The sequence below is a fragment of the Aptenodytes forsteri genome, unplaced genomic scaffold (assembly GCF_000699145.1).
Source record: "Aptenodytes forsteri isolate BGI_AS27 unplaced genomic scaffold, ASM69914v1 Scaffold563, whole genome shotgun sequence".
NCBI classification, from domain to species: Eukaryota; Metazoa; Chordata; class Aves; order Sphenisciformes; family Spheniscidae; genus Aptenodytes; species Aptenodytes forsteri.
The window spans coordinates 5,638-66,336 of NW_008795318.1; the positions used below are offsets into that span (position 1 = coordinate 5,638).

A 60,699-nucleotide genomic window follows, 5' to 3' on the forward strand; every position below is an offset into this window, starting at 1 on the left:
TATTTCTAATCTCCCTCCCCATTAGTCACCATAAGAACGGAAACAAAAATTAACAGCTACTGCTGCTTCCAAAATCTTGTACAAAAATAGATCAGTATGTCCTTCTGGCAGTCTCAAAAATCTTGAAGTCTCTTCTGCAAATTCCTCTTTCATCTCTTGATTTCAACAGAAACAGTCAGTCCCCATTGCCAAGACTTGTGTCTTGGTCCAATTCACAGACGAATGAAGTTCGTATTCTCTTTCCTTGGAATTGCTATTCGGAATCCATTCCATTTCCATCCTCTTTGTTTGGATTTGCTTACATTTTTTTCTTTTTTGTCCGAAGGAAATGCTTTGGCAGTGCAAACGGTGGAGGGGTGTGTGGGGGGTGGGGAGCGGGCAGAAACACGGTGCAGGGGAGGGAGGACAGAAACACGAGGGCGGGGGGCGTCTGTAGAACCCGTTTGTGTACAAGGGCATTCTTTGACAAAAGTTTCCAGCTGATTGCGATTCAGATGAGGACAAGAATGAGGTCCAGGCAGCCCTTGGGCTTCTTCTTGCCAAGACCAAGATCCAAGAGAGATTTTTGTCAGTCTCTGCTAACTTCTTTATGCATGATCTGATCTTTTTCCCTTTTCTTCTCTGCAGCAGGCTGAGCCACTCCTGTTAACTATCACCTTGAAGAGTTTAGTTTACAATACAGATCCTTTGCCAACTAGGAACATCACCCCATTAAGGGATGGGCCCTTAATTGGCCTCCCTCCTTGAGTCATTAACGGTACTTGTCCATTCCTTGCCTGAAGGAAAGATGATAGCAATCATTCGTCAAGGATTCCTCACGTGACCACAGTTGCTGTAAAGAGTTTGCCCACCTGGGAAAGCTGACCCACACAGCTTTAATAGGAAAGATATCTTGCTATTGCTGTGAACTCCTTGAGTATGGAAAACATTCTTAAACAAAAGAAACCGTGCTCCAAGGTGATGGCTTGCCATAAGTCTGGCAAACAATTTTCCAATGTAAATAGATTGTAATCAGCAGTACATTTCAGTGGTTTAAAATTTCCACCCGTTGACTCAGTCAATGAAGCACGTGTTTTGCCGAAGGTAGAAGGAAATATCCCCTGCTCTTTTCAGTCCCACAATAAATTGCAAATGCAAGGAAAGGCAACGAGAAAAGGATTTCTTCACCACAGGGTGGAGCCATGGGCCTACACGATGACTCCTTTTTTAAAAGGCTTTCTTTGGGAGCAGAAGGGGCCTGAAAGGTGAGAAACAGATCACATAAGAGGACAAAGGTATTCCTTCTTAGGTCAGGTGTGAGAAGGAGCAGAGCAGACTTTAGCATAGTCCTGTGAGGGACACATCAGGAGGGAAGCAAAGTTATTAGGTGCCTCACTAATCAAACAGAAAGGATGTCTTGGCCCTTTCACTCTATCAGCTGCTGCAGAGCATCCTTGCCTCACTCACCTGATTCAGGTAAAAGTAAGACTCTGCCTCTTGCAAGTACACCTCCTCTTTCTGCTCCACAGGCAGCCCAGCCAGTAGCTCATAAAACGCATGGTAGTTCCTCTCACCATCGGCGTGATGGGGGACACAGTTCATAGAGTTGACTCATACCCAGTTCCAAAACCCTACAAAATACACTCAAAGAGCAGGACACTGAAACTCTGAGGTCAGGAAAATGAGGCCAGAAGCCACCCAAGAACTGTTTCATTTGAAAAGTGTCCAGGGTTTCTCGCTGACACCTTAAGAGCATTCCATCTAAGAGCAGTCCCTTTCACACAGCTCCAATATCTGACCTTTTCCACACCCCAGACATTAAGAAAAATTAGTTGAGGAAAGATTTAACTTCCAGTAATCCCTAATAAGTGGCTTAATTCAACCTGTTTGAGACAGAGCGACCTCCTATTTTATTCAAATAAAATAAGTGATCACCTTGTGCTACAAAGAGGGAACATATTTCTTGCTAACAGATGAAATGGGAGGCAATTCTCATACTTATTTCCATCCCCGTTATTTAACAGTAAATTTAAGATTAACTATGAATAAAGGAGAGAGGGACATCTCTAGGAGGGAGGGGCTCATTGGTCCCCACCTGAAATACCACACGAGACTTCTCCAGCAGGTACTGGGAGATGGATGTTCCCACCATGACGCTACTGAGCATAAGACAACAGATCCTGTCAGAAGCTAGCGACAGTTTTTCTGTAGATCCATTTCTCTGAGGGTTTAGCAGAGGGAGTTGTTGCTGAGAAACGAGGGTATGACCTGACCAACTTGGTCTGAATTTTGAAGCTTTCCAGCACTGGTGTTTTGTATCAGACTATTACAGAGAAAGCAGCTCTGAAACATACAGATTCAAGTTTGGGTTCTGAACAGCCTCCAGAGTACAAAGGAGCTTGGACTTGAATGATCCTCACAGGATATGTCCTGAAAATAGTCCAGGGAACATGCCACACCCCTTCCCTCCAGCCACATGTGCTTGCTGTTGCATTACCGCCCCCCCATCTGACCTTACCCATGCATTTCATATGTCAGGCTCATAGCCTGTGGGGACAGGGACCACCTTTTTGTTTTGTAATTTAATTGCATCTTGCACAAAGTGATCGTGGACCAAAACCAGGATGTCCAAGTACTAGAACAAAAGTGGGCCATGCAGCCAGTAGCCTGGAGTTAAACTGTATGCAAAGATCTATAGGCCTTTAAGCCTGTCATGTGTCCTGTGCAGATTAGGCAGATGTGTAACAAAGGGCTGAATTAGTGGGCACCTGAATATATAAAATTGATTTAAGAAGAGTCAATATGGCTTCTGTAAAAGGATATCCTGCCTCACAAATCTCCTGAAGTTGTTTGAAGGGGATGACAAATTTGCAGATAAAAATGATCTAAGGGATATAGTCTACATGAATTTCCAAAAGGTTTTGACAGAGTTGTGGGGCTTTCATGGAAACCAAGCAACCACGGTGTAAGAGGGAAGGTCCTGACATGGGGTAGGAGTAGATGGCTAATCCTCTTAACAGTGGGAAGCAACCACTAGAGTTTTACAAAGTGTCTTTGCTCTGACCTGTGAGTGTAACTCAAGGTTTGGTAAGTGACCTAAAAGAGGAGCTGAACACCAATGTGACAAAGCTTCCTTATTATATGAAATTATTCAAGGCAGAGAGGATGAAGGCGAACTGTGAATAAATGCAGACAGACCTTGCAGTACTGAGTGGGTGAGCAAGAAAATGGCACATGAAATTCACTGTAGATAAATGTGAAGTGATGCATACAGGCCAAAGTAATCCCAGCTTCACATATAAACTGACAGGCTCCGAGTTAACTGTTGCTGCTTAGGACTAAGACCTTGGGGTTATGATAGACAGTTTCATGAAAATATCAGCTCGGTGCTTGGCAACAGTCAAAAAAAAAAAAAAAAAAGAAACCAGAGGTTAGAAAGGACGCAGGTTCAAAGTCAAAAAGGTGCTTTTCACGGAACTGGTTAGACCTGTAGAACACTTACCAAAGACTGTTGCAGAGGCATGAAGTTTATATGAGTCCAAGAGGAAACTGCAAAACCACAAGAGTCTCAGAAAAACTCCTGAGCTGCTGCAAATGGCTAAGAGCTAACAGAGTGTTAGAGAAAAGCATTATATGTATTTGGCCTGTTCTTACTGTTGCCTCAGTGAATGCTTGTGGCCAGTGTTGGAGACACAACATTGTATTAGATGGCTCCTTGGTATAAACCAGTTCAGCCATTCTTATGTTCTTAATTTATCACCCATCTTGAGAGGTGAAGATCGATTCTTTTGTGGAGGAAACCTAGAAGCAAAATAGGGGTGTGAACTCACCCTCTTCCTATCCTTATGATAACAAGAGTGTAGGGGAGGGAGGACTATTCCATGAGCTCTAAGCGCTGCTAAACCTTTTCTCATCCAAGCACCCCTTGACAGCTGGGAAGGACAGCATCCCAAGATGCTCCTTTAACTCACTGTCACAGGTGGACATTCACAAGCTTTCCAAAATGGCTTGAGTTGTCATTGTGGATGGTTCTGGCATTCCCAAAACTCTCCCAGATGGGTAGGACATTGCAGGGCTTGAAGAAAAGAGGGAGAGAACACTTCAGTAGCAATCACATGTTTTTAAACCCAAAAGGGACTCAAGTAACTGTTAATTTGAAAATCCCAGAAAAATGGGACTTCACTGAAACAATTCTCACCTGGCTAAAGAGTCTCTTTTTACATTTATCTTGGTATCATTACCTCTAGCCATCGGTGAGTTGCTCTATGAGCTCTTTACCTTCACTGCTATGATCTTTCACTTTACTTCTGCTCTGTGTTTGTTCAGATTCACCTCCCAGACACTGCTATAAGGTCTGTAAGGCAGGTAACATCTCTCTGTTCAAACAGATACAGCACTCTATACAGCATCAGGGCTCCCAGATACTAAAATACGGAACAACAAATACATCAGCTGTCCTCATGTCTTTACGGGAGCTTCACCTTGGACCACAAGCCATCCGAAGTCCAGCTCAGTTAAACAGGAACAAAGAAATAACAAACGATATGGCCTCTTTACCCTGTCTTTGGCTTCTACTCCTTGCTTAACCATCACAACATAAAGCCAATCTCAGTTGCCTCTTACCTGTCTGATCCTGTGGCTGTCTGATCTCTGGTACAGCATGGTCAGGTATTGCACAATTGCTTTGGCAGCTTCTGTTTTATCTGATCCACTGTGTCCACTGGAGGAACAAGAGGTAAGGAAGCTGGCATCAAAACAGAATTACCTAATTTAGATATATCAGAGGATCTGTTACAGTAAATCAGTGGAGTTGTACTGATTTACAACAAATGAAGATCTATCACGTATTGTTTGAAACACTGAGACAACTTGACAAAATAGGCCCAAATAGGATTCTGCTGTGGAATGCCAAACACCACCTCTTCCACTCCTCCAAACTGATGTGAAGCTAAATTCAAACTGTATTTGAATAGAGTGAAGTAAAAATCCACCTTATTCATGTTCTCTACTGACAGCCTTCACACAAGAGCCAGAATGATAAACTTACGGACAGTGAAATACAAAGATGAAAGTCTTACATAAAGAAATTAACAAGCCTTCAAAAAAGTGCCCTTATTTCCTACCCAATGATGACACACTGCTCTTGCTCTGATGACTGGGATAGCGTGTAGGCCATTTCTGCTACAGCAAAGATGTGTCTAGATGTACAGAAAGAAAATGCCAGTTAACTGACCTCACATTTCTACCTTACAAATACAGCACCAAAAGGTTACTCATCAGTGGTCTACAGTAGAGATGGGCCAGTATCTTGATCTGAGAAATGTGAGGAACCAGGGAAATCAGAGCTTTGTTCTTTGCTGACATCAGGTTAATACCACTGTTAGAAGCTATTGCAAAGTTCAGGTTCCTCCCAGACCTCTTCAACCTAACCTGAGTAATGCTCTGTGCCATGGTGTTTAATGTAAGGGACACCAGCAGTATTATCTGCACTAGAGGAACCTGCCTACATTGCTAGCTCTGGTAGGGCAGTACCAGTGATAGCAGTGGGGAGCACACACTGCCAGAACTCCTCAGATACAATCCCAGCAGGCATTGAATTCAGGACCTTCAAGCAATACTGAAGAAACTTGACCTAAGGAGTTTAGCTTTGTAGCATTACAGGTCTGAGCAACTACAACTTTGCCAAATGGATTGTTCACTTCCTGTGGCATTCATGCTGCTCTGTCAGACAACTGGAGGAAAATAAAATACTTTCTGGAGCACAAACGGAACAGAGTTTAAGGAGTTACTTGAGAAAGAGAAACATACGGGGAATTTTTTGAGAGAGTCCCTTGGTGGTACTAGGTAGCCACATTTTCAGGGTAGATACTGAGGTCTTTGAAAGGATTCACAGAAACCAAAATTTTCCCAATATAAGTCTAGGACAAAAATAAGAAAGGAAAAAAAAATCTGGTGGCTTCTTAGAATTTTCTGAATGAGGAATGCAACTGAACACATGTATTAATACAAAGATTAAAATGACCTTTCAAGGAATACTGTCTATTCTGACTATACTGCCAGCTTATTCAGGGCATAGCACACTTTTTCAATGGTCATTTTCAAAGCTCTGTCATTAATATTTTGGGATAAGTGGGCACTCAGTGGTCCGTGGTCATCTTCACTGGTCACTGTCTATTCTCCAAGCTTCACATGAAATTACAGGCACAGGTTTGAACACCGGAGCCAGTCAATGAAAAAGAGAACAATTAGCCATCCAGAACTAGCTCTGGACTGCAACACTGTGAAATGTTTGCAGAAACTCTGAGGTTTCTTCTTAAGATCCACAATTTTTACTCAGAACTGCTTTGCTAAGACAGGAGAGTTCCACTAGGAGCAGCTGAGGCTAAAACTGAACCCAAGTATACTCTGGGTTGGCAACAAATACCAAAATTAAAGAGAAACTCTGGGACTTTCAGATTTTACCACAAATATTTCATGCTACCCGTTTTCTGAGCAAAAGCAGTGTGAGTATCCTTCTTACCACTCTTCCCAGTAATGAGTGAGCTCTTGAGCTACTTGGTGCATTATTAAAGCTTGATGGAATGATAGAAATTGTTTTCTCTTAAAACTCATTGCTCAGAATGAATAAGCACCGAAGGGAAAAAAAAAACACACCACAAAACACACCACCACTACCCATACATAAATAAGATTGTGATGGAACCTCTTCTTCAGACACAGCAGAACTGAGCTCTCACAGGCTTCCGTACAAACGGAGGAAAGGACTTGTCAGCCATAAGCTTCACTTGCGTGTGTTAATATTAACCTTTCTGCCCTCCCAAGGATTTTGTAGAAGGCTGGGATCTGAAACTATTCACTGCCTTCACGTGGTTCCAACATGTCCAGGATTAAACACATCAGAGAATAGAGCAGCCAAAGCTCAGAACGTCCAGCCTGCCCATCTCCATGTGATCACAACTCCTTGCACACAGCCTTTACAGTTGTTTATCTCAACAGGATGGCAAGGGTAGAGGGTGCAGGACATGTGTGAGAAGCAGTGTTAGGTGCTTCTCTTTCAACAATAGCAGTGAACCCATGATTTAAAAGCTGTTGAAGATGTAGGGCCTGAGTTTGCCATAGCTGAAGGCAACAGGAGTCGCTGAAGCCACAGATGCCAGTGTCAGCAGGCAAACAATAGAGAAATGTGCCTCTCATCCTGCAAGTCTTCCTGACTTACCACCCACTTCATGCAACAAGAATGGTATGTCAAATTCCCAGTTCTGTCCTTCTGCAACAGCACAAAAGTCACATCAGCCTCTAAACCTTGTTTCCCCTACCCATAAAGTATATTTGGTTTTTTTAGAACCCATTTCAGGACTGGGAACCATTTAACAGGAGAGGTAGAGTTCCCTGGATGCATCTGTAAGAAAGTCTGCTAACTAGGATGAGCTGCTCTCTCTGGTGTCTGACTGCAGAGATTCAATGTGCACCCTCTGTGCAGCAGAGCTTGGGAACACGCTATACACAACAGTCAGGAGTTCCCTCTGCAGCTGTGCTCCTCCCCACAGGATTCAGTGTAGGTCCATAACTTAAACAGTGCAATTCAGTCTTTTACTTAGCTTTACTGCGGCGCATCAGTTACTCAGCTATGATATGCATCAAATTAATTCTATTTGCTCACATGGTAGCCAAGGATCTATAATGTGCTTTCTGTTGTTGAGCCAACAGTAGCTTTGAAGGATAACAAGCAAGCCCCTGTGACCTTGAATTAGCTGCAGAATACCACTGGCAGCCCATACTCCAGTCTGGTTTGATCTTCAGTCTTCTCTACTTCGACACAATGGTCTTCACACATGTACACCTGAAATGCATAGATACATTACTGAAAATCAGGAGAAGTTCAGCTTCATTCCAATACTGGAGACAATACCTGTACCTGTTTCTGCATGAATTCCATCTCTGGCATATTGTCAGTGATGTCTTCTACCTCCCACTGATCCTTGCAGACCTTCTTCATGTGGCTGTTGGCCAGATGTGGGTGCTTGTAGATGGCCCATTTGCTTAGGTTCTCAATGGTTAGTTGTGGCAGCAGCAATTCGGAGTTCAGCCATGCTGCAGGATCACATCCCTGATCCTACTGCTGAGACCGGTGAACACAAAGTGTGACTATGGACCCTGCAGTCTGGAGGACACCTGAACCCTCTTTGACATCTACCTCACTGGAATAATCTGATGTACATACTGGATCCTCTTCTTGATGAAGAAAGCCCTGTTCACTGTTTCTCTGAGGGCTTTGATCCATCAAAGATCTGGGAAGGTCACATTTGAATCTGCAACCCTGTTGTACAGGCATCACAGATTTTCTGTCTGTTAGACATCTCAGTTTCTCTAGGGAATAACCATTCCCAGAGCCCCTGGATAAGGAGCTCTTTGTCTTAACCATGCTGTGGACTCTGGGGAATATTATAGCAAACTTGGCATCAGTAGCATTGTTGTTCTCCTCATCCAAGCTACGTTAAGTATGGAAGGGAACTGGTTCCATGAAGAGGGGAATCACCAGAAGGCAAATCAATGTGTCCCACTTCCTCTGCCATTTTAGGACCACTTTTCCTCTCCACTAATGGAGGAGAAGATTCTTTGTCACTCCACTCAGCCCTCCCCAGCTGCCCGGCTGCACCAGGGAAGGCTTTGCCAGACCAACCAACCTACCCAGCAGTGCTTACAATCTGGATTGCCACTCTACTTCTGAATCCAAAAGGTTTGCTGCTCCTCTTCCTCTTCCCAAATTTCTTTAAAAGCCATCCTGAAATACCAATTGCACATGTCACGCTCAGAAGATGAGCTTTCAGGCTTGCTTTCTTGGCAGGTTTTTGACCAAGCCAGCTGGTGACTTTTTCTAAAAGCAGAACGGGTGTGCAAGTACTTGGATCCTTTCCCACCATGCACATTTTCTTTTTCAGAAGGTGCCTCTGCAACCACTTCTTCTGCTTTCTCTTTTTTTCCTCTAAAGTCTGGCCTGAACTGGCCTTAACTTTTCCAATAACTTCTCCAATTTTCTTCTTCTTGCCAAGGAGCTGCTTATCAGATAATTTTTTTTGTAATAGTGCAGCAGCTTGAAATATTTGAAAGACTTAATCTTTCCTCTCCAAAACTCTGAGCTATGTTGGGTTCTTTCTGTGTACTGAGGGTTTCTAGAGTCGTGGGTTTTGAACAGATGCTTTCAACATTTTTCAGGTCAGAATTGGTTTCCAAAGCCATCTGGACAGGATTTGGTTTACAGCCTGTTAATAGTTTGGTCTCAGCATTTTTATGTTTGTTTTTCAGATTAAGAAGGCTTTGGGATTGAGAAGGGCATTTCTTTGTAAGCATCATTGCTGCTAACTCCTGCTTACTGCAGTCTGATGAACTGTCCCTCTGTATGTGTCCTACCATTTTACCTTGTTCTGCAATCTTACACCTCCCAGATTTCTCTTTCAATGTCATCTGCTGCTTGGAGAGCAAAGGGCTATCTTCCACTGCGCTGCCTTCATCATTCACCTTCTCTTCCTGTTCAGTTCCTTGAAGTACTTTGCTAAGGCGAACGTGGAGTTTTGCTTTCACAGCATTAGGCAGTGGTTGTTTTGTTGCATTTTCTTCTCCTTTGTCAATGCTCCTCTTCAGTGCTGTTCTGCCCATTGCTGTCAAAATTATCATATGCATCTTTTGACATATCTTGAACTTTGTTATTTTCTAGTATATTTTCCTTGCCTACTTTATTATTGCCATTTTCTTTGTTCTTAAGACTTTTAAGTTGGAATCCTGAAATGCTTACATCATAATCTTCTTCACTGCTCTAAGCTAGAATAGATTTTGGTTGTCTTGGCATGTCATCTTGCTTCTTCATTTTCTCCTCTGCCTCCAATCCTGCAAAGTCAGTGCCTTCATCCTCAGATTCATTCCTTCCATCTGTGGTCACCTGCTCCCTTTCAGTTTCATTAGATGCTTCATTGCTTTCATCAAGCAGTTCCTTGTAGCCTTTTCCTTCAGCCACAGGAGGATCTTCGAGCATGGCTTCTTTCTCACTGATGCCATCTTCCGCTGAAGAACTGCTCTTTTCTTCACTGCTCACAGTGCTGTCCACTACAGTCTCTTTTGTACCTTTTTTATGGGCTTTCATTGCTGGAGTCAGAGCAGGAATTATCTGAGGTTTCTAGGATATTTTCTTCTGCACTTTCAGTGACAATAATCCTGGTATGTTTTCCAACTTGCTTTTTCCCAGTTCTCTCACATTTTCCCTGTGCCATACTGCCTTGGGATTGAGAACCTGACTTCTGCTCAGAAGCTTCCTTAAGCCATGATTCTCATTGTGCTTTTCCCTATGCCTGGCATTGTGTGCCTTCTGTGGCGAGTCATGTTTCTGAAGAGAGCCTTCAACACTTTGCACTGCAATTGACTTTACAGACTCTGACTCGGTGACTTTTTCACTAACAGAAGGACGCTTTCCACACTTCTTTTTCTTGCTGTTTGTGGTGGCCTTTTCCTCCTTATCGCTACTGTCCTCACTTTCTCGTCCTGATGTCATTTCCTGTTGCTTGCAGACCTTTCCTTTTTTCCCCTCCAACTTGGACGCTAATTGTTCTCCGTGTTTTCTCCCCAAACCAGATTCTCTTTTATCATTTCTCTTGTAAGCTCGTTTCCCCAGGAATAACTTTTTGTGGCCATTTTCTTTGCTTCTCTGAAGCCTCACCAGCCTCTGGCTTTTTAAGGAGTCCTCTTCAAGGGTGTCATCTTGTGCAGGCAATGACTCTTTGCCCTTCAGCTGGCCTTTACTCTTACCTTCCCACCCCTGCTTGCCACAGTGGATCTTTGAATCTCCTGGGGAGCTTGCCTTTTTCTCACAATTCAACACTTTCTCTTTTCCAACCTTTTTGTGCCGAGTCTTGGATCAGAAAGGAGGCATTTCTCCAGTGTGAGGGCTTATTTCAATTCACCTACGAAAGGCAACATTGTGCATTTTGCTGTGAAATAAGCTACAAAGAGAGGCCAGATCCTCCTAAGCAGTAATTTACCTCATTTCTATAGAACCAAACAAATGTTTGCAGAACCATACCTGTGCAGCTGAGGAGTGCCAAACTGACTGTCCTGTTCCAGGTTAATCTCTGTTTTATTTTGTCATGAATTGTCCTTATTTTCTTCTTTTATTAGGACTTTTGCCAGAGGCCAGTCATATACAGGCAACTGAACGAATGTCCATGATTTTCCACAGTTGACAAAGGTTTGGCCACACTGTAGTTTAAGAAAGAAGTATTATTTTATTTCGGTTTTTGCTTCTCCAATAACCTTCTTTGTGCTGAAGTAGAAAGGAATGCACCTAATGATCTACATCAAATGAATGAACAGTAAATAGTTAACTCAGTTTCCTAGGTATCCAGAATCACAGCTGGACCTATATGAACAATGCTGGCTTGCAGGTGGAAAATACACAATACTGAGTAGATGCTGTATTGCTGAGTAGAACTGAAAAGACCACAACTGATTGTTAACCAAAAAAAAAAAAAAAATTAACTCAAACTGTACAAGCTGAATTGGTACTGCAGTACTAGAATCTGTACAAACTGAGCCGATACATAATTAGTAGAAAGGATGCAAAAATATAAGCCCCATTTTTTGTGTTTATTTATTCTTCTTCCCCCTTTTGTTTGAGCACTTGTCTCTTAACAAGCAAATAAGTACTTGGTAAATTTAAATATATATCATAATTACAGTTAAATACTATCTGATTTTCCAGGGGATAACCTTTTAAATTTTCTGCAGTGCAAGAGAAGGACATTAATGAACAGATCATACTCAAGATTTGACCTATCATGAAAACAGTTTAGCCCAAATAGCAAAATTTATGAGGAAACCAGCTCTATAGCAAATAATGTCTGTCCCTGAACAGCTCTCCTGAAATCTTACTGGAGGGAAGGCTAAATAAAAAAGGGAATTAATGAAGAATGGGAAAAAGAGAGAAGAAATAAAGTGGTAGAAAAAGAAATATAATAGAGTGGACAACAACAATAACAATCCAATCATGTAAACTGATAATCTCTGTAGGAAAAGGCAGTTGAAACTGGATTAACTTTGTAGCATAAGTCTACATTTCAGAATTGCTTCTGAAGACATAAAATACTGATAGAAGATTGCTTTTTTTTTTTTTAGGATAGTGTATGTTAGTTGCCCACAGCAAAAGGATTTTCAAATCATTATAATTGATTCTACATCAGGATTTTTGTTGATACGTAACTGTACTGCAAAACATAAATCCTGGCAGGCGTTCGTATGCCAAAGAAAACTCTTAATACAGACCTGGTGCATGTCTGTGGAATTGCCTGACTCCATCTTTTCTTTTAGCATGATGGGGCTGGTTTTGAATGGTGTGTTCCAGGAAGAAGTGTTCAATGCCTTCCAGCATCTGGCTCAACTGAGCAAGAAGTCAAAAGCAAATACTACTCCACTATCTAAGCATCTCCACACAACTTCTCCTGAGTACACTGTTATTAGCTGACAGTCTAGGAAATGTTCGGTATTCTAAGTGTTAATCAGCATTGCTTATCTCTCTCTCTTTCCTCTAATCATAGGCAGGAAATAAAGGATGTAAAAGTGCCCAAAGGATTAGTCCTGACCTTTCAGCCCATTGGAAAATATCACTTCTATCCTTTCCAGTTATAAAGAACCTTTATTTTATGAGTCAACCTCTTGCTGCTTCAGACAGACCAAAATACCACTTGGGCTCCAGATTCCACTTCTACCCATTTGTCTGAATGAAGTGCTAATGGCAGAGCCTGGTTTTGATTCCCCAGTCACTAAATACTTCAAGACAAAGGTCCAAACCAGAAAACAGTAAGGACATAACTGAAAGGAAACGATGGACCAGAGAAAGGAGAACTTGGAGGTGAATGGAAGAGGAGAGTGGGACTAAGAAAAAAAATCTTATAGCAAGGAAACCCAACAATCTGCAACATCTTTCCAAAGAAGAAAGGTAAAAAGCCTCCTATTAGGGGCATTTGTAACTACCTTAGAGATTACATTAGCCAATGATGGGCAAGGAACAAACCAGCACACAGGACAGGGAAATTCCATTATATATTTTGTCCTCTCACCTCTTTCTCTGTTAAACTCCCGTCTCCCTTTGCTCCTTCTTTCTCTTTGTTTTTCAGCCAACTCCATAGATTCTCTACAGGCAGAAGAGAAACTTCCACCCATCACAGCCTTACCATTTCTCTCAATAGGTAACAGAGGACCTAGCAGTAAAGATTTTGTTACTAATTCCTACCATCATCATAACTCCACAAATCATTAACTTATTTATTTAAAGGCTGAAATACAGTGTCCGCAAGCCTTCAGTCAGATGGGATGCTGGCAACATATTTACCCGTCTCACAGCTCTGAACCCTGCATCTCAGTGATCATGGTTGCAGTGTACAAGCTCTGACAGCCATACCCAACAGTAACGAGGACTGCAAAGACACAAGGGCGGGTGGGGAATTCTTGAGAGATGGCATTGAGCTGGGAGGATTAGCTATACTATATAGTACAAGTGTTTTCTTCCCCATAATGAAAAGTAAACCCTTGCTGGTTATTGTACACACGCTACAAGACCAAAAGAGTTCTGGTCAAGGTTTGGTGAAACTTGCTTCCATTCACAGGCCTTTCCTTGCCCTAGGGTCGGGGGATGGGGGAAGAGTACGCAGCCAAGACTGCAATTCAGCATAAAGCTTTAAATCTTTGCAGCTACTATAAAGTCTGACAAGGAATGAGAATTTTTAACATTTAGTACCTCAAGAAGGCAGCCTACTCTGCTGGATGGAAATCCATCCACTCTCCAGAATACTTTATGACTTGCTTGCAGACTAAAACTTGTCCAAGCATCCTTACGAGTTATTGAAGAAAAAAAAAAAAAGCCATTAAAAAAAATACATTCCAGTGCCCTGGGAACAAACTGGTAAAGAACAACTCAGTGATTCAAAGTTTGCCTCACCTCAATCACCCCAAGGAGGGCAGCAAAGCCACATTTGAGATTTACACAGTCCAGGAAGGCTGATGCTCTAAAAAAACCACACTAGGTGTATGTAAAGTACATGGTTTTATTGCAAATGGGGTTTTTTGTGTGTACTACCCATTTTGTACTCTTCTGCATGACAGAACAATCTTCCACAACCGGAAAAAACAGTATCTCCCTTTTCCCCAGTTGTAACTCTGACACTGAGCAAAAAGCTGCTGCCCTCAAAGCACTGTTAGGTACAGTTAAGGGTTCCTCAACAATCAGTGTCTTTAGTGTTTCCTCTAAACTTGCTTTTTTACTCTGGTTTAGAGTTGGCACTATTCAAAACATCTTAGACAAGTATGTTGCATAGTATAGAGTTCATCTCTTAACATCAAATCCTCTTTTTTTATCCCTCTCTAAACATTACTCTCTATAATATGTAGGTGTCTGGTCACCCTATTTCAGCCCTCCCTCCCCACTTAATGCACCAATACTAGTGGCCTAGCTCTCTAAATCCTGCAACGAGTTCTGTTACTGAGATTAATGGTAGCTGAATTAGACCCTAAATCCTCAGTACAGAATAGTTGTTAATATTCTATCCTCTTGGAGTCTTAAAGTTGATACTGCTTCTCTACAATGCCAAATGCAGTAGAAAAAAAAAATAAATTTAAAAGTCTGCTTTTATGCGCTACTGCTAGATAGTTGTGTGTCTGGAAAGCTAAAGCCTTCCGCAAAACAAAAATGCTGCAATACTTGGATGATGAGGAAGATCAGGAACACTGCCCAAATTTGTAGGGAGCTTAGACACAGGACTTTGGTTTGACTCACTGTAAAGGTAGGACCCCAGACACTGAAATCTGGGTTAGAGCGTGAAAACCTAGAGTTCACAATTCTTCTGAGACAGGGTTTTAGAGCAGATTGTTTTGTAACACCACTGTTATTACTGGGAATGGTAAGATGAATCACTGCTTATATAAACAATTCCTTTGACATCAGACCTGCTTTGATTAACTGCCCTGGACCATCTGCCTCCTGGATACACTGGAGGAGATGAAAGATCCTCCTCATCAGTTTTTAAACTCCCCTCACTATACCAACTTCATCTAAATCACTACAGGAAAAATAAAAGTTCATTTTTGTTCTTCCTTTTTAGAAGAAATAAGAATACTTTACAACGGAGAAAGAAGAACCTCAATGCTATTAAGAAACGCAGCATGAACCTACAGACAAAAAGAAGAGCGCATAGCTCATGCTGTTATTTTAAGACCAGTGGAGAAGCGAGTCTCATCTTCCCTAAACACAGTGGTTTCTCCCAACTCATACAGAGGAAAGTACAATCATTAATCTTAAAGGGAAATGCTTGGAACTTAATTCTTAACAGATTCTGTTTTCATTCACCTGTACAAACTGCTCACACTCCTTCTTCATCACTCTGCACAGTAACTTTTTCAACGTACCTATGTCATCCGTCCTGATTCCAGCAAGCTTCTCAGTACTGTATACCATAGGTCATATTCATGTATACGGTAACATATTCACTCTCCTGTACCTTGTTTCCATGCAGCCTAGAGTCTGTTCCAGCGTCCTTGCAAGCCTGCCCAGCTGTGGAGTCTAACATCAATTCTGGCTGGGTTGTGCCTAAACAGCAGATGATTATAGGCATATGGAAGGAAAGCGGCATCAATAATTCAAGCTTTCTCATGGCACCTTTGAACTTTTCATCAAGCAATATCACCAGCTGGTTGGCGGAGTTTTGGATAAGAGAAGAGGTGGGATTTCACCTAGGCAAGAGCCAAGCTCAGACATGGTATGACTAGGTATATTTCCAAAGAAAGACTGAAAAGGAGAGGTCTATTCCAATACCAAAACATGTCCGCTACAATCCAAGAGGCTACCAGACAAGACACAGCGAATACTACCTAAATAAGAGCTTAGGCTAGTGAAAAGGATTAAATCATAGGCTTCTTTCTTTTGCATCCCTGGAGTTTTATTTCAGGGAGCCAAGCATGGATAGCTCAGCCTCTGCCCTCTTCTCCTTGCCAATACCAAGCTCTCTGCTGACAACAAGAAAGTAGTTTCCAGCTCAGCACCGAAAAGACAGCAAAACTGGCAACATTTTTGTCCTCATTATGCCTAAATCTCAGTCCAAATCAAGCAGAATGACTAAATCTCCTTTCAACTTGAATTTCCAAATATAGCCATGCTCCTCTTTAAACAAAGCTTTTGCAGACAGATCAAGGTTACTCACAGCAGGTGATTATGTCCATGCAATGTTGCTGTCTAATTCAGTGATGGTTTTCTCCTTCCTAGGTTTTTCTCAAGAAAGCAGGTAACAGAGCAAGCACAAATGAACACAGTCGTCTGTACACGCAGTCTCCCTCTGCACTCACCAGGTTGCAAAGTGACAGCCTGGTTAGTGCAGGATTTAACTACTCTGAGGATGACCCTGGTTCTTTAAGGCAAAGTCCCCTTCTATCCCCTCCCAAAAAGGCTTTCCAGAAGAGTTGGAGATTAAACAAGATAAGCTCAGGTGTGGCCAGCAACCAGAACAAGTGACCCCTACATAAAATGTGACGAGTGCTGTTAAGATAAGATATTAGATGCTTAGCAGCATTAGTTTGGGTGGGGCCTGTTTTCCTATCTCCTTCCAAGAACCCTCTGGCTGTTATGTACTTTACTTTGAGGGTTCCTCCACTAAGAAGCAAAGGTAAAAACTGGGTGCTGAGCTGGAGAACTTAAGAAACACATTTTACCTAAGCTTTCTGTCACTGGATGGTCCTCTTCTCTTAGCTCATAAGAATGAGGCTGTAGAGCAACAGATTAGTTAACTATTTCATCGTGCTCTTTTATTCATTATTTATAAATAACTCTCTATCCCTCTCTGCAGAGAAGAGAGATCCCTTTTGTAAAGCCCAGAATGACTGATGTCATCTGGATCACGAATTCCTTATCCAATCTTGAAAAAAAGCCCTGGGGCTCTTAGCTCTAAACTTCTAATGTGTGCATGGCAGGGAGGAGAAACTTCTCTGAAAAATCCAACTCTTCACAGTTCCTGAGGAGGAAGTGGCTCTAACAAATTCTGTGTCGTTATCAGCTGGAGCCTCTTCAAGGCTCTGTATACCCAAGGCAGAACTGGAGCTCTCTGTTTCTTTGATTTGTCAGAAGTCTCAGATGGCATGATTGGGTTTTGCCTGAGGAGGATGGCCAAGATGAAGGTACTGATCATGTTCACTTTCTTATCAACTACTGTCTGCTTTGAGCTACGCTGAGATGAGAGAGGCTAAATTGAGTCTGTAAATATTCCCTTCTCCACCTTCACTCAGTCTCAAGCCTGTCTGCCTCAGCACCTCTAACCTGAATTCTCTGCACAGACTAAACACTGCATTTGTTTGCCTTTTAAAGTTCTCCTAGCAAGATGCTGGCAGTTTGTTCATATCTTTTTAAGGGAGAGGGAGGTAAGCAACAAGAAAGATGAAACATTTCCAGATTTCAGCTCCAGATCACCAAGCAGATGGGACAGTGGAGTTTGTGGCCCGAGACTTGGCTTCAATGCCCACCTCAACCACTGATATACCACGTAGATTTGCCCAAGTAATTGCTTCAATAAAAAGACAGATTCACTTCAGACAAGAGTATGAATACTGATGCAACTTGTCCTCATGCGCAGCACCCTCAACATTTGGTACATGTGATGACAATTAAGTCATCTTTCAAACTAAAGTTGTTTGCACCTTCCCAATTTCACTGCTCTTCTCTGCCCATTTCTGTCTAGACACACAGAGTTGGGAAGGCAGTGCTGGGTGTGGTAGGGAGCTGGGACGTATACTGTCTTTGCCGGCTATGTGCTACCCTGGGATACCAGTACCAAGAGGAATTTCCAGCTGGCCAGCTCCTCCGACTTAAAAGCTCTTTTACCTTAGAGAAACAGCTTTGACTGGGGAATCCAGCAGCAGATGGAAGGAACAGAAGGCTTTAAAAAAGAGGCTACATACCTTGAGAAAGTACAAGGCTCGCCAGTTTCCTAAAGATTCCTTCATTTATGCAAAATATCAGGTCTTTTCAGCTAGTATTCAGCCACTATTATTTTAAAATGTTATTAGAGAGTGATAACACATCAGACCCACCTTTCCACTGCAAATTCTTCTTAAGTCAACTACATAAAATAAAAGCATTGATGCCATTACAGAAAAGAGAGCTAAAAAGGTAACTCAATTTAAAAAAATGGCTAAATCACATGAATAAAAGAGTAGAAACTGGTCATGATTGATCAGAGAAATGACACTTTGCGTAAATTCACAACAACCTTGTTTGTTTGTTAGTAGTTTGGGTAAGGGGGCTGGTCAATGCTGTTCCTAACTATTTTTAAGATGAAACTTGATAAATGTATAAATAGGGTCTCCTCTTGGTTTCATTCTATAGCAAGTAGAATTGACAATCCAGTCAGGACCTTGCAGCAAATAAAGCCTGGTTTAAAAATATCTTACTCTTTTTTGTGGTTGGTTCCCCCCCCCCAGGTCACATTGCATTAATATAAAATATTTACACTGTTCCTTCCATATCACATGCTGCCTCATATTGACAGAAAACATTCTTCCTTGAGCCTGTACCCCAGGCTATTGAGAAAGAATTCCTGGCCTCCCACTGCTTCAAACTGGTAAGGCCTCTGCTCCCTTCTTCCAGCTATTTTAAGATGAGCTAGAAGGTCTCCAAGGTCCTCTTCCCCAGCAATAACCTGAGGAAGCCAAATAAAGTATTCACGACTGCAAGAAGAAACCAAAACAAGTAAGTTACATACATTTGAAAACAGCCTCCTTCAGTATTTCAGGAGCACTTTGTTGCCCAATTGTCTGCCATTCAATGAGGCTGGATGATCCTGCTACACTGGAAGCCAGCATCCCATGGCCTCTACCTAGAGGTCAGCCAAAACGACAGGCCAACACACAGTACAGATGGTATCACACCCTACTGGAGGGATGGACTTCATCTGGGTCTGAGCCAAAAGACTCTGCACTATGCTAAGAGACAGCTCAGGCTTCTTCCTTTTAATCCTCTGATCTACCTCTGTATAGTGTCTAAAAAGAGCAAACTGAAGATGCAAGGCCAGGCAAGCCTGTACTAACTTTAATCTTGCTGGTTTGGTAACCAGAGCAGGTAACAACAGTGAACAGAGTAATGACAACAGCAGGAACTCTGGCATGACTAGAAACCAGCAAACGGGCCCATGTGTCATTCTACTGCATTTTCAATGCTGTTGTGTCCTGTGCTAGCTAGAGTATAAAGAGGATGTGATCTTTGTGCTTCCATCATACTTTCTTTTTACTGGGCACACTGAGGTGCCAGGGTGGCCTCAAATAAGGAGCAGTCCTTGTTCCCCTTCTCCTTTTTTGCATAACTGGGAACTGTGGGGTTTGATACAGAACTCATGTGAGTCAGTGAAATCCCCTGGATTTGAACTGGTTTTCAAACCAATTGTACATGAATGCAAGAGACTTTCCAATTGTGTGGGCTACAGCCCTGGCGTGTGGCTGCCCACAGGGCCTGTTCTCCCGTGAGAAATGACTTCTCTGCAGAAAGCATCATAGCCCCTGAAGTATAAATCAAAGGATCAAAGTGGAAAGTTAGATTGTCCAGACTGAAATTATTACACCCAGGTATTTGAAAATCCCCAGCAGATGCTAATAAGCTTACACAGATAAAGGTAGAAGGAATCATGCAGCTAGGGGTGAGGTTTCATATTACAGCTAAACTGACTTTATGACTGCCATCTGAAAGGGGCCAGTCCTTCCTTCCAGTGTCTTCTATATTCCTCAGCTGTTTCCTTTGCACCAGTTCTGGTGGTCACCTTGGTGCGATTTGACCTTACAGGTAAGTTGATCTAATGGTGAGCTTCCTCTTAAATGAGTGGGCCTGCTTGCCTGCAACTGCTCTTGCTGGTTATTCCCTTACTCCAGATCATAAGGCAAGATCATAAGGCATTGGTTCAGTTGATTGATTCAGCAAAATTTTAACATAGTTAAAAATAAAATTGAAAAGCACAAATATGTACTAGGAGATGAAAGGGAGCAGGAACAAGTGACACAGGAGGGCAGAACAGCTCTTAGCAGTGACACCACAGATGTGAAACTCTCTTAGGGTTCCTAAGCTCTGGGAGGGAATGAGGAAGAGAGTACAGGGAGGTTAGAGTACCTAGAAGAAGGTTTGGTTTTGAAACTTTGACAGATGCTCTGTCAAAAGCAGATTATCCTATAGTGGAACAACAGAAACTTTAGTGTGATATTGGGCCACTCATGCTTTTTGTGCCCCGTTATATTGTCTCTACAGTTTTACAAGCACAGGCACTCTTATTATGCTTTATTACCAAAGATCTGGGGCACACTCGGAGTGGTTTGCCTAGCCAGACATTAGAAGACACACTCAGACTCTTTTCAAGGGGATTAGCCTCCAAAACTTGCCATTTATTTTATAGGATAATGAACATATTCTCTCATTTAATATGAACAATGCCTGTCTTGAACAGGCATTGTTAATATGAACAAGTGTCTCATGCTCTATTCCACTGCAGATATTTAATTTCCTTAATCTACTGAAGATAGATCCCTATTCATTTTATGAGAGGTCTCATCTCTTCCTATGTACAGGAGATATCCTCATAAGTAATAAATACCTCTCAACAGATATCATTTTAACAAGGAAATGGTTTATAGAATTTGAGTCACTTCCACGCAGTATACATTCTAATGGAAAGTTGCCTTTCTGTGCATAAGCAGTCCTAATACAAGCACATCAGTGAGCAAATTAACCTGCTGAACCAAGTCCATTCAGTCTTATGAAACAAGATCACAGCTACTATCTGTTGTAATATGAACGTGTCTCATGCTCTATTCCACTGCAGATATTTAATTTCCTTAATCTACTGAAGATAGATCCCTATTCATTTTATGAGAGGTCTCATCTCTTCCTATGTACAGGAGATATCCTCATAAGTAATAAATACCTCTCAACAGATATCATTTTAACAAGGAAATGGTTTATAGAATTTGAGTCACTTCCACGCAGTATACATTCTAATGGAAAGTTGCCTTTCTGTGCATAAGCAGTCCTAATACAAGCACATCAGTGAGCAAATTAACCTGCTGAACCAAGTCCATTCAGTCTTATGAAACAAGATCACAGCTACTCTCTGTTGCTTCTTGTCCAAGAAAATCTACCAGTGTTAATGGCACCTGCCTCCCATGTTACTAACTAATGAGGCACATGGAGCTCTGATACATTCATTCATGGCTGTGATGTGAGCTACTGAGAAATTAGCATTTTTCTTGTGCACTAAAAAAAATTACTAGATGAAGATCTTACCTTCAAGCAGGGTTTTCTAATGGTTTAACAAACAAACCTCTAAGTAACAGTTGAAGGGGCACAGAGAACAGTAGGGAGGAATCTGCCTATGCAACATCATTAAACAGTTGAAACAGAGTAGGAGTGGTTTCCATCCAACCCAAGATTAGTCTTTGAAAGCACAGTGCACTTCAAAAATTATTTCACTTTGAAATTCTTATGTCCCACTTACCATAGTCAAAACAAGCCTTTTTAAGGATGGACCCTGAATGTTGCACAACAGAAGTCATAGTGCCTGGACTCTCAGATTGCTTTCAGTAAAGGCTTCTTTCTGTGCTTCCTGAGCCTTTAGGACTGAGGCACTGCCAACTGCAGGGGTCCATGTGGAGTCTCCAGCAAGTCAACTAAGTATAAAATTAAACCAGTCTTTTTTAAAGGTTAATTCCATAGTAGGTGACTACCATTTAGTGCTTAAGTTTTATTATTTCCAGAAACTGTGCCTCATGGGCTTAACTTGACAGAACTGAATTTCCTTGAGATGGATTTTTTGAAGTCCTCATTACTGTTCATTGGCATTCAAAATGTCTTCCTATAATGAAAGTACAGGCAAATATCATCAGGTCTGAACTGTGAGCAAACTATCACAGCAGTGACAATATCGCAGGCTATCAAACCAATTAAGAGCTATCATACCGCCTTTGGTCACAAGCCTGCATTTCATCTGCTCTTATCTGTGTCAGAATAAAGACAGGAGAATGTAATTGTAGAACAATCGCATCCTTTAAGAATACCTCCTCCAAATTCAAGTGTGGCTAACAGGACAGACACTCTTCCAAATCCAATAATCTTCAGACTTTGCAGTTTGGAATAAAGCTCCCTCAGCAATAGCTTAAACCGCTTTCAACTCAATATACCACCTAAGCTACCAGGTTCTCCTAAAATAACACTTAAGCCTTTACTTGAACCTGCATATTCTCTGCTTTCTTGGACTATTACCTCCATCAGGACTTGAGCTGTAACATCTGACTTTGGGGTGGTTTCAGCAGCTCAGAGATGTCCTTGTGTAGCAGATTTGGTTTTTAAGAGCTCAGCCTGTTTTTCAAGGGCTCAGGCACAGCAATCTGATAAAGCTAAGTTCCCTTTAAGGAAGGAGAGTGTGATCAGAATCCAAGCTTCATTTTTTGAAGTCCCTGCCCTAAGCATAAGCAGAGAACAGGAGATTGACTTTAAACAAACAAACAACATTCAGAGTCTCTTTAGGAATAAGCGCATAACATACAGACTCATTTGCCACAGGAGCATACAGGAAGAAGAGATCTGTATCTTTTGAAGGGGGAAGAGTCAGTGACAGGCTGGGCTCTGCCCATGGAGATACAGGTCCTTCCTACCTAGGGTGACTCTCCCTGACTGCTGTCAGTATGTGTTCAGGACCATCCATCTTAAAAAGAGCTCCCTCACCAAAAAGCCATTTTAAAATACAACTTAGCTCTGGACACAAAAGCTGTCACGAAGAGCTGGAGAGCAGCAGTTTCTACGCATTTAGCTGGGGAAGAGGTGTGCAGTGGTAACAGCCACACACCAAAGTACCTTTTCAGCTACTTTCCTGTCTACTGAAACAGGCCACAAGTGCAAGGAGCCTTTTAGCTCTCCTGTCTTTGTTGTGTTCCCCACAACCCTCCTCCTGCCACCTCCATCGTTCAGTCAACATTTATAAAAAGCACATCTTCATGAGATGCAAGAGGAAAATGAGAAGTTTGTTTACATAACGTTTCATTACAAGAAAATCAGTCCCTCTGGAGTCCCTGGCAAAGCTGACTGACCTTTCAGGGTATGACTTCCCCCAGCACCGGGGTGGTCTCCTATTCTGCTCAGAGTTGGTGGTGGAAGAGACCGCTCACTTGAATTTCCCATCTCCCACCTTTGTTGCTTTCACAGTCCTATTTTAGGCAGCAAAAGCAGAGGCTGCTGCAAAGGCAGTATAAGGAACAGCATTGCTGACCCTCTGCTGAGCAGGGGATGAACAAGAGGGTAAAGTACCAGGAAGGTGAGGTATTGTTATGCATTTACGCCATGCTCAGAAGGCATTCAGTGGTGGCAGCCATGAACAGCATCTGGACCTCACCCAGGACACTTCAGCATATTTCTAAGGAACAAAGGTGCTTCCTGGGACTGCCCTGGACTCCCATAACCCTTGCTCCACCATTAGCACAAAAGAGAAACTTTTTAGTGGTATACCTCTAGAGAGATGGCTGTGCCAGGGCTTGCATGCACGGCAAAGCTGTCCTAAGGGCACATCCACGGCCTTCCGCTGAGCCGCCTGACAGGAGCAGCCATGGCGGGCAGTGCCCTCTGCCATGGTGAGGTGAAAGGGTGGGAAAAGGTGCCATGTCCCGCTCTGAGGTGAGGGCAGAGCCACCGGGGAGAGTGACAGGGAGCAGGGTGGGCAGCACTCAAGGCAGAGCATTTTCCCTAAGCACCGCCAGACCCCTTACTTCATGGCTGTCACGGCTCGGAGGTGAAGCAGCAGGACAGGGCTGAGACCCTGTCAACAGCTGTGAGAGGGCAGGTTCAGCCCTCCCGCTCTGGAATCGTGTCTCTGAACAGAGGTTGTAGTGACAGGAAGCATAAAAAGTAACGAAGACACCTCTGAGGAGGCTGTGGAGCACCCAGCCAAGAAGGGAAGAAACTCAGCCCTCTCTGCTGACACCCAGCTGTGGCCTCAGCCCTCTTTCCTGATACGAAAGCCTATGCAGCCTTGCAGCTACACACAGCCAGTCAGTGGAACATGACCACTCGCACTGAGAAGAGGATTTACTTCAATTGTTTACTTCCCATGCCATGGGGAAGACTAACTAAAGCATAAACCAGTTAACTGGAGAAAACAATCCCCTTTCCCTGCAACCATTTACTATTATCATTGCAGAGCTTGCAACTGCCACCAGAGAAAGCCAGGCCACCTCAGTCTACCCATCTCCGCAGGCGCAGCACAAAGAAAAGGCCCTTCCTCGACCAGAAACCACTACTCAGATGCATTTGGCAAGGGGCTCTGCTTGAGAGGGACCATTTCTACCCAAGCAACAGTTCCAACAAATTAATCAACAGCAGGATGACCTCAAGGGCCATTCTACTGCTACAGCAGCCTTTTCACATAGGGTTTTGCTGGTCCTCTTGTAAGCTGCTCCTACTCTGGAAAGCTTGTCAAACTCCCAGTCACCATCATGTCGGAGGAAGATGTTGATGTGCTTCATGGAAATAATCCAAGCACTTGGGGCTTGCAGCTGTTAGTGAAGGCATTGAGTTTTCTGTGACCAAGGGCTTGTGGCAACTACTGAAGGAATTTGTCTTCTCCACCTGGCTTACCTCAGGGAATCAGCTACAGTTGCAACACAACCTTGGCCTTTGCTTGAGAGAGATCACTAAGTCAAATAATGTGGCTTAGCAAGGACTGAAGAAAACTTCCACTAAAGTCTGTCTCATTCTTCAGCCATGCTAATTCAACACCAGATCCCAATCCTGCTCTTATTAAAGACATCCCAATTCATGAGGCCACATAGGCAGTGACATGCTTTACAGGCTTAATTTAGGACTACAGTCCAGGCATGCATTTATTCTAGCTGCAATAGATACAAACCATATTCTAAGAAACAGACCAATTAAGCTGTAAAAAATTCTCATTCTCTCACTACCCAGACATGCCTCAGGCCTTATGACTAAGATGAAATGTACTTTTCCTTCCAACATTATGTTCTTCTAATAGAATTGTTAGACAAATTCAGCAAATATTCAGTTGCTAAACATATGAGGAGAGCTTGCATTACTACTGGGGAAAAAAAAGCACCAAACACCAAACCACAGAGCCCCAGGCCAAGCTTTTCTAGGACTAGAGAATTTTGGCACCAAATATACAACCCTATAAAAGAGCTCACATTACAAGAAATCATTTGACCTAAAACTCAGGCCATTATAAAACAGTGTCCCATATTAGGTACCCAGTATGTGTATTCAGACGTGGAAAATTTGGGCTGTTCTTTAGTTGTGATCCAAGCCTTTCCCCCTCTGCAGAGAAACAGGTCTGCAAGGGTTAGGGAACATGCTGCCAGCATAGCTGTAAGACAGGATTTTTTCAAGCACTGGCAGCCAGCGTTAACAGCAGCTCAGCTCCTGCAGTGAAGGGGCACTTTATGGTGCCAGACCCCAACGAGACTGCATAAAGCAGGAGAAGGGGAGAGCACTGCCAAAGCCTGACTGGCAATAATGTTAATAAGGGCCAATAAGCCCTCAGAGTGCTTCCAAGCATTAAGCATTAGCTCTTGGAGACAGCAAGCTTCTATGAGATCCCAGACAAGGGGAGTTCAAGTGAAAAGTAGAGGTAGGCACAAAACTCAAGGAGCTTGGCAGCAGCTGAATCCTCTGATCAGAAACAGGCTATTATTGTTACTGTCAGCTGACAGGCAAACTAAGGGTAACGGCAAGGCTCAGAAGGCAATTCCTGAAAGGGAGAGATGCAGAGGGATTTTTCCCATTACATTCAAAAGCTCCTTACAGACATTCATTGAAGACTCCATCCCTCACAAACACCTCACCCCATCACTGATTTTACTTGCTAGTGGTTTTCTGACAGCACAAAAAATACACCCTAATTCTGAATGTCATGAGCCTTTCCATCCTCTCCTGCTCAGCTCAGAATATAATTGAAAGCACAACACGAGTTCCAGTCTTCCCCTGCTTTGCCCCTTTGCTATTTCTCTGGTATTTTAGGCATGGCAGCTCTAAAAGGATTCTTAATACTTTTGCTCACAACAATAAGCCAAGCAGCTTACTCCAGTGAATCCTTCAGCTGTAGGTTTCAAATAAGCATTGCCAGGAAAAATCTGCCATGTATCAGCACACATCCTAAACTACTCAATCCCATTAATAATCTGCCTTATGCTTTCAGGAAAATAACAAGAAGCCTGGATGAAGGTTTTTTGTTTTGTTTTTAAATCTAAATTCACTTTAAGGTGTACAAATTATGATAGCATTTTTGTGACTTGTCCAACTCTTTCAGTGGACCTTTTGGATTTTTCAGGTTATGTGGGTGAAAATGGGGAGAAGTCATAAACTGCTTTTGCCCTTTCTGAGCAGGACTGCCGTGTCACTTACCCCAAGCCTGCCAGCAAATGAAATACTCAGAAAAGGCATTAGAATCAGCCCATGTGCCAGGATGATGCGCAGGCACAGGATCACACCAGCTCAGAAGCTGCTGATTAAACCATAACTTCTTGTAAATTTGCAGCATCAGTGCCTGGCACAAGAGGTGGAAAACAGCAGGCCACCTTTCTGTTAGCCTCAATCCTGCAGCAATAGAAACAAGGAAATAATGAAGCTAGTAGAACTAAGGAAATGGAAACTAGTTTGTCAGACCACGCTGAGTAGGAGAGAAGGCTCTCTAAAACCTCATTAGCAGTAAATTAGGTCTCAGAAGAGATACTAATACTTCTAGAAGGAAGGGTGCCTGAAACATCACCTGAGCAACAGCAACTCTGCAACCATATTCTCCTGCAGAATAGAAAGTGCTACCCTAGTACTCTAAGAAATAAAGGATCCCTCTGCCTTGCTCAGGAAGACAAAAACAGAGCCTGAAACAAGAGGGCTTCCAAGGAGAGGTTTCCAAAGCATGCCAAGGATGACAGCTCAGCACCCAGTCTGGGAGGATTTAGTTCTTTCTCACTGACTCTCATAGTGCTGCAAGCAAGTTACAGGAGAGAAATAGGAGAATACTCTGTTCTTTTTCTTAGCTGGAAAAGAAAAAAGTAGTGTTAAGTCAGGGACAAAGGAACCAAAAAGTTTAAAGAGTAACAAACTGCTCTATGCAGAGTTTCACCAGTTTCAATTCAAAATCCATTGGCTGACTAGTACAGCAGCATTGCCAGATCAACTGTTTCTCCCTTCAGTGTATTATCACCCAAGTTATTTCAGGACAAGCTAGTAGATGACCTTCCGGGGACTATAATCTGAAGCAGTGCCCTTTTCTGGCAACATGATGTATGAATTGCAGGACAGTGATACAATCAACTTGCTTGCCAAGTGTCTCTTTAAACCACCACCTTGCTTAATGAGGCCACTTAATCTCCAGGAGTGCTCTTTGCCTCTACAGCTCAGAGCAGGACAGCTTCACCTTCTTCAAAGGGTAAGTGGGCATGAGCCTGTTGCCAATGTGAAAGAAGCTGCTGATGGAAAGAATAGATATGAGAGCAGACAAGGATCACAAAAGGGAATTCAGAGTTTTATTTCCAAAAAAGAGCAATGTAGTGTTGAAACAGAAATCAAGTTCAATTAGTTTCCCTCTGATTTGAACGGCTACAAAAATAGATTCTACCCAAATCCATAAAGCCAGTTAACAGTACCATAACAAACAACAACCAAAATTACTCATTCAGATACCACATACAGCAGTCACATGAATCTAGCATATATTATTTTTTTTAAAAGTAAATTTCTAAAATATTTCCGTTAAAACTGAAATACCCATACGATTTTAAAAAATTGTACAAAAAATAATTTTAAACCAGTCAGAGGTAACAGTGTGCGTTTATTAAAATCCTGCACCAAGGCAGTAACATTTATAATTTAAAACCCAGCCCAGTAGAAAAGAGAAATGTGCAAACATTTAAAAGTTAGATGTACTCAGAGGCTTGTGGTGCATCAGACCTGGTGATCCACTTCTGTCCTAATGCAAGGCAGGCTCCAAGAGGAGATGTCTCTAATGAGGCACTAAAAGGGGAGGCAGAGGCAGGCATGCATATGCATGCAAGTTGCAGCTCGCTAGCCTGTGAGGCAGGGAGCAGTGGTGCCCTCTCCCCAGGGACGGTTTGCCCAATCAGTAGTGTTATGGCACTCAATCCAATGCGAGAAAGTCAGTGATGAATTCTGGTCAATCTGCTTTGGGATAAAAGAAGGTAAAAGCCATTTTAGAAAACAGAAGTTGAAAGCTAACGAGAGCTAATGAGTTGATATACTCAACAGATTATTGCTATGAGCTCTGGCTACCTCTCCAGCTTGCTTTATGGTAAGGTTAAGAGTCAGGCAGGAGCCTTCAAAGGATTTTTATTTCTTCCTTTAAAACTGATGCAGCATATTTACTCATGTGGCACAAGGTGCTGAACAGTGCTAGTACATCACACAGCCAGCAGATTCCCACCCTGAAAATTCAGACCAGAGTTCTGCACTATCACAAAGCATTTAAATAAGCTAAATTTTATAAACAAACTTCATTCTACTTTCTGCTTCCTTTGGCTACTTCACTGGGCCTGAAATATCCTTAGCCTCACCTACCTCCTCCGTTACTTAGTCCATGTCCTAATGGACTTCTTGCCAAATTTCTTTCTGCATAGCTCCTGCAATGACACAAGAAAATATTCATTATTGCAATGCGGTATCATCCCATCCACTCCCAGCTGCTGACAGAAGACCAGGATTAGGTAGTGTCCAGAGGAAGCGCGCAGAGCAGAGCGTATCAGGCAGTCAATTATCCTTACACACCAGCAGTTACCAATCCCACCAAGCTTCCTGCATCCGTTGCAAACAGTAGTCCTTTGTCTACACTTCCGTAGCCCCTGTCACGTGAACATCAGTATTCTAGGGAGACAAGATAAAGCCCCGCACCCATGGTGGTAGCTTAGCTCTATTGTATAGACAGAATGGGAGCAGAGATACTGAACACGTCCAAGTGACAGTGTCAAGCCAGGATTAAAACTCCAGAGTCCCATCCTCGACCAACTAAGCCCATGTGGCCTGCCCTTAGATCAGTATGGGTTGACACAAATAGAAACCTGTATGCGAATACTCAGAGTCCTGTTCCTTTGGGATGTGGGAATGTGATCTCTCCTGCTTTTCGGAGAGAAAGAGACAAAGCATTACTCATAAAAAACGTCAAGGGACAACATGTGAAAGAGCACCTGCCTCTCTCTTACTCTTTCCCTCCGATAGTTTGTGGGATACATACATGACCAGATTCCAGCACAAGGCTCCTTGCCATCACGTTGGGCATCCCCCTGCTTTCAGCTAGAAATGCCCTCCCTTGCCAGCCCCACCCATTAGGAATAGAAGTTGGTCGATACTCACCCTCTGCCCCCTTCAAGAGTACTCTGGATCTCCTTCAGGACTTCTGGAAAGCAGAGGGTTAAAGCAGTGAGCCAAACCAATGGAGATCTGCTTTCAGGCAGCAGCCTAGCCACATTCCACCTCCCCGGTGAACAGCCTTTAAAACCTGCTTCCCACAACACAGAGGTCAGACCTTATAATATCATTGCCTCTTCAACAGTACTAGGTTTTTACTGAACAGGCTGGCATGAAGGACTGAAGCAGTCACTTGCCAGAGGAAATGTTGCCAGTCCCAGTGTACCAGAGCCCCAAAGGAACAGTCTGTTCCAGCTGTCATTTTACACAAGTCCTATTGGAAAGTAAAGATCCTTCTCTTATCACAGCAGCAAATGCAGCTATGTGGAACAACCCCTGCCTGAGGGCATGACTATCCGTCCAACTCCTCACTTCTACTGATTCATGAAAACCCAGTATTTCTACCAGTCTTGTGTAATTGCAGATCCCTTGGAACTGAGTACTGGAAACACAAAATTCCCAGCAGCTTTCTTCTTTTCCCACCCAGAAAGGCACCTGCCCTGTCAGTAGCAAGATTTCACCTCACTCACTTTCGTCATTGAGTAAGGCATGTTCCATCAGCCTCCCAGACTTCCTTTCTAAAAAAGAGTAGGAAAAAAGCTTTAACCTAACAATATTTTCCCCTTTTCATGAAATACGTGCAGTTTTGGAAACCCACAATAGAACTGGATTCCCCGACCCCCCCCGTTAAGTACCTTTTGACTATTGAATGCCTCACAACTAATCCTTAAAGCCTCTCACATACTGAATTGTATTTTCCAGCAATACTAGTTTGGCTAACAGAAGATCTCATCTGTAATTTCAGACCTTATCTTCCCACAGCCTCTTCCTTCCAGCACAAACTACGTTCTGTCCTTTCAAAGCAATCTTGCCACATGGAACTTACTTTGCTTCCCTCATGCCCCTCCTTACTTTCCCCTTTCTTAGGTAGATAATATCAACTGTAGCAATAGCAAAATATAGCATGCTACATTTAGTACAATTATTTTTTGCTTACCGTCTTCTCCATAGTCACCTGAACTCCTTCCTGATCCCCTAGAAAAGGAAAGGGGGCAGAAAACAAACACTGACTCTGAGGCATAGGGGTGCACAGAATTCATGTATACTCTTGGCAGCTACAAGAAGCTCCAGTGCATGCTAACTAAATGGCTTGTTGAGCAAGAATGTAGGAAGGGCTTCATCACATGTTAGTGATGCAGAAGTCTGCAGGCACCAGAGAACATTTCTAAACTTTTGGAATAAAATTCCTATAGGATCTCCATGAGTGTCAGATCTACTTTATTTGCTGATGTTCCAAGAGGAAAGGAAGAACACCGGCTTTCCCTTCAGAGCAACAGTTCAGCCTCATCAGTAACACACAGCCCCTGAAGTATGCATGAGTCAGGTGTCAGTCAGACACATCATTAAGGAGCAAGTAAAGCAAGCCAGAGCTTACATTTTATGACTCTAGCTTAGGGATACCAATTGCAGTACTTCACTACTTTGTCCCACCAACCGCACTGCAAGTAGGAAAACCATCAGGGAGAAGGTTACATTTCCTCATGCTAAACCATCTAGGAATGTTGTTAACAAAGACTTCAAAGTCTTTTTTTTTTTTTCCCTTGAAAGATGACATTCCCTACAAAATACAAAACTTTGTTGGAAACAGTCGAGTAGATCTCACTACTCAGACACTGTCAGTGTGCAAGAGTTTTACAGACTTTACCTGGATTTTCTCACAGCATTCTCCACGCTAGACTTGTTGTGCACATGATTGTTGCTTGTAACTTCTGGCATGTCCACAACACACCGGGGCTCCACTAACCATTTGGTAGAAAGGGAAAACCTCTCAAACTCCGATGGTGAGATCAGATAGAAACCTACAGATGATTGGGAATTTATAAGCAATTCTCAAGTCCAAGAATACAGTTCCAGAACTAGAGGTGATCTGAAAGAGAACAGATCTAAGCATCCTCTATGTTTGGCAGAAAGGGTTTGCATTTCCTCCTGTCTAAACAAGGAAGAATCACTGAGGAAGATACTACCCCAGTTTCCCAAGGACCGGTTAGCCTAGAGACTGGGCAATTTAAGATTATGCCGAGAGATAACTGTATTGTCATTGCTGACACTTATGAAAAGCAGCATAGAAAGATGCAAAAACTGAACAACAAAGCAGCGATCCACCTTCAGCAGCCATAGGATGTTGGATCCCAGTTTTGCAATTTGAGTGTTGAGCCACAGGCATGTATAGGAAGCACAATGCAGGCATTTCCACAGTGCCTGCTGCTTAGAGAGCCATTCTCTTGACTCCAGACAAGAGGAGGGTGGCCAGATGGAAGCTACCTATAGGGCACATCCAACCTGTTATCTGAAAACTAGTGTATTCATTAACAGTAATGGAATAAACTCGCTTCTGCTGCTGCTAATTCACGTGTCAGCACCTGTTGGCAACTGGTACTGGCCAGAAACATGTAATGGACATATTTACATAATATTCACATATATACACAGCCAGTTCTAAACTAAGCCCTATAATCCTTTTTCCATTGTCTCAAACACACAATAGAGGTAGATGATTTGGGAGAAGCACACCTTACCTTGGCCATATTTGGTGAAGACACAGGATGCAATGCCGCTCACATCCTCTTTGCGGATGCAAGGGTAGCGGATCTGTAACTTGAGGAAGGGCAGTGAGATGATCTGAATGTCTCCCAGGTTAGTCAGGACAGCCAGGTCATTTTCGCTGTAATCGTCAGTCTTGCAGCTGCCAAAGTTAGCAACCATCACCTTTCGTACCCTACAGCCTTCCAGGGCTGTCAGCTTGAGCTTCAGTTTGGAGCTAACCTTGGGTAATGTGAATACCTGTCAATAGAAACAAAACAATGACATCTCTTTCCTGCACAATGGCAGGAGCCGCACCCCCCAGGACATCTGCTGCTCCCTCCTTTAACAATGTTTTCATTAGCAGTGAATACACAGAGCTGTAATCTGAGTCAACCTGGCTCCCTGCTCATGGGACAAGAAGTAATCGGCCACAGTATTAGAGTCTGTTTCTGTTCTGACATCAAGCAGTTTTACCCTTCAGGCTGCAAACTGCATTACTCCCCTGGTTCTTTCAAAACCCCTCCATATTTGGCTACAAATTATTACAGAAAGAGAACAGGGTTTACACTGTGTGCTCTTCTGCATTAAAAAGCCAGGGCCAGCCTACAGCAAGCTACTTCAAGTCTTCTCTTTTATGCTAATTAGTTAGCGTGCAAAACAAGAAGTTTTTTAGTTGCTTCATAGAAATGCCTACCAATTCTTGCTTCCATACCAACCACAGCAAAAGCTCTTTCCCAAAAGCAGAAGCAAACTTGTCCAAAGAGTATAATGTAATATAGGAATAAAATTTCTATGATCAGCATGTGCACCACTATGCTGAATACCCAATTTGTCAGCACACACCTGATTTATGAACTGCACCAAACAGAAATGCCGTCCCAGGTTTGTTATTCAGGTCCAGAAGAATAAGCACTCTCAAGAGTTATCCTTCCACTGAGCACTGCTCAGTGCTTTAGCAGATTTTATGCGCAGTTCATATGCACCTCCTGGGTGATACTTACCTTAAATTGCTCTTCAGACACCACCAACAGTTGATGGCTGCCTTGCATATCAGGACTCTTAGAAAGGTCATGTGCTACTTCTAGAGGTTCTGGGAGGGGAGTGCTGCGTCCATCCAAGACAAGTATACCCACAACAGGAGCCCTGTGCATCAGCTGAATCTCTTTGGCTAGACAATCAAGATAAGGAGGAAAATGAACAGAAAAACCAAACAGGAGTCTAGTCAGAGACACTGTGTTAGAACTTCACTCACATCCTCTCAGAGCTGGAGACCTATACAATGTGGCTATAGAAACCCTGCCTAAAAAGATTTAGTAGTTGAAAGGGTATTTGGACTGAACAGGTTCATGTTAAACAGTAACTATTATTACATAAAGATAGCAGGTCCAGCTGTCAGAATAAGGTACATGTGCACTGAGGCTTGATGGTAAACTTCAATGACAGCTGACGAAAATTTAAATTTCTGAAGTCAGTAGGAAATGAGGCTAAGGCATGTCAAGCAGTGCCAGAGCTCACTTACTCTTCATCAGTTCAGTCGCTGCAGTGAGCATTGCTTAGCTCAGATACTGCTACATTTAGCTCCACTCTCACTGATAAACAGCAGTAATCGAGCTACCTTGCTCTTCTGTATGTAACTCTTGGCGATAGCTCAGATCCATTAGGACCTTGCTTCCACAAGGCATACTTACCCTGCTCTGCCCTGACAGGTTCATCCACCCTCCTCTCTGCTGGAGGAACACGTAAACAGAAGGCGTAGACTGTACCTCCATTGGTGCCTGCCCACAAGGACGGGCAGTGGCGGGAGCCTGGAGCAACAAGAAGGCTCATGAGCAAGGCACCATCTGTGAATATCCTTGGATAACTGCTTTCTACTAGTTATACACATCCTCCCTCTGTTTACATTCTAAATATCTTTATATTAGGGCAGACTTGCCAGGGAAACTACAGGTTCTTAGCACTTCTTTTCCCAACAAGTGTCCATCAGCAGCCCTGATAAAGGACATGGCATGTGAGTAAAGGGAACAGAGTGCTGCTTCCATCAGACACCACAATTGCTGCATCCAGTTTTCACATATTTATATCACATATGAGCAGAGTAAACTTGTGCATGATATCAGTTTGGGCTCTGATGCACAACCAGCCACCACCCTCACCAAAATTAAAAGACTCTGCTGGGAGCAGGGGTGAACTTTAGAGTAATGAGACAAGGAAAAGCTTATACTAAAAAGTCAGATGTCATTCCAGCACACTTGAAAACCACACATAAAGGCTGCATCCAAAGATGAACTACTACTTGCCTTGAATTAGCCAGCAGCCAGAATGGCTAAATAACAATTCTGCATGACAACATATGCTCTTGTTCTATATTAGTTTTTCAGCGTAGCACAAACTAGGACACAGGAGGTGCCAAATTTTCCTGGCACTAAATCCCAATACATTCCTTGGCAGGAGGAGGAAAAACCCATTTGGAAGAAAGGAGAGATGCTTTTTCTACTCACTGTCTCTCAAGAAGGTATCAGCAAAATATAAGGTGCGCACAAAGCCAGTGAAAGAGTCTTCTGCAGACCGGGCTTCAATCTTCCGCTGGACTGGAGCCAATTCCATTTCCTGCAATGCGTCTTGGTCAAATTTGGCATTTGCTTCTTGCACCTTCAAAGATGAGGAGACATTTTGTCAGTCAGGCAAAGACATAGTGGAGGGAGAGAGACAATAAGTGTGGCAGCAATAGAAAGGGAAAGCACCATCATACCAGTGAACAGGCATATTCTGCATCTTATGTTCAACTACAGACAGTACGTTTTCTCTAAAAATGTGACTACTTTATCTAACACATAGCAGCATCAGAAGTTGCCATTTTTGCCCTTATACCAGTAGCTACTGATACCATAGCAGGACTGCAGACCGCCTCCTGCTCTAGGCAGTCTAATCAGGACTCTGCATGCTCCAAGCTGTAAACAGACAGGACCCCAAAAAGGTGGGCCCCTCACCTCTGAGGCATTTCCACTACCTCCTCGTCGCTTTCTACTGGACACCCGGCTTCTTCTGATCCGCCTGAATGATTGACGGAGGGACTTCTTCAAGGATTTCACCCGAGACAGTGGGCCTTCTAAGGCCAACTGGTCACTGGGGTGCAGTGTACACCTGAAAGAGGGAGACAGTAGGCACATGGTCACTTTGTGCTGGGTGGCAATCACTCCCAAGAGTCCAGCATGACACACACAAATGTCAGAACATGCTTATATGTTCTTGAAGATCTTCAGGGACAGAGTCCAATGAGGCACGGCTTTTTGCTACACTGACTGCTCTTGAGAAATTGCTTATCACGACTTGCTTTGTTAGCAATTCCAGGCCATCTTTAACAGAGGATTACCACAGACCTCCTGGAAAGAAGATACTTACTTGACAAAGACCAGTCGTTTCTGCTGGTGGTCAAAAAGCCCAAAACCATGACTGGTACCAAAGGCCACAAGCTTCCATTCAGAGTGAAGGGCCAATGAGGTGACCACAGCTGGTGGTTGACATTGGACAAGGACAAACGGCTGAAAACCAGCTTCAAATCGAACAGGTCCCTCTCGAGTCTTTAGTTTCTCGTGACCTTTCCATCGATAGCCTTCCTGGTCCTGCAGAAGATCTGCTTCAGCATGGTCCACAACATGTTCTGCATCTTCGTCATTCAGTTCCATCACCAGTACCTGCAAGGAACAGGCCAAACTGTGCTACAGTTTTTACAATGCAAGCAGTCCTCCAAGCTGCAGGCCTTTTCAGCAGCTGCAAAACTATAGCATCTCTCAGGGATGATAAATAGCATTAGATAAAGTCTAAAATACAGATTAGAGAAAGCAGAGAACCATGAAACAACATTTTCAGCAACTGGATCGATTTACCACTATAGAAATGAGTATTTCCAATTTTAACACATCTCCAAGTTGCACTGTGACAATCTGTACTAAAAGCAAGGTTTATGATGACTGTTTATATTTCAATACCTGTCCTGCTGTACCAGCTACAGCCAAGTATCCGCTGTATTTACACAGGTAGATCTTCTGGATCCCAAGTCTAGGATCATCACTATAAGGGTCGAAGGTACCAACCTAGGCGAGAGAATACACAGTGGCTGGTCTTTGCAGATGCATTAACTTGGACAAGAATCAAAACTCCTCAGGTTTTCAGAAAGCTTCTACAAGCAATAGATATCTTACCTTGCGAAGTGGAGGCCATTCGTCCTCACCCAGGGTGTTCATATTGTCATTGGGATCAGCATCTGTGAGAAATACTCTCACTGTGCTTAGCTTATAAAGGAGATGTAAGCAGACACCAGATGCATCCCAAAACCGCACAGTGCCATCTTCATGCCTGTACGGGGCAGGGTTACAGAAACACACATCATACAGGAGAAGAGCAAATCACCCAGATGAGGATGATAAAACAGAGGGAAAAACACACAACCAAAGATTAAACCACACTGTTCACAAAGCCCTGAGCTGTGGCAACTTAGAGCTTCAAGATGAAGGTTTTTGGGGGTATTTTGTTGGGGTTTTGTGGGGTGGGTTTTTTTTTTGGGTTGTTTTATTTTTTAATCTAGTTTGTTCTTGATGATCTGATACCAGTGTACAATTTAAGATTACTCCAAAAAGCACTGAAAAGGAAAGAAGCTTAGCATATAGAAGGAACAACTCATCCTGACAAAAATACTATTACTGGGAGGGATAAAAGGAGGAGGGGGGAGAAAGAAATCAAGCTTAAATCTTAGTTCTCCAGGTGAAAATTGGAAACATTCTTCCAACATAAGGGTAAGGACTTCTAACAACTTGGTGCATCAAGAACGAAGTCTGAAGAACAGCCCACAGAAATTCTTAAAAGTGCTTTGAAAAGAAAATGATACATTTTTATGGGATGAGACAGTCTCTTGCTAACTACTTCCACTGCTTAGGCTAGATCTGTTCGTGCTGATCAAAGCAGACAGGACTCCAAGCTAACCTCTTTTCTGAGATTCAGAGCAGTGTAAGGTAGAGGGGAAAAAAAGCTTCAAAACCTGCAAGATTAAGCTCCACTTCTACATTGCTCCCTTTGAACCAGTCTGGATTACTGCCTGCACTTCTACACTGATGTTTGTGGGGGGAATGGTAACATGTCAGAACTACAAATAAGCCAATTTTATAGGTAATCTGTGGACATCACGACCTGTTTGCTCAGAAGTAGTAGAATCAGTTAGCTTTACAAAGCTAGAAGCCCAGCTTTGAGAAGTTGTGTTGTAAAGTTGCAGCCTTCTCCCTTCAAGATGAGCAGGCTTTAATCCCACGGGAAAGCCTCAGTTAGTTCAAAAGGAAGAACAGAAACTGGAAAGGTCTCCTTGATTGTTATCAGTTAAGTACATACCCTGTCAGAAGCAAGTCCCTCTGTGGAGGATCTGGAGCTATGTTGCTGCCACCATCAATCGGCCATGGCTACAAATACATTAAGGGAAGACTGTGATTTCCTAGGCAGTGACAGTGTGAAGAGAACATGCAGTCAGCAGGAGAGTGAACTTCAGTGCAAGTGGCAGTGAAACAATCCATGTTGTTAGCTTTTGTTTGGATTAGATGTTCCTGTTCTGACACCAGCTGTGCTTTTTAGAAGATATTCTACACATTTCCTCAAGAAGCTGTGCCGAAAGCTTCATGTTTCTAAACGAGAAGTTTGTTACCACTGACAGCTGGGAACACTCAGACTTTCCTGCTAGCTTGTCAAAGCCTGAAAAAAATATCACATTTTAATCCCCCAGTGTGAGTAACTCTGGTGGTGCTCTGGGAAAAAGCCTTTCTCGACCCTATTAAGAGGCAGGACAACGTCTGTTGGGACTCATCCCTCCACACAGAGTCAGCAGAACAGACCACCCACATTCTGAGCAATCATGCTGTTCTTAAATGCATGGGAACACATGTACATTTAAAGCTGCCATACCATATTTGAGTAGTGAATGTTCTGCTTGCTCCCAGCACTGATAATCCTCTCCCACAGTTTCAGTGGGATGTTGGAGACATGGTGTGAGCAGGTGATGGCTGAGCAATGGAGAGAAGCCAGGTATGGAGGATGGACTGCTGGCCAGCCTGCAGTTTTCAAGTCTATAACTACCAGCTCTTCTTCTGCCAGCACCACCATAGCAGAAGGGTCATCAAACTCTGCAGAAACAAGATTCATTGAGGCTGACAAAAATGACTATCCAAGGTTAATAGAAACAAGCTTCCTGTAAGGCTTATTTGAAAACTGTTATCACAGAGCTCTACATTTTTGTTGGCAAAACCTCTAAATGCTTCTGTGTTAACTGGGCCTATTGAGGCACTAATATTAATAGATTTCAAGATACTAACAGATTTGCTGCAAATTCATGTTTCTTTACACGACTCCTAGGACTGTCAGAGTGACTTTTTATAGATTCCACTGCAGAATAAAAAATTTAACAACATACAGGGCTAAATAACACAAGTTCATATTCACCGTTGTAACAGCCAGAACTCAAAGGACTTTACCTACAGCTAATTAACAGCATGGGGTGGACAGACATGCATACACCCCAGCAGTGACCCATTTAGTACTGTGTTAGGACCACAGTCCCTCTAGGCTAAGCTGCTTAAACACAGTAATGCCTTGGGTTCTGCAGAATGCTTCTCTGCTTGAACTGACAAGTATTTACAATTCAGCTCTCTTACTTTTAATTTTCCCTGCTTTTCATATGTTGTGACACATCCTCTGGACTTTCTTTTTTAAAGAGTGTACATCATCTAATATATATTCATACGTATATTAGACAAGATTACAAACAAATCTGTTAATGTAACTTTACAGATGACACCTGACACAATCAAGAAGTTAAGATTTTTTCATTGTAACTAGAAGTGAAAAAAATTTAGTCTACAAGGACAGTACTGCAGTAATGTTCACGAGACAGACACAATAGCAACTGGTCGGGAAAACCAAAACCACTAATCAGTTCACACCAATAATGATCAACACAGCTACAGAAATCTAAGTGAACAGGCAGCTGTAATGTGTCACATCGGGGTCGGGGGTGAGTGTGTGATAAACAGTTTGCCATACGCAAACTAGCAGCTTTTCACTGACCTTCTCTGCTAACCTGTGCTTTTACTTCCCTTCTTTAGTTGTTTGATTACCTGGAATACACTTGCAAGAAGGCACGTCTATAAGCAAGCACATACCAAGGCTGTTCACTCAGCAAAATTAACTTCAAGTAATTGGTACTTGGCACCACTCTAGTTAGACACCCCAAGTTTCACCTCTGACTAGCCACAGCCATAACACACCACTAATCAGTTCAGTTTCTTCATGAAAAAAATGTTTTATATTCAGTTTTATTTTGCTTTCTTATGTGCTGTCACTTGCAGTTGCCTACAGGACTTCTGAATAGAACAAGTAATATCATACCTGTACTACATTATGCATGATCAGCCCTGCACTCTGACAGCTGCTGCCAACATTAACCAAATATACTCTGTTTTAACAATAATTTTTCCCTGCAAAAGCACAGATCTGAGCTTATTGCTTATGGCAAGAATCTATTTTAAGTTGCTGAAGTAGCAAACATACTAGAATTTGTCATGACTGCCATACACTCATCCACCTGCTAATTTAAGAAAAAGAAAACAGGAAGGGCTAGCCTTTTAAAAATTGTTTCCACAGCATATTCAGGGTAGTGGAAAGTCACCAGCTACCACCATGCTGCAATGCATAAGCTTTGTGCTTATTAAATTAAGTGGCTTTGGTACACAATTAATACCTTCGTATTGCCATTGCAGGGAAGACTGCTTAAGGGCAAACAAGGCAAGCTACGTAGATCCACTAAGCTTAGGCAATCAGCCACATGGAAGCCTGTCAAGCACAGGAACCTCATTTCATTGTAAAAAAACTTCCCCATCTAAGTGCAACAGCTTCAGGTTCCTGTAGCAGCTCCTGTCTGTACCCACTAGAAGTCGTGTCAACTAGATAATTCAATCCTTGGGAAGTATAAATTTAAAACCTGTTCAATTCAGTTACTTCATTCTAAAGGACTTCTAATCATATCCAGGAATTGAATTTCAAGTAGTCAGTCTCTTACCTAAAAAACTCAGATTTCTTTCATCTTTAAGACTTTTGTTCCATCATCTAGAATCACAGCTCTGACAACTTCGTAGAAAGTTAATGATAAAAGCTAAACAGTACCTCAAGTTTAATGGCATTGTTAAGCTTGAAGGTTTAGACCTATAGGTTCTGCATATTTGGAAGATGCTTATAAAAGGTAGTGTTGCATAGGGAAAATCTGTAACAACAAACATATACAGGCACTTCATCTCAGTTACATTCTGCCTATTTCTTTACTGGTTTTTCAGTGACTTGAGAGGGTCTGCTAAGGTCTGGGGAGAGAGGTGGGGGGGGAATCCAACAGCTGTTTCTTTACGTCTGCTTTCCCAAGACAGTCCTCCCCTGGATCTTTGCACAATAGGCCAGGGGGAACCAACCTGCATCTATGCATTTGAATGCCCACACCTGCATAGTGGGTAGCTGGGAGCCGTCACCACCACCACTGGCAGTACACAAGACAAATAGGTTTGGGAACTAGTCTACTAGGCAAACCAGAAACTAGAAAGCCTGGGAAGATTCAGTAACAGAAGATTTGCCTACAAGCTCCTAAAAAGCATCTAGACTTCTGCAATTTGGTCTGACCCAACTTCCAATACGGCACATTTGTGGAGCTTGAAATAGCATTTTATACTCACGTTACTTCAAGTTAACCAGAAGCAAGAACTACACCAGCATTAGACAAACTTCTTGGGGAAAATCCTTTACAGTTCCATGAAAAGAAAAAAATACTACGGCTACTGTGGAAGTAAGGGCAAAAAAGCTCTTCAACAGAAGCAAGAATCTGACAAGCTCTAAGCAAGCCGTGGAATGAGTGCTCTTCAGTTTTAGAACTGTTTACATTCATGTTCACCAGCAGTAAGTTCTCCATATACTGACCCTTGGTTCTATGTCACCCTTTGCTGATTTGTTACCCAGAGCCCTAGTCATAAATCCAAGCAGTAATTAAAAGAAACAATGTCTCAGTGGGAGTAAATTCTGTTTTTAATTATTGCCTCCTTTGAAGTGCTATTTCCAAACAGCAATACTCAGATCCTCATTTCACAACCTGGTTATGTCCAGTGTCTAGCTCACAGACATATGAGTCTAAGAGATCTTTTCTCATTAATGGAGTAGCTTAATTTTTTGAGGAATGTATGGCATTTGTAACCAGCCCATTCTTTCTACCAGTATTTTACACTTCACTTTTAAATGACAAATCTCTTTTATGGTTGGGATCAATCTCAAGAGTCTTTTCCAACCTAAATGATTCTATGATTCTCTGTTAAAAGTCTCAAAAAACGCCCAAAAAACTGACCTCCTTCACATTTAGTATGCTATTTATACCAGGTAGATTTCACATGCATACACAGCTATTCTAATTCCTCAGTAATGCCCTTTCATCACATACCTGCAGTAGGCTCTGAACTGAAGATTATAAAGAAGTCTATCACCCGTGACGTGAAGTCAAAGGCTGTTTGCTGACTGCCATGGACAACAGAGATACTGTGCCGGTCACCATAGCTAGCCCGGGGCATCCCTCCTTGGAATATAATGTAAGGAAGCCTTAAGAGAAAGACAGAGTTAGAGTGGTATATGCTGAAGTGAAGAGTAAGCAAAATTTCAAAGACATGAAACAAGTCAAACTTTGACAAAAAATTCTTGTAACATTACTCTACAGGGCTCTATGGTATTGCGCGTTGCATCCTTTAAATGCCTTTAAACAGGTGAGACTGAAGGGATACACCATGAACTTACCCATTTTTTGTTGTTTGCCAGTAGATCTTGGAGATGGCCTTGCAAGGAAAAGGACCTAAGAAAACAGTTATTTGTCATAATTCAAGAAGCGCATCTTTACATTAAGAAGTTTCTTATTCTGCTTCACCTCGGTCACCTCAGCCTCCAAGTCAAGGGGAGCCACCTGAACTAGTAGGCACCACCACCACCTCCACAGACCAAGCCACATCAGACAAGTCTTCTGGGACACACTGACCATGGTACTCCTCAGCAAAACAAGGCATAGACTCAGGAGAAGTTTTGAACCATGTTGCTGATGGCTAACAGGGAGTGGAAGCGCTGTTGTGGAAGCTGATTAACTAGAAAGGATTCTTAAGAACACAGGCATTCCTGAAACTAATGTAAAGGTGATATAGCTTCAGAAGCTTCTGTATGCTTGAAAGATGAGGTCATCTCCATTTAATGGGTTTCAGCAAATCAGAGGCATCATTTCATCACTGCTCAGGTCAACAAAAAGCACACTTAGCTCACTATTCATTACAGAAGATCCAAGCAACTCCTGTTGAACCGGACACTTGAACTAAAACAAAGAGCTGAATCACCAACACCCTTCTTCATAAGGGACACTGATTTCTTCAACACATTTGCTCTCCATGTTCACGACAGACCTTGACATTGTAAAGGAGTTTAAAATCCAAGAAAAAAACTGGACTGAAATCCCTTACTCTAGGCTCACGACCCATTCAAAAGGCAGCTCTGCATTTTGCCATTAGGATTAAACACTGCGGGGAACTTGACTTAAATATCCCACACAAGCTCAAAATGAGTTTGCGTTTAGATGAATATGCAACAATTAAACCTCACTTACTGACCATAAGGCACAAGGTTTTCCAGAGGCTCAGGCTGCCTGTTGTCACTGGATACTGGCCACTGGGTGTAACTTCCATCATAGTGACAACTAATGAATTTACTGCCATCCCTCTGCCAGTAGAGGTTCTCCAGTTGCTGAAGAGGAAGACACACAATGACTGCTCTCCAGAGAGCTGTTAAGCCCCCCAAAACCAATGCATTCTTACTAAAAAAGAAGCTTTGCCAGGCTCTCCCTGCACCTACTTGTCTTCAGAGTGGAGAGAGCCCTTCCTCCCCTGCTGAACTGACTTTGGATTGAATTAATACCTGGCTGCCCAGGAAATGGTGTGTCACTTTGTTATTCTGCAGGTCCCAGAGGACAATCAAGCCCCTGCTGTATCCAATCAGGATCTGGTCAGCGTTCTTAGGATGCTCCTGAAGGGCTTCCACCAATTCACATAATCGCCTGTTACAGTAATCTTCTGGTACCCTACAGAAGCAGAAGAGAAAACCAAGAAAAGTTTATTCCAGGTACAACCCAATATGACTGTAATAACAGTTAAGGTATAAGAATGAGAAATTAAGCAACAAAAAGTTCAAACGGGTGAGAATAAGTATGATCTTTCCACAAATCCTTCAGCAGCAGAAAAATTCTTATGTAAGACATCACACCAGGCCTGCCACACGAACATGCATCCAGTCTCATTTTCTTCAGGGAAAACCCACGGTTTACAATGAATTCCAGGACTGGATCCCAGGAGCATAAAGACAGTCTGAATCACCTGCCCTATTCTCTTGTGACCCTTACAGAATAAAGGTAACATGGAAATGTCAGTACGAAGCAACAATGACATGAAGTAGGACAGTTTTCAGCAGCACTTCAATCTCCAAAGTGGCAAAATCCTCATTTGGACAAAGCAGCATCAGAAGTTCTGCCAATGGTAAAAAAAATAAATGGGTGATTACAGCTAAGCGTAACATTTTTTGCAAAAGTAAACACAAGGGACAGAGCACAAGGTTTGCAGATTTACTCCAAGTGTCTCCTGTATAGTTCTGCCTATATGCTATACCTCCACGGTGACAGTACTGGGTTGACCAGGATAGAAACTGTTACTTAACACATACCAGGACCAAAAGTTACTTTCTTTCACAGGAGTCATACACATTTGGACAATGCTTAACACAACAGTGAGGCCCCAATACATAATCTAGGGTGACATTTTAACAAAGGATATGTCTGCTAATGGGTTTCCGCCTCTACACAGCAGTGCCTGTTTGCTCACTCACCGCTGCAGCACAGCCTCAGAGGTTATGGTCCTGTCCTCTAGCACTCTGAATGACGGAAGCTCCACCACAAAGATGTTGCCACTCTCTGTGCCAAGATACAGGAGTTCCCGTGAGGAATGGGGAAGGACAGCTGTTATCTGTGTGGCACTTGGTGGAGACCTGGGGATTGAAAGAGATTCTTGTCAACTGCATGCAAAGAGGCTATCGTTACTGAACTTGAGAGAACTAACAACTCAACAGGGATATTTACAAGTGTCATTTGTTTTATAGGCAGAGGTTTTGAGCCAGGCATTTTTTTGAAGGAGGAAAACACTAGCTTTAAGATAAATTACATCAAAAGACTTTTGACAAGTGCGTGGACAAAGACCCAGATGCCTTTTTACAGAAGCCTCTCTTATTAAGTGCCCCGAAAGGAGCTAAAAATAGGTCACCCAAAACTGGCAAGATCAAGTGAAACTAGAACCATAGTTTTTTAAACTCTGACTTAAGGGATGCTTAGATTTACTTATCCTTAAGATTTACAGCTCCTGTACAGACAGAAGTGGATGCACAATATTAAAAAAAGATGTCACCCTTTACATTGGTACAACACTCTTAAAAGGTAGTTTCCTGGGCCCTAGCCAACTCCTGTTTGGTTTCCATGGATGCCCCTCTCATGGATTCACAGGAGTGAGAGTCTGTAAGAACAGGACAAGCTCTAGCTAGAAAAATAGCAAAATTTTCTTGCTTGCTTGCTTATCCCCAAACTAGCTCAAAAACACTCTTGCAGATTACCCAGGTGGCCCTTTCAACGTGAAGCGGTGCTCCTCCCGCAGCTCAGATGCCCCACTGTGCTGCTTCAGGCTCCAGAGATGCAAGCTGTTATCATCTAGCAATGTCACCAGCTGGCACTACAAAACCACACAATAAGCTTTTTTCAGAATCACAATATTAAATACGACGCAGTAAACCTAGCAATAAAGTTGCTGCTGTTCATAATTCTCTGCTAAAACAGGACTGAGGAGCCAGTCACAGTTCTTCATAGCAGTAAATATATACTGCAGCAACACTGTTAGCTAACGGCGAGGGATTTGGGAGTTGGGGGGAGACAAGAAGTAGCCTAAAAGCTAAAAACCCTTTTATATAGGACAAAGGCACAGGTTATCACTGAGGGGGATGACAGGGATTTAGGCTCTTGAAAAAGATCAGCCTATGCTGTAAAGCTCAGCAAGGCAGCTGCAGGCTGTTAGCTCACCACCTTCTCGCTCAGCATGGTTTGCTGCAACACACCCCAGCTTTGGGTGGGGCTGATACAGTCTACTACACCACACTCCTTGCATTCTTCGTGTCCAACCTCATTCTGGAGGGTTGTGTCAGAGTCCTTTTATAAGCCCAGCCCTGCTGGCTGTATGTTCAAATTGAAGCATTTTACCTGCTGAAGCCACACCTGGTGCAACACTCCCCATGGGAGTTTCAGCTTATACCATTAGTTAAGCAGACACCCAAAACCGCCTCAAGAATTAAATCCTGCTCATAAAGAGGCCACTCGTGCTATACTGGGGGCATCAGGCAACAAAGTATGTGGCCAAGACACCAGTCTGCCAGTCAAGGGAAGGGAAAGTGGTTAGACAGCCACCAGACATTTGGAAAATTCTGCCTTCCTATTTTTAGTTTGTGGCAATAACTGTTCAGCGATCCCCAGGAGCAAGATTCTATACCCCAAAACACAAAGGCAACAAGCTTAACAGCAGGCGAGGTTAGCAGTACTGTTTTGAACCCCTGAAAATAATTAAATCAGTTCAGCAGCAGCTAGTGTTCTATCTGTTCTGCAGAAGAAACACCACCCAGTCCTACTGAAAGAACAGGGGCTGCAAAAGGAAAAGGAAGTTCTCGCTTCTGCAACAGATTGCCTAAAGTATTCTGGCCTTATTACCTTTCCCAATATGTTGCTTGAGATAAATGACCAACAGTTACAAACAATAAAGCTACTCTCAAGTTTTACCGAGCATCTCCACAGCAACAAGTGCTGCTGAGAGCACAAAATGCACTGGGATAAGCATTCCCGACCAAGCAGCATTTGAATATACTAGGTAATAGGAGCCCAGTTGCCTGGAACAAACTCAACACCTGTTTAAGAGAGGTCTACATAAGCCGCAGAGGTACTGGAAATACACTCACCTGATCAGGTATAAAGCGAATTTGCATTACAGTATTGTTTTCTTCATGTAAACCCATGAACTCCACCCCAGGAGCACCGTATCTGAAGAGTTTGTTGAGGATCTACAGTATTTAAGATGACCCACAGTTATAATTAATTGATAAGAAGCTTGCTAGCAAGCAAGACGAAAAGAGATTAGTTTGAAACCATGTTTTACTGTTAGTGACCTGGACTGAAAAGAACCAATGCAAATCTACTTTGATTTCATATGCTTGTGGCAGGTTACACACACTACAGGAGAACATGCAAGTTAACTTCATCCTTTGAGCATATGCAGAAGAGGTGCCTGGACCTTGTTTTTTCTCAGAGTTGTTTCGTGGTTTCCCAGACACTGCAATCCTGCTTAACTAATTTGTAACCAAGAGACAGATGGCTACCGCCTGCATGTGGAGTCCAGCCTCTGAACACAAACAACACCAGGAATGAATGATTAAGCAGGCAGAGAGCGCACCAACTTTTCCTTTCTGGGCTGAGCGATATGCCTGTTTTACAGCTTGCCTAGCTGGTACTGTGCCATGGGAATCACCTCAGTGCCTTGTGTATACACAAAAATCAGACTGGACATCATTAGCTAAAAAAAAGTCACCACCTTCAATGTTTAGGTCTTTAATGCCTGGATGGTCAAAAACTCGGGAAGCTGAAAGTGTTTCTGACTTCAGTTTTAACCTTTGAAATAGAATTGCTTAAAAAAAAAAAAAGGAACCCTGCCCCAAATATTTAAACCACCCTGGAATTTACAACATGAAGGATTGCTAAACTTAGGCCAGATCTAGTCTGGCTTTCTGCATAGCAAGAGCAGAGATTCTTGTCTAATATCTGCATCAGCTCAGCTTCTGTTTGAGCTATAGTTCAGCTCTTGGCAAGATAATCCCATTCTGTTCAGACCAAAATCACTTCAAACCTAGGCAAACTGTTCCAATGTTCCAGTAACCCTTGCTTGCAAATTTATACTTAGTCTAACTTTTTACAGTGTCTTCAAAGTTGCACATTCTGATATGGTCAGAGAAATCTAGCCAAAATTGTTCAAAAGAATACAGTTTGATGGCTCCCGATCGCGTTCCAATGGCCATAAGGCGGAGAAATGGGCTATAGCCCAGTGCACTGGGTTGATGGGGAAATCCATGTTCCACGGTCTGGTAGAGAGAAAGAAAAATCATGATCAACAGCATGCTTCATGGGCATTGTTGTATACAGATAAAAAACAAAAGATAAATATGGCATGGCATTTTGAACTACAGCACTTAATGGCAGCTTTTTCTGTTGAAAAGTGTTCAAACACAGGTTAGATTTGCTGAACAATAGCCTAAGGACGAATCTATTCCAAGAACCCCTGGCTCTGCAGCCAGGATATGCAGAAGTGTAACAGAAATGAAAGAGAAATATTCTGAAAACAGCAACCCAAGCAGCTCTTTATGTTAAGATTATAAATAACTCTGCATAAGCACAGCTTACTCAGTCACCACAATACACTCCATCACTCCACATCAACTTTACTTCTGTAAACCAACTGCTCAGCACAATTTCAAAGTCTGACACAAATACTGCGTATTGTAAGGTCAGCTTTATCTGCCAAATTCCACACAGGTCAGCCTTCATGACCTGCTCTTGTTGACTGACATCAAGAAATGGTGCAAAGCTATGAAGAACTACTGAGTGAACATCAGTGCTCATCAAGAAAACTAAACAGATTTCATATGGGGTAGTCAGGAAAACTCAAGTAACTGATATCCATTTTCCAGAGGTATCACAAGGAACATTGGAATTTAATGAGAGCAGGAGCCTGCTAGGCCACCTCAGACTACTTCAAAGCCATTTGGTAATAAAAAGATGTCAGTCACTATCGTGGGGAGCAGTATGTTGCTTGGCCTTAGTGGCTTCCCTAAAGTACAATCTACGCTGCACCAAGAGGAAGATTTGGAACATGTTGTACACACCACACTTAGCATGGTCGATGCATTTACACACTATGGAATAATATTCTGCCATACTTAGAGGATGCAACCAAGCTGCTTGTAAAATAGCTCAGTCAAGTTTTTAGAAGTGCTAATGTACAGCTATTATCATTGTTTAGACAAAACAAATATGCATGAGTGTTCAATAACATGTGAAGAGGGATTTGTGTGCCCAAAGATTAATAGGGCTACTTCCTGGAAAACACTGTTATCCTTACAGTCCCAGCTTCTGGAAAATATGTTCTTCTAAGGCAAGCTGGTCAGCTACAGAGTAGGAATTTGTTACAAAACAGCCTGAGGACCACTTATGCAAAAAAAAGAAAAAAAAAGAGTAAGCAGAGGACCCTCCATCTACAGTAAGCACTTGCACCTCACTCCCATCATCATTTCCATCATGTCTTTGAGACAGAGCTACCACATCACTTGGCTTTATGGTTTATTCAACCCAAAAGTAACACCTGGACTTTATTTCCTGCGTAGTGATTTCCCAACTCAATCCCTTGCAGGAGAATCAAATAAAGCCAGTTTCATTTCTGCGGTCATGCCATTAGCCTGAGGTGCTCCCAGCTGCTACAAAGTAGTTTAACGCCCTTTTTCTGTTCCTGCTCAAAGACACAGGCATAGGAGGATACGGCTGACTCCATAGTCTGCCAGATTGCTTCAGTTTTAGCCATTTGACCACAATTCCTAAATTTTAAAAATAGACCTCCTTCCTCTAAATCATCAGTTACGCCAGTCTGAGGCCTATTAGGGGAAGATGAGCCATTTCAGAAGACATAAAATTGGAAAATGGAGCATTTCCCAATTTTCTGCTTGCCAACTCATATGGGCAAAGGAGTAATTAAGTTACTAACTTTTAACCTTTTATATGTAGTAAATTAAGATTAGTACTACTGGCTCTAAGACTACTGAGTTTATTTCCCTTTATGATAACTTAATCTCCAGCCTTACTTATTTATATTCTAAGGGTAATTTAAGTGTTAAGTTTGTATCATTAAAAACACATTTTGAGAAGTCAATCTTTTTAATGTCACCCTTGAAGTCGTTGCTTACCAACCTTTGCTTAGCTGCACATATAAAACTTCCTAGAGGAGACTGTATGAAATTAGGAACTTATCTGTGGACTCAGAATTGAAACAGGGCGGTTTTCTAATCCAGCACAGTCAAAGAGGAATTTCTCTGTACCATGATAGCTACTGAGACAACACAGAAAAGCTTCCTAGTTGTCAAAGCTGTAGGAGTATGAAGCCATGGTATACAATTCTGGGAAGAAGACTCAACATAACAAGTTATCTTAACAACAAATCAAAAATGGAAAAAGGAATAACATGGAGAAACAGGGCGGTTTTCTAATCCAGCACAGTCAAAGAGGAATTTCTCTGTACCATGATAGCTACTGAGACAACACAGAAAAGCTTCCTAGTTGTCAAAGCTGTAGGAGTATGAAGCCATGGTATACAATTCTGGGAAGAAGACTCAACATAACAAGTTATCTTAACAACAAATCAGACATTTAAAATTGAATAAGGTGTACCATGGGCAACAGACACCACGCCACTCTCCCCCGAAACAGTGAGGAACTTTTTAGGGAGACACCAGTATAATTCCACTGTTAGTTTTAGTTTCAACTTGTTCACAGTCGCTGTGCTGTCACGTCATCAGCACAACTAGGTGCCATTTTCAATGAACATCAATTAGAAACTGTTTATTCTGAGATTTCTTCCAGCCCAGAAGATAAGGCTTTAGCCATAGTTCTTATAACAGAAAACCATGACTTACACAATACTGTACTGCCTGTTAGGATGCTGTCAATACTAGCCTTAATATTGGCCTAATTGTATCTTGGTTTTGATGTGTTAATTTGTAAACACATTAGACAAGTCAATAAAAGCTTTAATTTTCAAGTATGAGACCTATGAACTGCGTAACCAAGTGTGTACCATTCAGTCCTAAGAAGAGGAGGGTAATTTTTTCCCTGGGTTTTCCTTCAATAGAAAGTTTGAAGTACCCTCCCATCCCATAAACAAATTTGCAAAAGCTACAGTAACTATTACATCCAGGAGTAAACTGTAAGTAACAGAAGGCCACTGCAGAAAATAGTACCACATGCAGAAGCACAAGAAGAGAGTATCAGCAACAACCACAGCGTTACACAACTGCTTATGCAGTAAAGTAAATGTACTAACGGTTTCTGAGAGCTTTGAATCTTCAACCAAGATGCCCGTAAGATGTAATGAAGGTATCTCCCTCCTATGTTGTTCATTTGTTTTCACAGCCCACAGCCAGGCAGGAAGGCACTGGGGTGGCTTTTTGGCTGTATTTGACACCACCAGGGCCAGGCATTCACATTCACTGTACCGATTACCCAGATCTTTTTCTTGCATTTATTTACACCCAGTTGTTAAATCACATCAAGTCAGCTTTTCAGCTGGCCTCCTTTCCTCCCCTCTCTCGGGCAGCTTTCATCAGCCAATCCTTTCACCTGCTCAGCAGGTAAACCCAGCAAGGGGGAGCGAGGGGGGCAGAAGGCAGGAGAGGTTACAATGGAGCCTTTCAGCAGAGCTGAAATAAGAAACTAGAGTGCCCACAATGTGCCCTCTCTCCTCAAAAGGGCCTCTGTATCTTTGAGGAAAGGTAGGAGCTTTCGTTTTCATTTTCCTCAGACCACAGATTTTTCAGACTCAGTAAAAGTAAACCTGATGTCAGCAGCATTAACTAACAGAAATGCTTTATGTCAGTCATATTTACTGGAGGAAAAATGCAGCCAAACTTAACAGTTGTTCCCAGCCCACACTAAAGCTGTGCAGATGAAATTCAGTGCTGTCTTCTTCCTTCCATTACTCTCTGCTTCTCCTCTCGGATTGTTTTATGACAAAGCAGAGACAAAGCCAACCACCGGCAATACAAACCCTGTACCTTTGTTAATGTGTCTTCTGAAGAAACAATGAAGCCTGTATGTGTTAAATCTACTTTGCATAGACACTAGTTCAGTGTTTAAGGTAAGCTATCCATCACACCCATTAGCAAAGGGTTAGGAAGACTGAAAAGAGGGGAAAACACACAAAGCCATAAATTAAATGCAATGTTCCCAGTTTGGTAACATTCAGCTGTAAGACAGGCTGGTTCACCTGTGTGTTACCCATCATCTAGTCTGACAATGCCAGCCTGAACATGTTTGTTCTGCAGGGCTTGGACTGAGCCAAAGGCATCCAAATAGTACTTCCAAAAGCAGGATAAACTTAAAGAAGTAGACTGCCAAGTCCGCATACCTTATCCTTCATTCTATCCACTGAGCTAAAAACAGATTCTTGCAACAGGTACACACAAGTATGGGAAGTTCTTACTCATACAGAGAAACAGATATGCAAAGCTAAGTGACTAGCAGAATTTAGGAAGGTGTTTGTTGAAACAAACACAAGTTTGAGGACAGTTTGAAGAGCTAGTCCAGTGGTCAATCAGTCCTTTAAAACCATCTGGACCACCTCTTATCTGGAACAGAAAAGCAAGAGGGAAACAGTAAAAACATCGAAACCTATTTATACTTAAGGGAGTAAACAAACAAAGAAAAAAATCCACCACCACCAACTAAAAAGACTTTTTTAATTGAAGTCCATTACTAGGTCAGTATGGCCAAATACATTCCACTATATTAACACTAAACTTGTGTGGCATCATGCGTTCATATTCAACTTCAGTGTAAACAATAAAATGAGGGCAGGAATCCCCAGCACTTTTAAGGTACAGACCTTCCATTTAGTCACTACCAGCACCACAGGTAGTCACACACCAAAGAGGTGCAAATACACCATGCAATTTCTCTGATCAGCAACTTTCTAGTCCCACAAAATATTTCCCAAGCAGGTTCTTAACCAGAAGTGTTTCAAAGACCTCCAATAACAAGTGTTTAAAAACTTGCTTACCGGCGCTAATGTGCTTGCTTTACTAGCACATTAGACAAGGACAGTCTTGGCACAGAAAGTACTATGTTTCTTGGCTCCTTGAAGCCACAACCTTCAACAGGCCAGAATTAAGGTCTGACTTTCCCAGATCTTCTCAGTCTACCTAGCTGTGAGTAGATGTTTATTGTATCAAAGGGCAGAGGCTTTCAAATGATCCATTATCTCTGGAAATACTGGAATGGGACACACAAGACTTGGGAAAAAAAAAAACTTTATGCAAGAGAAAAGTATAATGTAAAAGATTCTGCTATAACGTAACGGTATAATGTTCATTCCCTTTCCAATTCTTGTTAGAAAAGAACGAGTTACTGTGGCTTAAAAGCATAAATGCATTTTGCAAGGTCTTTAATTACCAAGTTGCTAACGAGAGTAAACCATTAGGAAGCGTCCAAAGCACTCGCCTCCCTAGAAACAAGATGCAATTTTTACCTTCAGGACTGAATCAAATGGAGTCAGAAATCCTGATGCCAACTTCTAATATATTTGGAAGGTTCCCTCTGCTGCAAAAGCAGGTTCTTTCAACCCTGTTTTGCATCATCCAAATTAGTCTCTCTCTGGCAGGTAAAGTTTGGCCAAACATTCTCATAAGAGAAAGGCATATTCAAGGAAGTGACATCCCTGAAATAGCAATGGTTTTTCCAAGGTATATACAATTTTATATGCTTATAAGCAATTCTGACCCATCCCTGGGATGTCTCCTGAAGCTGATATTGCATTCAGCTAAATGCAAGCAACTCAATCCTGGTCTTCATTTACTGAACTTTTTACTTCGTCTGCACTAGCGTTTTCTCATGGTAGCAAGCAGAAAATAAGCCTGAAGCACTCTTGAGTTCTTTTTGTCTCCCCAATGGGAGGGAGGTATGCATGGAAATGGTGTGGTTTAATACCAAATTACATTAAATCATTCATCTCAAATATCCACAGTTCCACTTTAAGTATATATCTACGCTAGAATTTTAATGAATCAAGGAGGTTATTTCCTAGGCTGACTTCATTTATCCATTACACTTTTCAGCAAAATTCCATTTAAGCCTTGGAAATACAAAACCTACAAATATATTTTTGATACCCAGTGAAGGTGTTTGTAAGTAGCCATTAGCCTAGCAATGAATTAATACTAGGCATTTACAAAGATGAAAGCACTATGTTCCTGGCCAGGGCTCAAAAGAAAATGCCCAGAGTGTTGGATAGATAGCACAGCCATTGCCATTCCCTCTTCACAGAGGGAAGGAAAAAAACTAGATACACAGTAAGTTATTAGCAAGTTCATTGTTAATGGCCACTGTGCTTCCTAGGTGCTACCACATTTCTACCACAGACTTTTAAATTCACTTTTAAAGAACAGAGCTATACTAATAAACCCGAAGTATAATCACGGACAAAGTACTCTGGCTTCAGCTGCATCATAAGCTGTGTCCTCCTGTGTATCTTTAGAAAAATGTTTACTTTCACAGTGGTACTGCAAAGACTACCTATAACATAAGTAGTCACAGCACATAGCAGAGCAAACTACAGAACACTCAGAGTATATAAAAGCTGCTGCGAAGATCTCTTCTTTCAGCAAGTGCCACTCAACAGCGTGATAATATCCTTTTTCTTAAAAACGAAAGCCAGAATTGAGAACATGCTCATGAGCTTAAAGACAACTAGTCAGGCACATTGGGGAAAAAAGGACAGAATTGAAAAAGAGAACAAACCACCTCTCATAATTTTAACTTTTCCACCCACACTCAAGTAGTTTTTCCTTCCCTTTACACTGTGCAGTGGCTCAGGATAGATTTGCCTTGCACACATATGCCTTGAAGCTTGAGGAAAGCACTGTACCTTGTTAAACTGGAAAAGATCACGTTTAAGCCTCTCTCTCACTGGATCGTGTCCGGGTCTTAAAAACCTTCTCATTTTCCTCACTGTAGTATCTTGGCACCAAAAATCCTAACAAAAAAAAAAACCAAACAAAGCCATATAAACAAAAGCAGCCGAGAAGAGAAGCAAGCAGAAGTAGATTATTTATTTTGGTTTAGCAGGTAACACAAATCAGCCAGAGCAAAATGAGACAACATCGCTATCGAGTAACTAAAACCTGATACCACCACAGAGCGGCATCTCTGGTGCAGGACTTACACAATACCATTTTCACATTGCTAGAGCAAACCAGTACAGATAAGCCAAGAGGATTTTAGAAGTTTTTACACTTGGCCATTTTGCAATCACTTCAGTTGACCTTATCCAAAGAAGAGGCAAGCAAAACTGCAGCATTTGCATAAACATTTAGACAAACCCAATCTAAAGGCTAACTCCCAGGCTCACAGGCATTATTGACTAGTATCAGTTTTCACCCCAGGTAACCCTCCAGCTATTGAAGCTAAAAAGAGAAAGAATCACATTTTCAGCTCGCTCCATGGGTACAGCAGAAAGGGCACTGTGCTGCCTGCAGGGTAGCTGCATTAATTATTAACTTGCTTTTGTAAAATATCAAGCCTAACTCCCTGCTCAAGGTGGGGGTAGGGGAAGGAAATCTTGCACCTGCAGTTCAATGTGCAGCTAGAAGCACAAGCCTTTCAGTATATCTCACTGCCTTGTGTCTCTCTCAGTAGCAGGAGGATCCAAGCAGGACAAATTAGACCTGACTTGCAACCTAGCAATCACACTGGGGATACCAGGCTACATCCTCATATTCTGTACAGCTCAAGAGATTTCTTTGTCACATCTCCCCTCTGCAGAGGTGCTAAGTGGCAAGTAAAACTCTGCCAACTCAAGAACAAAGGTTTGAATCGCATCCCGACAACTTACCTTGGCATAAGAGCTCCTGCCTGCCCTGGCCATCTTTCACAAGCTCCAGTTTCCACTGTACAGATAGCTCAGCTGTTCATGAAGCAGCTACAGGACACTCCAGTCGGTATCTTATTTTAATTTGTTGGACAGGAAATTATAGCAATTTACCAGCTACTCTGTACACAACACATGTGCACAGTGGGGGCCAGAAATTCTGAGGTGCAATGAAGAATCAGCAGTAAACCGTCATCAGAAGACGTACATACACACGTACAGCAAGGTGGGGAGCAGGGGGGAGAAGGCTAGTGTCGCAAGAGGAGGAGAGGGACCAGGAGCACCAAAGGGACTGTCAAGTGAACAGAGGGCCTTGGGCCCTTGTTCACACTGTGGGGCTGGATGGTGATTGAGGGAAGAGAGCTTTCGCAGTCCATCTGTACAGATGGGAATAGCAGAGCTGGCAAACAAAGTGGCTATCTGTGTGCTCCTGCCAATAACGATGGTCTTTGGTTAATGACTTAAATCAGACAGCCATTCCTGAGGAGCTTGAATTGTTTTTCACATGGTTTCTAGCAAGGCCTTATACCAGCTGTGAAGGACCAAAAAAAGGAAATGGTATTATAAACAGGATACTCCATAGCCATATTTTGACAAGTCCCTTTAGAAACTCCCTGAGCCAGAACTTGTACCCCTTTGTTGCATTAGTCCTCTTTTACCTTTCCTGCTCACACTCCAAAATCTCCAGCCACCTACGCAGTACTGTCCAGAGCTCACTAAGAGGACTGCAATGCAGTCCTGGTTCAGAGGACCAGGAGATCACATCAGCTCCAAGAGTCTGAGTCACTTGGTCCCCACCTAGAATCACTAGCATCTCCACTCACCACCGAGAAAAGTGGCTCTGAGCAGGCAGCTACAGGCATCTGTGTTCGTGAACTGTACCATCAGCACATGCAGGGATGAAGAATATGCACAGAAATACATACAGCAGGGGACCCCAAAAAAGAGAGGAAGAATAAAAGTGTAGTTTACTTGGAAAGTATATCCTTCTACAATGATTTAGGTACTTGAACTGAAATTTCAAAAGTTGTATCAGATCATAAGTCTTCTTTCACCAGACATTCCTGAGAGAAAGACGGACATATTTACACAAGGCTATATTTACTCTAAGTTAGCAAAAGCTACAGAGCAGTGACAAGCTGCTGTGCTATGCAAGGAGAGCATATCACACCCATGTTTAACACACAGTTTGCCCTTAGCCAGACAAGGAAAGGAAAGCGCCAAAGAGACGCACCCTTTCCCACTGTCAATCAATATCCTGGACCTGTTAAACTAGGCAAACCCACAGAGAAACTCTACTAATTATCCTCCCCACTTTAGAAAAGAGACCTCCTCAGCTGTGACAGCAGAGACAAACTCACTGTTACAAGCAAAGTAAGGAGAAAAGTGGGTTTGATTTGAGAGACACACAACTTTATATTTAACACCCTGCTAGAATGTTTTATCCTGAAATATTAATTGCATCTAGAAGCATGCTGTTTTTACCTGTTTATGCAAGAGATCTAGCATTCACGCTCCAGCCCACAACAACTTGCTCAACTGGCTAAGGAGCATAGTAGTTCAGAACCAAGCAGTAACTCACTTGAAGAAACGTCATCCTGGCAAGCTGATGTGTCCATTACGATCAGAGAAGGCATGCTACAAAAGTCATCTCTCATTGACTTGTACCAGGGTTTCATGCCTGGCCAAAGAATTCCCGAGTGTCACAGTATGGGAGGAGATAAGAGGCAAAGCAGTTTTGAGCAAAGACAAAGAAGGAACAGCAAAGAGAATGGCATCCACTGTAGCACAGGTTGTCCAAGAGGAATTATTATCACAAGTTTACAAGACTCTTGTCAACGAGAAGAATTTTCTTTTTAGTACAATAAGCAAGTGCCTTTTCCAACTCTAGAAAAACAAAAAGATTCCACAATCTGTATAATCTTATCTTCCAGATGCACATTTACATATTAGCAGACCAGTTTCTCTCTCACACACCTTCGGTGTCTTACATAAAACTCCAATCCCATGTGCTCTGCAGTTATCTGCCAGTCAGCATTTACAACCATATGGTAACAGTTGCGGCTACCAGTAGCCAGAGAGGAATTCTCCAGTAGCCTCTGAAGCTATGCCAGGTCTGCATGTATCTAATGTTCTTATTTTCCAGGGAAACAATTCTTTAGGCTTTCAAAGATGAGCCTTTTACCAGAAACTATGTGCAACATTCTCTTCTTCTAAGATTCATTGAGGTCAGCTGTTTATAGGCAACAATAGCCCCAGGCTGAGTCAGTCCCAATTTTGCTCATATTCAGAACATGGACACCTGACAGCAAAGCTCAGAGTGCCCTGTACATTGAGCTCCTGCTGCTTCATTAGCTGAATGCTTAGCTAAATATGATGAGGTACCCTTTTTCACCTCATTTGATTAGATCCAGCCACAAAACAAAAGCTCTTCACTATTCATATAGAAAGGCAATGAAAGCATGAGTTGCAAGATGATCCTATTTCCAATCACAGACTAAGGAGCAGTTAACGTCAAAACCAGATTTCATTCTGGCTTCCTTGGCTCAGCTCCGTCCATTTTAGATGTTGAGATTTATGGCAAGTACACATGCCACGTCTCACAACAGACCCATATTCAATAGAAGGCCAAATGCTTCTTCCTAGGAGAAGCATTAATTATTCCTCACTGCTCTGTGTCAGCAATCCCATTAGAGCTCCACGTTTTGCTTTATCTTCATTGCTTTTGCACACAGTAATGTGTCTTGATGCCCATGCACAGCTTGCTGAGACACTCTGGATTTTCTCCATCAACTAGGCATGGGGGGAACTACCCTTTGTAGAAATTTGTTGCAATTTTTGCTTATGTCCGCCCATGATAGTGGAATTTCCAGCCAAAAGTAGAAAAGAACCAATGTTGTAAATCCCAATCACACAAGTTAATCCAGTCTTACAAGATGAGGAAGCCCAGGTCAGAAGTTTTTACTACATAGACAGTATTAAGTGTGGATATGGTCCAGAGTTAACCCCACAACAAAAACATACCCATAATGAGTTTATTTTGCTCATGTAGGAGAGTTGCAAGGTACCATCTGTGTGCTTCCTAGGCAACCTTTACTCAACTTGAACAGGTTTTCAATGGGATAAGGTCCAACAGCTTTCTTTTCAAAATGCCATCAAGTATCTCAAGAACTCTTAGATCTTGCCTTGCTTTAGGTGTCCTTTTCATTCCTTCCTCATCACCCCTTCCTGCTTACAGGTCCTTAAAGGGAGAACTTCTATGTATGCATCTGATAATACTTTATGAACCCTGCTAAAATAAAAGAGGCCTTATCAACAAGCTTTGTTTGAACTACAAGCAGTTAGTGCTCCTATAACAAACAGTCACCGCCATGGCCTTGTCTGAACTAGGTTTCCTCCTGCACCCATAAGTTTGCCTTGTTCCTGTTACCAACACAGTCAGCAGCAACAGAACAGAGGCCGGATCAATTGCACAGGAAAAAGCTATTCCTTAGCACCAATGATCTCACAACAACAAAAATGATCAAAGCATCATTTAAATACTAGTCTTATCAAGTTTATCGATTACAGGAGCCATCAGACTCATCAGACATGACTCCCTGTGAAATTACAAGTTTAAGAACACTTTTAGCTTGAAATCGATGAAACAACCCCTAGCTATTCTTTAACTGGGCTGTCACTGTAAAGTTCATCTCTACCATCGTGTTCGGCTGCAACACACTATCAGGACAGATACTCGGGAAGAAAGCACAAGCCAAGCAGAACAGCTAGAGCAAGAGAAGGAACAGTTGCAGTATGTGGAAATTTTGGAAGTGTAAAATACCACTGCCTTTTCCCAGGATAAGGCTTCACTGGGAAGATGCTCTAACAACATTAATCTCATAGTTTAATGAGCCCATGCAGAGATCTCCCTTACACAACACAACTGCTGATCAACTGCTAGCCCCCCAGCACTCGCAGTTTTATAACAGGAGAGTGTTCAGATGCACCTTGCATGCAGTAGTCAGGCACTAGCAGAAGGGTAAACCAAAAAGATCCTCCTGTAAAAATGATTTATTTTTGTGAACCTGGAGAGACAGTTAAATGAACAACTGAACAGACTGTGTGAACACTATGTGCAGGTGGCCACCCTCCCAAAACACAGAAAATATTAAATAAAAGATCAGAGATAGATTCCCCAAGAACTCTTGGAAAATAATTAAGAACCAATCATACAAATCAAGCAAGTTCATGTACTTTCACAGCGTTGTGCTTGGAGTTACCAGGGACCGCCCACTTGCAATGAATTTACTAATTGTGCAAACCTTGTGTGTCATTATGACTCCTATTGTGTTCTCCTTGTCATGGGAGCATGACAACATGAAGTTTCAAAATGCTACAGCAGAACAAAGTCTTTGCACTGAACAACATTATTGCACATGATGCAAAACTCTTTGTACGCTTCTACTAAGAAGCATGATTCAAATGGAAAAGTGGCTTGTAACTTTGGAACAGCATTTTACACCAAACATAGTGGGTCAATGGAGTAAACCACGAAAGCGTTTGCTTCTTAAAGCAACGCAAAGAGATCTAGCTAAAAGAAACTTTTAGCTGAGAATTGGAGTTTCCATAGTTTCTGCACAGAAATCAAACTTTTAGCTACCACCAGTCCCTCCTTTGATAAATTATTTTAAAGAAAGATCATGCTACTAGTAGTATCACATACTTTTATTGCCATGTACTAACTGCATTACATTATATATGTTTAAAACCTCTAACTCTTTGACATCTCTCAAGCCTCTATGTCAGCCAACAAAAAAACATACCTCTTCCATAAACAATTCCCAGTAATAATCACATTACTGTACCAAAAAGCCACTAGAAGATGTAGGACTCTCAACTGGTTTAACTCCTCCAATAATTTTCTTCAGTCAGTAGTTACAGCAGATGCAATTTGTTCAAAACCAAATAAAAGATGTTCCTCAGCACCATCCTATGAATATGTTTGAGAATCCTTTGCCCTTTTCAATACCATAAACTAAATGGAGCCCCTCAAAAGTGGCTACAAGCAGCACTGAGCAGGATTAGGGACTTGCACAGATCATCCTTGCTGTCTTTACAAGGAACGTGTCAGGATGCACAGAGAAGCCTTGGGATGTACCACCACTTTGCATTCCGCTCACCAGAAGTGCCAGCTTCCCAAATCAAAGCTAAAAATCACCAGGCAGCTGCTTTGGGCATACAGTTTCACCTGGGACTTGATAAAGCAAGATATGCCAGATGACTGACGTGCTCTCAGAGGACTACAAAAAGCAGCATTCCCCATCAAGTAACACATTACAACGGACAACTTTTATCATGTCTGTGAAGCTGTCCTGTCTTGTCACTATCCTCACGAGTGTAAAGCTTTGTGCCACTACAGTGCAAAAACACCGACCCAGAAGTCTACTTCAACTGCTCTACACCATTAACAACCCTAAATATAAACACACAAAACTTTCTCCAAAGCTAAGGTTAAGCCTCACCTCCAGAAGAGGAGATGTCAGTGACCAGCTTGTTCCCATGCCACAACTGCAGGGCAACATGAGACAAAGGCTAAACAACTTGCTTCACGTTCTCACTGTCTGTTAGAAGTAACACGCTCCCTCACCCATCAAGATCTTACAACTTTGGGGAGGGAAAAAAAAACCACCACAAACATGATATATTTAATATGGGCAGGGGTTTGAAGGAAAAAAAAAAAAAAAGAAAATGCCAATTCCAAATAGGCATCCTTCCCTTTTTTTTTAG

At 42.4% G+C, this 60,699-nt stretch overlaps 1 protein-coding gene across 1 annotated transcript; it reads right to left on the reverse strand.

Moving 5' to 3' along the window:
• Window positions 1-27,847: 27,847 nt before the first annotated feature.
• LLGL2 (LLGL2, scribble cell polarity complex component) lies at window positions 27,848-54,513 on the reverse strand. The gene is made up of 26 exons (XM_019472171.1): window positions 54,226-54,513; window positions 53,929-54,036; window positions 47,229-47,326; window positions 46,154-46,235; window positions 44,771-44,886; window positions 43,997-44,155; window positions 43,037-43,199; window positions 42,733-42,865; window positions 41,882-41,936; window positions 41,535-41,689; window positions 37,976-38,193; window positions 37,412-37,479; window positions 36,235-36,388; window positions 36,022-36,126; window positions 35,435-35,727; window positions 35,023-35,176; window positions 34,534-34,684; window positions 33,724-33,840; window positions 33,037-33,203; window positions 32,029-32,293; window positions 31,158-31,311; window positions 30,450-30,487; window positions 29,983-30,030; window positions 29,399-29,441; window positions 28,610-28,671; window positions 27,848-28,213 (listed from the first exon to the last, which is right to left on the reverse strand). The coding sequence occupies exons 2-26, from the start codon at window positions 54,001-54,003 to the stop codon at window positions 28,209-28,211; spliced, it is 3,078 nt and encodes a 1,025-aa protein (XP_019327716.1). The 5' UTR covers window positions 54,004-54,036; window positions 54,226-54,513; the 3' UTR covers window positions 27,848-28,208.
• Between the last annotated feature and the right edge of the window lie 6,186 nt (window positions 54,514-60,699).

Bases quoted from the DNA above. Each gene is read 5' to 3' on its own strand.
- LLGL2 (XM_019472171.1), bottom strand. From the start codon at position 54,003: ATGAGAAGGTTTTTAAGACCCGGACACGATCCAGTGAGAGAGAGGCTT. The intron at 46,236-47,228 runs GTATTCTTTTGA...CAAACTCTTCAG, and splicing joins CGATCGGGAGCCATCAAACT to ATACGGTGCTCCTGGGGTGG. The intron at 41,690-41,881 runs GTAAGTTCATGG...CTTTCTCTTAAG, and splicing joins TGGCAAACAACAAAAAATGG to GCTTCCTTACATTATATTCC.